Here is a 72,089-nt window from a genome sequence, read left to right as displayed (position 1 = left end):
GACCTCATTCAAGTTTTCATGTAATTCCAATTCAATTATTAAAATTTCTAACAATTAACATATAATAAGCTCAAATTAAAATAATATGTAACGTAATTCATAAACTTAGCCCATATATAAATTGATTTGGGTATCAAATAATCTAATGAATAAAGAAGCAAATAATTATTTACAAGCTGATCATATTTTATACATTCGGTTTATGGTGTCCAATGACAATAGAAGAGTTAAGCAATTTATATAGTAGAGTACGATATTCATACAATTATACTCAAAGGTTTACGGGGATGGTGGAACTAAAAATACACTACGGAATTTTCCGCCCGGGATCCAAGTTGTTAGGAAGATCTGCCATTGATGGTATATCCTCACAATTGTTTGTGGTTTGTTTGAAGAATATTAATAATGTCCACACAAAAACGTAAAATTAATAAAAATAGGTTAATTTTAAAGGAATTTTGATTTTGATCACAAGTTAATATATCATACTAGTTCTTGATTGTTTTATGAGAGTAAAGACAATTGGTTTATTGATGCTCATATTTGATGAGGTACTTAAATGATTTATGCTTAACTTGATCAAAATTAATCAGCAATCTCCGAATTAAAATTTACGACCTCAAATTTTCTATAAACATATTTAAATAAGTTGTTATTGGATTACGTAAATTAAGTTTCAACTATTAAAGGTCTTATGAATGAGTAAAGATTATCTATGATGTTTGGAGAAGAGTACTATGTAGTTTTAATTATATGATGGGGTTTGGAAAAGATGAACTATTATTATTATTGTTAAATATATTAATAACAACTAGATTAGATCCCGTGCACGCACGGAATTTGATAATTTTTTTCACAAAATATTTAACTGATTATCTCCCAAACTATTGCATAGTTATAACATTTTTAACATATACTCGTTTAAATTTATTCATTTAATGTGCATATTTAAAATGCTAATATGGTAATTTTATCAAAATATTGAGTGATATATTTTCCATTATTAATATAACGATTTGACTAAAATATTACCAATTTAGAATAATTATTATTACGTCGTATCTATTATTTCCATGATTTATAAACTAATTTTGTTTCCATACATAAATAGTTTATAAATAAAGGTAGAGAATAAAATAAAATAAAATAAAATAGATACACTATTTTTGGGAAAGTGGTTTTTGGCGGGAAAAAATCGCACCAGGAATTGACACGTGTCATTCCTGGTGTCTCTTTTAGTATATAGTAATAGATTATTACATAATAATTAATAAAAATAAAAATATTAATAACTATTATTATAATTATTAATTTGAGCGCTAACTTTTTTTTTTGCATTTTCTGATTTTTTTTTTTTTATAGTAAATAATGTTGGTATACAAAAAATGGATATGAGGTCCCAAAAGGTGAAAAAAAATATTCGGGTCCTAAACGGTGAAAAAATCAAAAAGTTGGACCCTAACCTTTGTCTTAATTTATTATTTGAGTGATAGTATGGTTAACGGTGAATTAAACTATGGTTAACTGGCCGGAAAATGAATACGAGTCCCCAAAAGGTGAAAAAAAAAGGTTGATGTCCTAAAGGGTGAAAAAACCAAAAGGTTGGACCCCAACCTTTAGCTTAACTCCATCTTAGGCGCACATTGTTTAAATCATCAATAAAGGCTCTCCCTTTCCCCTTCCTCTAGTTTCTTACTAATCTTATGTGCACGCATCATAAAACAAAAAATTGTGTTGTTAGATTTAATTACCATACATAATAGGCAAAAACTTCACAAAGTCCATCATAAGAAACATTAAGCATTATTTATATAAAAAAATCTCTATTATATAGTGCGACAATGTAATACTTATCCCTTTCTAATCATTGGTTATTTAGCATCGTTAACACTTACGCCAAAAAATGAATGGTTGTCAAATATAAGGAGTTTAGCCCCAAAATACTTAACTAAATATTACAACTTTTTACAGAGTATTATTTAAGTCCATCAAGTTTTGTGACATTATCACACTCCATATTGGGGATTTGAACTTCCTTCCATACCATCAAGCTCAGCCTCTTATCCATCTTGAAAAACCGCATGAGTAGAAACCTCATTATCTTGGTGCGTCTTGGGAGCAGTACGCTCTGATGGCCTCCAATGAGGCAGATTTAAAAAAGAAGGAAACCCATTGTTTAGATAAGTTAAGAAACAAAGTCTATAAACAATAAGGGCTAACTAATTACAATTTATATCTAAACTAAGTTTTGATAGTTCTAAATAATTGTATCATTTAAACAAAGAAGGAAGCAAAGTCAACGAAAGCTGTCAAAATTAAAAAAGAAGCACACACACAAAAAATTAAAAACCAATTACTCCAAACCAGCAAAGACGGAAGCAAATAAGGAAATCCAAATAATTAATCACGCATGAATAAAGATGGAAACCCAAACTAATTACTCCATAATTGAAAAACAGAAGCAAAAATAATCCAGCCACACCAAAACTGCTAATATTCAACAAATTAATGATTAAAAGGTCGAAGTCTAAACCAATTAAAACAACCAAGTACATAAGAAGCTAAAAAAACCAAGTCTGAAACATAAAAAACAACAACAGAAACAACAACCACATACGAATCAGAAACTCATCAACCAACATCGCGAGTTATCAATTGTAACACCCTAATAATTCCTTGCTTTTATAAAACCATTTTCCAACTTAAAATAAAGGAATCACTAAAGTATTACCGCCACCGTGATAACGGTTAAGGCTATTACCAGAATTACGCAGCGGAAATAAATGTCAACTAACTTTTAAAAACATAATAAATTTAATATTGAGGCCTCCTAAAATTTGGAACCATAATGGCCCAAAATCCAAAATATAAATAATTCAAACATTTCAAACATAATTAAAATATTAAATAAAATAGTTTCAAAGAACGAAAACATGCAACTCTCTCAATCATCCCAAGCCACATGATTTCGATCGTACTTGATCTACCAACCTGCTATATTATTCTACTCCCCAACAATGCAAGTGCAAATGATGGATCATCATAGGGTCATTAAGGCAAAGGCCATGACCAGAAACACACAAAGCACGTAGTCAGCAAAAGCTGAGTACTTACAAGCATAGAGTAATGAAACTAAAGCATGCATCACTCACTAAATACTAATCAACATGCAAAAGCCATATAATAACAAATCAAACAATCATGAGATACGTGACTCGACTCTTGACTCACAATTTAATTAGAATAAGCTTCGAACGGGCCAAAAGAATAATCCACAAAGGGAAAAAAGTGACGGGAGCCAACCATACACCAAATATAATAATAATAATAATAAAATCGGGCCATACCGAGTGTCGGGCCATACCGACGGAATTCCTGCGCATAATATAAATGAAACAACGTCTTGTATCATTAGTAGGAGTACAAGCTTTCCGGCAAGACTCCCCCCATTGTTCATACTCAAGGTATATACGTTCCAAGAGTTTTGAAGCTTGTTCTGGTTGCACTTTACGTTTATTAATATTTTAATAAAGGCGAACTCAAGACTCGACAACATGCATACATACAATTAATAAACAACAACCAAAACAATCTTATTTTAATGCTTAAAGACTTGTGATCAACCAAGCAAGACATTTGTGATATTACTACCATGTTCCTCCTCACCAAAGTGAGACTCCACATCATGCATATTAACATGAGGGTTGTGCCCTTGCACGACAAATCCTAATTCATTTCATACATAATATTCCCAACTGAACCCTACATGTGCGGTGGCTTACGTGAGCTAACCCTTCACATGTGGTAAAATAAATAGTACAACGAGGTACAAATAAATGGCTCAAAGTATGCCAGACATCCCGTACAATAGCATACAAATAATTAATCCATCCCTTGCATGTGAATTGAACCATACATGGATAAATATTGAACAACATGATTGACAATGAAATCCATACTCATAATAATTTCAACATGCTTGTTCAACAATTAATTCAATAAATCCAACATCACAAAACACATGCTCGTTCACCAAAATAAACATGATTCCACATAATGTAATTCACATCATCAACAATCATGTAATGTCATTGACAAAAAGGTGTGGTCGCCCTAGACTTGTACGTACCTTGAATACCTAAGCTTAGGGGCCACTTTGCAATAACGACCACTCAACTAGAAATCACCTCCTATCATCAAAATAATGAAACTTAAATTATTTCCATGTTCATTAAATTTCCAGCAACTTTATAAAAATTAAAACTTCCTTTAGACTTTAGAATTCAATCGTTTTTCAATAATAAAGTCCTCTCAATTTGCAAAATCAATCCCTAGTACAAAAACATACTTTTTCCGCCTTTAAAATCAATAAAAATCAACACTTTAAACCTTTATTCAAATCTGAAAATATAATTGATTATCATAATTAAAATCATCACCTAATTATGCTAATCAATTGACTCATTAGGTCTAGGTTAAAACCCTAACTTGAAAATCCCAATAACACTAGTTTAATATCATAAAAATCCATGCTTTATTAAATAAACAAATCTGAAAATTCATTCTTTAATAATTAAAACAAACCTAATGAATCACAACACACAAATCCTCAAACCACGGTATTCATAACCGGTTCCCAGCATTTTTAATTACTCAAAACAATATTAATATAATAATTTAAAATACGGAAATTTAAATAGAATAGGTAAGGAAGAAGAGAATAATACCAATCCGGCCTATAGCACGGAACAACCACGAATTAATGTGATTGGGCGAAAAAGAAATCGAATACGAACACACACACACACACACACGTCCGTGTGTGCGCGCTCGGGAGAGAGGGCGACGAGCACGGCTGGCGCGCGGGGCAAGGCAGCAGGGCACGCTAGGTGCGCGCGGGACAAGGCAGCATGGCGCTAGGCGCGCGAACGAAGAGTGAGAGCGAGCGAGTGTGGGTGTGAGGCTGGGCGAGTGAGGGCAGCAGCGACAGCCACACAACACAATAACAACGCAGCAAGGAGAGGAAGGGGGTGTGGGCGCTGGGCGCGCGCGAAGAGGGAGCGAGCGAGGGCGAGAGGGAGTGCAGCGCGGGGCGCGACACACTCGAAGGCACAAGGCAGCGTGCGGGCGTGAGGCTGAGCACGCGAGGGCACGAGCACTGCTGTGAGGCGTGCGGTGCCGAGCAAAGAGAGGAGAGGAGAGATGGAGTGAGGGGCAAGAAAACAAAAGAGGGTTTATGAATTTTAGGGGCTCATTTAATGATGGGGGAGTCCTATTTATAGGCTCCCTAATCCCTTGATGGGCTAGGCTTAGGAGATTTGAGTTGGGCTTAGGAAACAAATGATTGGGCTAGCTTATGATTTAATTTAAACTCTTTTGATTGGGCTCGTTTAATAAAACGAATTGGACTTTTTATTTAAAACCCGAAGCACATAAAAATCATTTGCAACTCATTTAATTTCCCGACTCAAGAATTAAATTCGTTTCGTAATTAATTAAAATAATAAATATTCTAATTAATTAAATACATTAAATAAATACATTTAAATATTATTTAAATGTTAATAAATCGTAAAATGCTTTATAAATATAATAAAATATATTTATAAATATTATAAAAATACGAGGTATTACATCAATGCCCCGCATAAAACTGAAGAGTTTAACGGGGTGCAAATGAATGAAAGGTCCAATTCTAATCCTAAAAAAACAGGTATAGTTAGTCCAAAATCAATCCCCAATCAAAATCTAAAACTATCAACAAACAATGCAATATATCATCATTTAACACATTATCAAGCAATTAATACAATAAGATAAACCAAAATGTAACATAGATATAACCAATCAACAAAAGCAAGATCCCCTTTTAACCCTAACATACAAAGGGTCTTGCTTGAACTTAAGGATTCTCTCGAATTTCTCGAGCAATTCCACAAGTTCACAGAATGTTCTCTCTTTTTTATTAAAGAGATAATGCATCTTAAACCCCTCATAATCCCTATGAAGAGAATTCAGCACTAATGAAATATATATTGGCTCTTTGATGGAACCACCAAGTCTCTCAATTGTGAAAAATAATCCAGACATCATATTCACATGAGACCGAATTGGTGTGTGTCTGTCCATCTTAGTTGAGTAAATGCGCTTTTGCGCCTCTAGAAGCTCGTTCTCTAAACACGACCTGTGTGGGGTAATGAGTTTGAGATTGCTCATTGAATTAGCCAATTCATCAACCCTGTTGCCATCAGTTTGACCTTTGGGTTGATACCTCACACGACATCTATCCCTAAGTTGACTTAGGAGAGCATGAGGCTCAAAAGTAATGAACCTCCCTCTCCAATTTTCGGGAATAGACTTTAGGATAAACTCCGAGACAAGGAACTTGTGAATTGCCCAATTTTTGTACCTTTCTGGAGTCATACCCTGCGCATAATAGCTAGGAAAAGGTTGTTCGATGACATATCGCATGTCATTAACTTTTAAAACTTCGATAAGTTTCCTTTCCCATTCAAGAAAGTTAGTCAAGTTTAACTCGACATCCAGAATTTCCGATGATTTGATTGTTGTTTTGTTTGCGGCCATTTGATTACTACATTTGAAAAGAATTTGCAGTAATTAACTATTCATAACTTAATAACTTTAAAATAAATGCTAACATGCAATCATTAAATCTATTAAACATTTCATTCATGCAAAAGCAAAAACATGGTCCAAATATGAATGAAACGGTTCCAAGATCCTAAAAGTCCTAAATCCTTAAGCAGCTTTGGCATGTCTTAAGTCTTTTAAGATTCTAGGTAAGCAAAACCTATTGCTAGTAATCTCCAAATTACTCTTGGTTAATAAATTAATACCATAGTTTATCCCATTGCCACAACATATGCCATTGTTGTTTGAGTTAAAACCACAATCAACGTGCTCCTTTGGGACGCCTTACCATCTAAGTCAACTAAAATAGCACCTCGCTTTGGCGGAAACCTACTACCTTAGATCCCTAGATTTTTGTAAGTGATTGATTTGGAAGGCAATTTTTAAACTCAATATTACTTTGGACCTAGTTGTTTCTATGTTGGTTCGATTATTTAGTGAACTAAATCTAATCGAGCATACAAACAACATTCATGCATAATATATTCATTCAAGCATAATATATAGTGCATAAATTAAATTGGTGAACTAGTATGGCCCAAAACACTTGTCTTGAAGCATCCAATCTTCTTCATCATCTTGTTAGCTTGGCATCGTCATGAATCTTCATTCAATGCTAACTTAAAGTTCTAAACTTAGAAATACTTGAAATAATAAAATTACATCAAAATTTCAATGGTATGCAGACCATATTTAAAACTTTACATTCAAAGATAAAATGGTTCGCAGACCGTATTTAACTATCCTAGATTAGCCATACTAGTCACTTGGAGTACTTGCATTACACAAAATATACCTTCTATGCATTCACCCATATAAACGCGTCCTAAAAGATTAATCAATTTCAAAATTATTAATCTTTAGAATTTATTCTAATTAAAATTTAATTCAATTAAAATAAAGCGACCTACGAAAATAATTAAAATAATTATTTCATTTTAATTTCATTAAGCGGCTCCCACTCAAACCAATAATTATTCCGGATAATTAAGTATTTAAATATTAAATTAAACTCACGGCCCGGCCTAAGTTAAATAAAATAATTAATTAATTATCCCGTTAGCCATTTTAATGCAAATATCAAATTTCAAAGCCCAACGAAATGAAAATGCCCAAAATTGTGCAATGCGGGCTAGGCTTGCGCCCAGCTCAGCACTGCCTCGTGTTGTGTGGCCTACGAGGCCATGAGGTCGTCGCCCATGCCCCGCAGCCATCGTACACACACAACCGCAGCTCGTCGCTGATTCGTGGCACTGATGTGTCGTTGTGATGCTCGACGCTGCGCGCAAGGCAAGGCAGCCTTGCCCTTGCTTGCTCGCAGCTTGCAAGCCAAGGCTCGCCTGCCTTGCTCGCTCACTCGCCCCAGCGTGCGCAACACGCAGCTCACTTATAACTGCAACGCTCAGGTAATCACCTATTGTAGGGGAATATAGTTAAACATATAACATGTGCGGAACATCCCCAAAGCTAGAAAACATGTATAAAGCACAAATTAAGCATACTTACTTTTGAAGCGTGTTTTCCCGAGTTTAGTATCAACGAACACGAACAAAGAACTTCAATTGTCGTTCCTCTATTTGGTTCACCGACACGTTCAGATCCGTCTTGATAATCGTAGCTTAGACAATATTCAAGAGTGTTTGCTTTTTCGGGAAGAAATGTTTTGAGTAGAGAGCAAAACTGAAACAACGTAATTTCAGAATTAGGTTTAGGGTTGTGGAAAAACTAACTGGTGTGTGGAATATAACCTTAGAGGTATATTTAGTGTAACCGGCTAAGACACAAGGCCTTGACCGGCCACACTCACACACCGCAAGACTTGCGCGCAACCCACTGCAGGCCGAAGCCCACAACGCAGCCGAGCAGCAGCGATGGGCCATGGGCCACGCTTTGCTTGCCCGCTGCTCGTTGTTGTCCTTATGCGCGCACTCGCAGCCACGCGGGCTGGCTTGCTCGCTGCGCGAGCTTGCTGGCTTGTTGGGCCTTGCGCGCTTGGCTCGACGGGCCGGCAGCTCCGTTGCGGCTCGTATTCGCGGCGAATGCCTTACGGCTACTATTCATCGTATCGTACACAACGAATCACCGTCGTACGATACGATTATTCGTTTCGCCCAGCTTACGAATATTAGCGATACGATATACGATTCCGATGCAAGGTCGTATCGTATATTATGTTTTTCTTAACTAATTCCCGAAAAGCTATTAAATGAATTTCCGATTCATTTAATCCAATGAACTGTTACATTCCATTGGTGTGACCTTATAGGTTCAGTCAAGAGTAAGATGTGAGCCTATATAGATTAGAACTCACTGATCGGAAGCATTGCTCCAGCTAGCTGTTCCGATCACTTGATCTCACTAAATTAATTGTTGGTAATTAATCTGAACCTTGGTATTAGACTTAATGCACCTTGGGTGAAGGAAACATTTCCTTCACCTATTAAACGAAGTCTAACCTCATGATCACAAGAATGGGATTGTCCTCCCATAAATCGGGATGAGATGCTGAAAGTTGTACAAGGCCACTCGGAGAGCTAGAAACTGAAAAAATGCATGGCCGTGCTCAGATGAATCATAGGCTATGATTATCTGTTTATTTGATCAGTTGAACTCTGAAACCGAGAAATACCTCTGGACATAATAAGGATGACTACTCTTACCTTATGTTCATGAGCGGGCATCAAGCGACAAAGGAATTAGGAAATGCACACTTGTCCCTAAGGACAAGTGGGAGACTGAAGGAAATAATGCCCTTGGTCCAAGTATGCATTTAATGCTAAGTCTAATAAATGCAGTTCAGTATTAATTAACAAGTTAATAATTCAGTGAGATTAAGTGAACTGAATGCCTAGCTAGAGGCCGCTTCAATTCAAGTGGAATTAATAATATTAATCCACAACTTACTCTTGACTGAATCCGTAGGGTCACACAAATAGTACGTGAACGGATCAAGTATTTAAGTGAATATATTATTCATTAAGTACTCCATTTATGAACATTCGGAAATGACGGATCTCGGTTCCAGTGGGAGCTGAAATCGTCAAAAGGCAGAATAAAGAATACTCCGGAAATGATGATATTGCCGGAAACGGAAATATGGTTCATGTAACACCCTGACAATTCTCTCTTTTCTAAAATAACCTTTTAATATAAAACGTAGAGAATTATCAAGGCATTATCGCCCGTGTGAAAACGTAACGGCCTTTTCAAAATTTTGCAGCGAAAAACATAAAACTAACTTTTAGGTTTATAAATAATCAATTACATATTTAATCCCAAAAAACAATCAATGAAAATAAGGAAATGTAAATAGTACGACAAGTTTCAAGTCCAAATTAACAAAACTCAAATCACTTAGCAAGACAAAATAAATACAAGCTCTCTAATCCCGATCTCAATGATGCATCATCTTCAAACCTTTAGATGGACAATGCTTATTGATCCTTAGAGACTGCTCACCAAAATGGGCCATCACAGGATCAATAAGGCATACCCATGATCAACACACACAAACAAAGCACGTAATCAGCAAAGCTGAGTACTACGTACTAAATCAACAATAATCCTAACATGATTCTATTAAACGAACAATCCTAACATGATACTAATAAAACATAAGTAAGGGCAAAAAAAACATATTAATTTGAAGACCACACTTGACTAGACTAGGCTAGACTGGACTAGACTTTTATAACAATAATATTATTTTAAATTGAAATAGTCAATGGACCGAGTTGTCTATCTAGAAGCTTCACTAAGGAAGACGAGGTACGGGCGCGACTCCGTAAACTCAGTGACCTGCGATATCGAGGAACTTTTGAATAAAAATAGAACACGGTGATCAATCCGGTCCCAGAAAAGGCCATGGGCTACCACCATGAACCCCAACTCATGTTTGTCCGTCACTTCAGACGTGCACAGTCTAAAGCTATTGCTACTCAGTTTCACTTTACATGATTTACATATTAAAACTCTGTTATGACTCAACAATCACATAAGTCATACAATCAACAATTACTCACAACTGTTTTTATATTGGAATTAAGTAAGTGATCACAAAGGTATAAATCAAGACTTATTCCAATTAATTCAACCTTTCCTTTAACAACGATCAACCCCTCTATATGGGCATAAGGTTTCAACTTACTAAACAAGGTCCTCGGCCCTCATAAAGTAGTGAAAAGCTAAAAGGGAACAACGATCAATTGATCTAAACCAATATATATATATAGAATAATCTAGTGTTCCCAACCAACATGCTTGCATCAATCATCCATACTAACATGCTATAATTCTCATAACGAAAATATATGTTCAACATGTTCATCCAACAACATTAAACATGTAAATTCCAACATATAACCAAGTTCATCGACAAATTCAACATGGTTTCAATAATAACACACATCACCAAGCACATAGGTATGTACGTACCTTGTGTAAACAAATTACGAGACCACTTTAATAATTCAAAAGTCGCCTACGGAGAATTCTCCACCTAACAACAACCAATATAGACTCAAATCAATTCACATTGAATTTTCAGCAACATTAGGGAGCTTCAAACCCTTCCTAAACACAATTAGAACATTCCCCAATGTAAATACTTAGCTACTAAACCTCCTAGCATAGTGATTACTACACTAAAATGATCACCAATTATCATAAACTTCAATAAACATGCCCTTTACAAATTTCCAGCAATATAAGGTGATTTAAAACTACTCCAAAATATATTCGACATGCTTAAAATCATAAAAATAATAATTTAATAACTTATAATCATCCTACCATGAATTTAAAATATTTAAACCTTAAAATTAACGCTTTAAATAATTCAAATTCTCGTTTCAAACAATTTATGAAATCTGAAAATTAATAATTCAATTATTCAACATTAAAATCTGAATTTCATAAATAAATCGTAAAAATCATCAATTTAATTCAATCCAAACATAAATTAAATTAATAACATATAATTAAAACATTTAATTTACTTGGGGTTTAAGAAATAACCAAATAAGGAGGAGAGAGTGGGCGGCCGGTGGTTAGAGGCACGGCGGCGCGGAAGCGGTTGCGGCTGGGCTGGGTTGCTGTTGTAGGAGGCAGTGGTGGTTGCGTGTGCGGAGCAGGAAGCACGGCGCAATGATGATCTTGCGTGCATGGATGAGAAAAGAGGGAAGCTGGCCGCGGTTGGGCGGTGCGGTGCGACAAGGGGGTGGCTGCAACAATGGCGGTGGTGTGCATCGTTGGTGGTGGCGAGTGACAGCACGGTGGTTGTGAGCAAGGGGGACACGAAATAAGGAGAGAAAAAAAAGAAAGAAAGAAAGAATAAGAGAAGGAGAAGGAGAGTACCGTGTTAGGTTATGATACATATGACAAAACATAAATCATGCGGAAAACCTTAATGCCAGGAAACATATTATTTACACATAATCATTTAGCATAATTTAGGAGCATACACTTTGTAGCGTGCCCTCCCTAGCTGCGCCCGAACCGAACAAGAACAAGTCTTTAGGACTCCAAATGTCGTCCCTCCGTAGATAGTCCACAGTACGTCCGGATCCGCCTCAAGTTAGACCAACTAGAATCGCCCTTAAGGTTACTAGGAATTTCGGCTATTATGTTCGCAAGTGTATGGCTGATTTTTCTTTCAAAAACTTACCCTTTGAATACTTCAATTGTGTTTATAAATTATGACCCTAGGCCCTTATTTATAGAGGTTTGGAAAGGGAATTGGAATCCTAGTAGGATACGATTTAATTAAACTTAGAATCCTACAAGGACTCTAATTAATAAGATAATCCTAATAGGAATAGGAATTTAATCATACACCAAATCCTAATAGATTTAGGAATTGTGCATGGACACAAAAACACACGCACGGAGCCACGAGGGCGCCCGCACGCGTGCGCTCGGCCCACACAGCCCACGCTGGGCAGCCTTGCCTTGGCGCGCTAGGCCTGCCTTGCGGTGGGCCTGGCGCTGCCTGGGACTGGGCGTTGGCGCGCGTTTTTGCTTGCTGGGCGATGGCCTGGCTTCGTGCTGGGCCTTCGTCCGGCAGGCCTCGTCCGATGCTTATTCGTACGATACGCTTCCGATTAAATTCCCGGTTCTGGAATTCATTTCCGATACGAACAATATTTAATATTTCCGATTCCGGAATTAATTTCCGTTTCGAACAAATATTTAATATTTCCGTTTACGGAACTATTTTCCGATTCCGATAATATTTCCGATTCTGACAATATTTCCGTTTCCGGCAATATTTCCGATTCCGGCAATATTTCCATTTCCGATAATATTTTCCGATACGTACCATGTTTCCGTTTCCGGCAACATCTACGACTTGGATAATATTTATATTTCCGATACGATCCATATTTCCGTTTCCGGCAATATCATCGTTTCCGGAGTATTCATTTCTTGCTTGTGACGATCTCAGCTCCCACTGAAACCAAGATCCGTCGATTCCGAATATCCATAGATAGAGTATTTAATGCCATTAAATACTTGATCCGTTTACGTACTATTTGTGTGACCCTACGGGTTCAATCAAGAGTAAGCTATGGATTAATATCATTAATTCCACTTGAACTGAAGCGGCCTCTAGCTAGGCATTCAGCTCACTTGATCTCACTGAATTATTAACTTGTTAATTAATACTGAACCGCATTTATTAGACTTAACATTGAATGCATACTTGGACCAAGGGAATTATTTCCTTCAGTCTCCCACTTGTCCTTAGGGACAAGTGTGCATTTCCTAATTCCTTTGTCGCTCGATGCTTGCTCTTGAACATAAGGTAAGAGCTGTCATCCTTATTATGTCCAGAGGTGTTTCTCGGTTTCAGAGTTCAACTGATCAAATAAGCAGATAATCATAGCCTATGATTCATCTGAGCACGGCCATGCATTTCATAGTTTCTAGCTCTCCGAGTGGCCTTGTACAACTTTTAAGCATCTCATCCCGATTTATGGGAGGACAATCCCAATCTTGCGATCTTGAGATTAGACTTCGTTTGATAGGTGATTACCTGAGCGTTGCCTTTATAGCCTCCTTTTACGGTGCGACGGTTGGTCAACGTCAAAGCAACCAGTTCTCAAACAAGTAATCTCAAATCACTCAGGTATTGAGGATTTAGTGTCTAATAATTTTAATGAAATTTACTTATGACAGATTTTCATCTCTTACAGTAAAGTTTCATAGGTCTGTCCGATACTAGTCTTCCCAAAGTAAGTATCTATGCAAATGATTATGACATTGCCATGTCCACATAGTTCAAGAAACAGAACTACTAGTCATCTTGCATTCTAGTCGTCTAACGTTTTCTATGCGTCCAATTTTATAGAAAACTCCGACCAGGGACCTTTTTCAACTTTTGACATTCAAGTTCACTTGATAGACATTTCTTAGTCACAGGACTGGTCCTGACAGTCTATCTTGAATATATCGTCAAATTGAAGGGACTCATCATTTAATACTAAATTAAGATTAAATGGAATATGAAAAATACATTTCATATATGATAAATGTTCAACCCCAACGTTTTACAACCATGGGCCTCTAACCCATCTTTAAAACATTTCATGGAATTCAAAGCTATGCTTGATTTCCAGTGCTACAATGTGAGTGTTGCTTGTCACTTGTTGCATAGGTTTAGTTATCATGCTTTGCTAATCTTAATATCCCTTTCATCGAATGTTTTTCGAGATAGGATAATAAGATCTTTTGAGTTTGTTTATTATGTGATCTAGTCTTTCTTACTTAAATAGTGGTTCTACGCATTTTGCAATGAAGAACCATCAAGTCAGCAGACATGTGATCCAGCCAAGTTCAGTGAAGGACTTTTTAATGTAAACAACTCAGTTTTATTGCTTCTTAGGCAATAAGTACTTCTACTTCAACTGTATAGGTTGCTAGTGATGCTTTGGTTTGGATTTACTTATCCAAGTAAGTTCACGGATATGTGGAAGACTTTCCAGCTGTATCTTAGAACATAGAAATTAATATTTAATTTCCCACGCAACAACTCATGGTCTCCAATCCATGTTGCCATTTCAAAACACGATGCTCTATAGCTCGTCCTTATCAATGGTTAACTCCAAAGGGTCTTGCTTGATCCTTTGCCAGTGTTTATGCGTGTAGCATCAATATTTAACATATCTTTATTTCCTTGAATCAAGAACTATTCCTATGTACCTTTTCAAGTACCATAAGTATTCTTGATCTCAATCTAGTTGATCTTCACTTAGATCAATAGAGATTGGTATATGTTCGTCATGCCTAAAGTCATACGATACGTTTTTGGCGATCCTCATATTATATCATACATGATAAATTCTTTTGCAGAATAATTCCCAATTGAATTCTATTCATGTAACTTTAGCTCATCTAGTTTCAGTAGATACTAAATCCAGCTAAATTCTTTGACATATAACATAGGTTAAGAATCTTACTTAGATCCTTTGATGTTTAACTTAGTAAATGCTTATACATAGTTCAAACATTCATTACTTAGATTTATTCACATGGGTCGAATATCTCCAATGGAGTCTTCCGTGTTTGATTTAGTAAATGCCATTACTTAATCTAAAACAATATTATAAGATCTTAAATAGATCTTAATACCCAGTATGTACTAAGTTTCGCCATGGTCCATCATTGATGAATAATTTCAAATCTAAGTCATTGGCATTTGAATGTTATTTCACAATAGAGAGATATGTGTGTGATACACACAGGACCAATTAAGTTTTTATGTACTCCCACTAAACTTCTTATATATCTATAAGAATCATGTAAATTTTATGAAACTAAAATACTTATTAGCTTCACTAAAATACATTTCTAATTCCCAATTGCTTGCTTAAATCTGTACTTAGATTTCGTAAGCTAGCTTTCTTTTTCAAGCATTTATTTGGATCCACAAATCCTATGACTTACCATGTACATAGTTTATTCCAACATTTTATTGAGGAATTGTTTTGTCATCCAATTGCCATATGTACCAATATGCAATCATTGCTTGATTTATAGACTTGAGCATTACGATTATGCATGAGGTTTCAACACAATCCACGCCGTGAATTTGCTTGTAACCTTTAGAAACTAATCTAGCTTTGTGTGTGAACACAATTTCATGTTTGATGGTTTTTATCCTTAAAACAAACTTGCAACCAATAGGCGTGAAACTATTCTTGCAAATCAACAAAATTTCAATTTTGTCATCAAAACATTGGGTATGTTTTATGGCCTCTAACCATTTAAAACATTTGAGTCTATATATGGCCTCTAACCATTTTAGGGAATCTGAGTTTCGTCATAGCTTTCTTACAGGTCACAAACTCATTAATCTACATGATAATAGTTTGACTGCAAGTTGTAGGTTTCTTCACTATCTAATAGAAGAATTGCATAGTTTCAGTGACCTGAACTCCATGTTTCTTCACTATCTAATAGAAGAATCTCATAGTTTCAGTGATTTGAACTCTATGCCTACTTGGGTATAGAACATCAAACAATAGAATATCAATAGCCACTTGAAAGTCCTTTGAATATTCTGTTCTCCTTGAAGCACTTGTAAAGTCTTCTAAGAGATGTCTATTCTTTAAAGCCACTTCTAAAGTCCTTATAGAATAAGTTCGGATTTTCTTAAGCACTTCGTAAAGCCTCCGGAATGTCCGTTTATGTTTGTTGTTCGCCTCGAAAACTTTCGAGGTCTATTTTCTCCCACTTGTCATTTTGGAAACGAATCTCCAAAAGGACATTATTTCGAGCAAACAAACATTATGTTCTCAAAATTTCGTGGTAGAAACAATACCCTTGTGTCTCATTTGAATAAATCACAATGAAACATATATCTATACTTGGGCCTTAGTTTGTCGAATGACAAACACTAAGCTCCCACTGAGTTTTGCAACTCTCTAGATATATATTTTATGAAAAGTTATTCTGAAATTACTTTTCAATAGCTTTGACGAATTTGGTTTAGTTTGGTGGTAGTTGAGCATTTTGTTTTAGAAATTATAGGAAAAGTCTTTATGATTCATCATTAATCGAATCAAGTACTAATTGACTTCGATTATTCCAACTAAGATATGCCATATCTTATGGACCTAGATTGTGAAATTACAACACACAATCATTGATGATCATATTTGGTCTCAAGTAATCATCAACATGATCTAACCTAGATCTTTATGATTTCTTGCCAAGTGGATTTTATACTTCTGAATCTTTGAACTAGCCAAACAGATTCAACTTATATCACATTTGAGTAAATAAACCTATATTCACTCAAATCCATGTGAAATAATAAAGTCATAAAATATTTCTTTAGCTTTGAACTCTATTGTCTAGGTGTTCTAACAATAGTTCATATCTTTTGTTACTTTCAACAAGTAAGACTAGTCGTCTTAAATTGATCTAGAAATCAATAAACTTTCAAAAGTCCATCAAAATAGAGCTTTTGAATGTTAACTTGTTGATATGGTCTAAGCAACAATGCCAAAGATTAGTGGAACTCAAATCAAGGGGTTGATTTGAACCTAGTAAAGTTCTTTAAAGAGTTGTTTGTTTTAATCAAGCATATTGACTCAACCTGTAATTGACCATTTCATTCAAATAAACAAACAAACATTGTTTTTGTTTTTCTTGAATGTGAGTCTTTCTGTGTTTGAAAACGGAAATTTAGGTATGTAGATTATGGAACAAAATAGCCATTAAGTTCCAGCCTTTGAAAGGACTTAAAACAAACTAGATGACCCTACAACTAATGTAGCATTGCCATGCTTCATTTCCCACTTGTAGGTCATTAGTGTATCCTAGCTTCCATTGTTTGAGTTATTACCGAAGTAAGAACCTTAAGTGGTATATGATACCAAGGAAGTTTGATTGCTAGGTCACTTCTCTTTAAACATAAACTTATAGGTAGAAACGGAATCGTAAATTCCTTTCATTTGTTCCTCGTTTTCCTATTTCTTGTACCCTTTCTTATAGTCTTAAGAATTGAATTCTTTAGTGTTGACTTTTATACTTTGTTAGACATGTCCAATAAGGTTCTTACCATTTATGTTGAATATTCAGTTCAACTAGATGATCTTACCAGAAGCTTCTAAAGTTCTCTAAGCATCGATCTATTTGAATGTCTAGGGACTAGACTCATTCGAGAATTAAATGGACAAAGATATTAGGTTGTTAACCATTGGTAAAACTGAGTGTTTAAACTCAATGCTTTATGATCTCAAAACTACATTGTATTTTGAATTCACAAGCACCAATCGGTTTGCCATTCGATTTTGATACTCGAAAACAACCATAAAAGTCATTAAAAGAAACGTACATTTAAATTGCTCATTTTCTCTCATTTCCGTGAATCGTTCTTGGATTCATTACCAATCAAGGAAATTTACTGTTACCTTTCTAAAAGGATTTATTGCAGTGCAAGATATTTAATTATAAACAATAATTAAAACATCGGATTTTTCATGAAATACCCCCGAATTTTGGCGTAATTCACCAAATGCCCCTCGACTTTCAGAAATTCACCAAATGCCCCTCACAAATGACTTAATACCCAAAATACCCTTACTAATGATGCGCCGTTAGTCCTCCGTTAACCTAATTTTCAAATTCACCAAATACCCCTATTTTAATACTTATTTCACCAAATACCCTTATTCAGAAACTTAATTCACCAAATACCAATAACTTAAAATTACTCATTTTGATGCTCAACGGCTAGTTTTTGTGTTTGAAAATTAGCTGTTGCTTATTGTTTGCTTATAAATACTCTTTTTCTGACGGTTTATTGTAGTTTTCCTATTATTTTGTTAATTTCATATCATTTTTGTCATGAGTTTTCTTTCAAAATCATCATCCACACCCAATGAGTCCACATATGTAAGAGTCCCAAATAAATTTTGTTATCATGGGAGAAAATTTGACATCCGAATATCTGATACAACACTCAATCTGAAGCTCCGGTACAACACTAAAACGGAAAACACTCCTAAAAACACCTCAAAACGTCGCAACTCTTCAAGAAAATAGCTACTTCTTTTGTACCTTATTCTTTATGTGACCAATTAATTATATTTACCACGCAATCGAAGGTATTCCTTTTTCAATATGGGAAATATCTTTAACATATGCAAACAGATTAAAAATAAAGCTCTTATTAATTTTATTCTAACGCATATGTTCCAGCTACCTCGGCTTCTATTGCTTCCATGCCACATATTTAACGTTAACTCCCTTTTGTCTCCTGTCTCTACTGCCTCCAAACATCTTTCTTCAATCTCCTAACTTTCTCTCAACCTTACAGTCGAGGCATAAAGGTTTTCCCACTTTTCTTTTGAGCTAGGTCCTATTGACATGGTCAGATTTATGGACAAATGTCTATTTTTGGATTTGAGGGAACAAGAAAAAAAAATGAAACTAAGGTATGTTCCAAAGCTCATGAACCAGTGAAAAAACATGAATCTTGGCACAAAGATTTGCCTCCAAACTCAAGATTTTCACATCATGAATCCAAGTTGAAATCGAGGTTGTGATAAAAATGTATGTGTTATTGAACTTGATTTCTTAGTTACTTTACCATTCGGACAATAAGAAAATTAAGGTGTTAGCTTTAGATTGAATTACTTCAGCTTCACTTACATAAGATCCCTTTGAAAATGGGGTTTTTTGGCCTTTTGCTCTGCTAAAGTGCATTGTCTTTACTGGATGAGGCCTGAACTTATTGGATCATAATTGAAACTTACTGAGTGTTGTATCGGAGCCTCAGATGGAAATTTCCTCCCATAATATTAGAAATTGTTTGGGACTCTTACATATGTGGATTCATGGGTGTGGATGATGATTTTGAAAGAAAACTCATGACAAAAATGATATGAAATTAACAAAACAATAGAAAAACTACAATAAATAGTCAGAAAAGGGGTTTTTATAAGCAAACAATAAGCAACGGCTAATTTTCAAACATAAAAACTAGCCCTGAGCATCAAAATGGGTAATTTTAAGTTATGTGTATTTGGTGAATTAAGTTTCAGAATAGGGGTATTATATGAAATAAGTAATAAAATAGGGGTATTTGGTGAATTTAAAAATTAGGCTAACGGAGGACTAACGGCGCGTCATTAGTAAGGGTATTTTGGGTATTAAGTCATTTGTGAGGGGCATTTGGTGAATTTCTGAAAGTCGAGGGGCATTTGGTGAATTACGCCATAATTCGGGGGTATTTCATGAAAAATCCGTTAAAACATACATTGAAGCATGCAAAGTCTAAACATTTATCATGAGTAATAACTTGAAAATTAAAGCATTCATGCAATTCAAACAAGTTATTAGCATTTTATTCGATTTTATTGTTCCGGCAGGTGTGAATAAAATGATTCCAAGATCCTAAAATCATTGAAGAACTAAGCACAGTTTGTCGACTTAATCCTAAAACATCTTAGGTAAGCAAAAGCCTTTTGCTAATAGTCTAGAAACTATTCTTGGTTGATAGGTACGTCTAAGAACTTATTAGGTAAACCTATCGATTTTGCCACGACATAAAAGGACTCCTTACTTATATCGTTGAGTTTCACCAAAACTAACATGTACTCACAATTATTTGTGTACCTTGCCCCTTTAGGACCAATAAGTAACACCTCGCTGAGCGAAAACTATTACTAGATTGATGTAAAGGATATCCAAGCAAGTGTATATTTTGGTATGGCACCTTTTAACTCAATTTTTTTAAGTTTGGAACTTAAGGCTCTTACTATGTTGGTTAGATTTTAAGTGAACTAAAATCCTTAATCATGCAACATAATCAAGCCACAATCTCATGCATAATTAAGACATATTTAAAGCAATAAATAACTTAAAGCATGCATAAGATAAATGTGATCTAGTATGGCCCGACTTCATCTTGAAGCTTCAACTTCAAAGTCCGTCTCGAAAATCTCCGTGGGAGGCACCATTTTCTTCAAATAGGATAAGCTATAGTTAAACTAATTACAACTATTTGATGGTACGCAGATCATATTTGAATTGAAAAACAATTTTGGTACTTTAGACAAATTACATTCAAATTAATGGTACGCAGACCATATTTTCTATCCTATTTGGGCCATACTAGTCACTTCATAACCTGCAAAACAGTACATATACAATATATACCATTCACCCATTCATTATCATGAATGGCCCACATAGCTGGTTAGTAAAACACGTTATGCATCACATAAATATTTGCAGCAATTAATCAAGGGCACCAATAATCTACAAGTTATTCAGTCCTTATTAATTCTAATCAAGTTGTTTTAACCTTAAGGATTTGTAGACCTAATCAAGAGTTTATGACTAAAAGGGCTCCCACTTAAACCGATAAATTCATATGCTTTACTAATTTTAAACATAAAAATGTATTTCTAGTCTAACCGGAAACATACAAATTTAATTAAAATTTAAAGCTCATATAAATTTATAATTGAATCCACATATTTAATTTATTTTCAGTCGTATTTAAATTAATTCATGATTTTAATTTTAGTAAAATAATTAGAATAAATGAAATATTCAAAATTAAAATCCAAGAAAATAATTTAAATTATTAATTTTAAAATTAATTAAAATTACATAAACTGAAAATTTCAAATTAAAATTTTAAAACGATCTAATCGTAACACAAAGTACGCAACATCACCATGCAACGCACAACCATAGGCCACACGCACGCAGCCATCGCTGGCCATGTGCGCGCAGTCTATGTGTTGCGTCGCATCTGCTGCTGCTCACCATCGCAAGGCATCATCGAAGCACGCTCGCTGCTCACCATCGCTGGGCGCGCGCCAGCACTCGTCGCACGCTATCCAGCGCTCGCTGCGCGCGAGGCTTCGATGCAGTCGTAGCGCTCGTCGCACGCGAGCCAGCGCTCGCTGCGCGCGAGGCTTCGATCGCTGCGCGAGGCAGTGCGCGTTGCACGCGACTGCTCGCTGCCTTGCTCTCGCCCTTGCTTACTCGCCCATCGCTCACAACACACGACACAAGGCAGGGCTGCTGCCTTGTGCTCGTGCACCATAGCCTTGCTCATTGCATTCGTACCACATGGGCGACGAGCTCCCTTGCTCGTCGTCGCATGCCCGCACTATACAACACCCCTTAAGGGTAACACGTAGCGTCCATTGCTTTGTGCGTGCAAGTTATATGAGCGAATCGCATAAAAATTAAAATTTTTATTTTCAAAATTAATGACAAATTAATAAATCATATTAATTTCATAATTTTAGGGCGAAATATCGAAAATTTATTAATTAATTGATTTCCGATTAACATGGATTCAAGTCTAGGTCATAAAAATTTAAAATTTAACACAAATTTACAATTTTTATGGTGGTTTTTAATCATAGGTATCTAATAAAATTATTAACTAATTATGAAAATCAAATTAATTCTAAATTATTCCAATTTTCAACAAATTAATCATAATTACAAATTAGATTGCATAATTAACAAGGCTAGGCATTCAAACTTGTTAAACATATACAGTAGGTCAATCAAAATTCAAGATTTATCAACAAGAATCGCAAATATTTAATTTAACATCTTAAATTTACGAAATTTTGCGTTCGAAAAACTAAAACCTCCGAAAAGTCTTAGTTAGGCTTCGAATTTGAGAATTCTGGGTTCGGCCGGAAAAAAAAATTTGTCAAAATTTGAGAATGCCTTTTACATGCGGAATTGACACAAAAATCACTCGATTTGGATTAGTAACGAAGAAACTGCCGAAAAACTGCGTACATATAATTAAATAAACGCAATTTGTAATTAATTAACAATTACGAAAATTAATCACCCCTTTTACTACTTGCAAATTTGTAATATTTAACCATGTTTATGCAATTTAGATTATGAAAATAATAAGAGGCTCGTGATACCACTGTTAGGTTATGATACATATGACAAAACATAAATCATGCGGAAAACCTTAATGCCAGGAAACATATTATTTACACATAATCATTTAGCATAATTTAGGAGCATACACTTTGTAGCGTGCCCTCCCTAGCTGCGCCCGAACCGAACAAGAACAAGTCTTTAGGACTTTAAATGCCGTCCCTCCGTAGATAGTCCACAGTACGTCCGGATCCGCCTCAAGTTAGACCAACTAGAATCGCCCTTAAGGTTACTAGGAATTTCGGCTATTGTGTTTGCAAGTGTATGGCTGATTTTTCTTTCAAAAACTTACCCTTTGAATACTTCAATTGTGTTTATAAATTATGACCCTAGGCCCTTATTTATAGAGGTTTGGAAAGGGAATTGGAATCCTAGTAGGATACGATTTAATTAAACTTAGAATCCTACAAGGACTCTAATTAATTAGATAATCCTAATAGGAATAGGAATTTAATCATACACCAAATCCTAATAGATTTAGGAATTGTGCATGGACACAAACACACACGCACGGAGCCACGAGGGCGCCCGTACGCGTGCGCTCGGCCCACGCAGCCCACGCTGGGCAGCCTTGCCTTGGCGCGCTGGGCCTGCCTTGCGGTGGGCCTGGCGCTGCCTTGGGCTGGGCGTTGGCGCGCGTTTTTTGCTTGCTGGGCGATGGCCTGGCTTCGTGCTGGGCCTTCGTCTGGCAGGCCTCGTCCGATGCTTATTCGTACGATACGCTTCCGATTAAATTCCCGATTCCGGAATTCATTTCCGATACGAACAATATTTAATATTTCCGATTCCGGAATTAATTTCCGTTTCGAACAAATATTTAATATTTCTGTTTCCGGAACTATTTTCCTATTCCGATAATATTTCCAATTCTGACAATATTTCCGATTCCGGCAATATTTCCATTTCCGATAATCTTTTCCGATACGTACCATGTTTCCGTTTCCGGCAACATCTACGACTTGGATAATATTTATATTTTCGATACGATCCATATTTCCGTTTCCGGCAATATCATCGTTTCCGAAGTATTCATTTCTTGCTTGTGACGATCTCAGCTCCCACTGAAACCAAGATCCGTCGATTCCGAATATCCATAGATAGAGTATTTAATGCCATTAAATACTTGATCCGTTTACGTACTATTTGTGTGACCCTACGGGTTCAGTCAAGAGTAAGCTGTGGATTAATATCATTAATTCCACTTGAACTGAAGCGGCCTCTAGCTAGGCATTCAGCTCACTTGATCTCACTGAATTATTAACTTGTTAATTAATACTGAACCGCATTTATTAGACTTAACATTGAATGCATACTTGGACCAAGGGCATTATTTCCTTCATACCGGACGTCGGAGGACGACGGTGGCGCGGCAGCGGTCACGGTTCGGCGGCTGGAGAAGGAGGGAGGAGAGGCTTTGTGAGTTTCACGTGAAAGGAGAGAGCAAAAGTACATGAGAGTTCATGAGGGTTTGAGAGGAGAGAGAAAACATTGTGAGTAAACTTTTGGGTTTGGGGTTTATTTGGGCTTAGATGTTTTAATTAGGCTAGGATTAGGATTCCTTTTCTAATTTCAAAAGTGTTCGTGTCTAAACCCGAATAGAAATACTTTTCTAAAACCGAATTGTTTCTATGTTTCAAATAGTTTTCGGATTATGATTCTAAAAATGTTTGATTTCATAAATCATTAAAATATTTGAAATGCATTTAAATAAAATAAATATACATTCACTATATATATTTATTACTAAAATTCACAAATATAATTAATTACTTCCCCTGTTCTTATTTAAATGACACAATTGGATTATGGACACTATTCATACAAGCTCTTTTGACTTCATTTTGTGATTTATACTTAAGGAAAAATATAGTCTTGTGGAGTCTTATTAGATTCGTATCAATAAATATTATTTTAATATCATCTTTTTATAATTTTTTCTTATCCATAACTGAAGATATTAGTGTTTGAAATCATGTGTTGGCAAACGTGCCTAAATAATTGTGTCATTTAAAAAAGAACGGAGGAAGTATATGTTAAAATATATTAATAACTTTATAAATTTACGGGGGATTATAGTTCATGACGGAAATATGAATATTATCCAAGTCGTAGATGTTGCCGGAAATGGAAACATGGCTCGTATCGGAAAATATTATCGGAAATGGAAATATTGTCGGAATCGGAAATATTGCCGGAAACGGAAATGTTACCGGAATTGGAAATATTATCGGAATCGGAAATATGGTCAGAACGGAAATATTCTTCGAATCGGAAATAAATTCCGGAATCGGTAAACGAATCGGAAGCGCGACATGCGAATGCTCGACGAACGAGCTTGAGAGACGCAAGGCCCAGCGCAAGCGCCAGGCCCAGCGCCAAGCAAGCCCGCGTAGAGCAAGCACGCTTGGGCTGAGCAAGTGCAGCAGCGCCCAGCTCTTGGGCCGCGTGTTGTGGCTTGACGCCAAGAATTGCGCAACAACGTGGGCTTAGGCCACACGCTGCAAGGCCTTTGGCCGACCGGTTGCTTGCACGGTAAGCAAGCTTGTGCGCCAAGATACTTGCGCGGCAAGTAGTTTGTGCCACAAGTTATAGTTTTCCTAAATCTACTAAAATTAGACATTAAGGGTAGATCTGAAATACTTAGTATTTGATTGTCCCTAGAATTCTAATATTATTAATTAACTAGAGTCCTAATAGATTTAGTTAATTGGATCCTAGTAGGATTGTAATTCCTTATTTCCACCCTATAAATATGTGATTAATGATCACAATTTATTATTCTATTCTAACACATTAAATTCAAGGGAGAATTTAATACTTGCCTATCACGATTGTGAGTTACCCGAGTGCACATAAAACCTTAGAGAATATTCTAGTTGGTTGAATCTAAGGCGGATCCGAACGTGCTGTGGACTATCTACGGAGGGGCGACATTTGGAGTCCTGTACTTGTTCTTGTTCGGTTCGGGAGCAGCTAGGGAAGGCACGCATCACATAGTATGTATACTAAATTATGCTAATTGACTACATGGCAATTAATTTGAATTCCTGGCTTTATGGTTTTCCGCATGAATTATATTGTTTAGATTATTCATAACCTAACACCTTCCATTTCTGTACCAGTAAGTATTTCCCTACAAAACCCCGCAGGGTAGATCAGATCAGTTTCCGGAGGATGAAGAAAGCGGAGATTCAACAAAGGATTATTGGTGTGGATTCTGTGTTGATTCATTCCCTCTGTAATAAGGGCAAGAACTGTTGTAACATTACCCATACTATTCCTGAAAATCCTATTATTCCTCGCTAACCAAAGTCCCGAAAGAGAAGCAATAAAGTATACGGTCCTCAGACTATCTTTTCCATCCTGGCATTGGAAAAGCCGGATATAGTAGAGAAACCAATCGACGAAGGAAAGGTCCTCATTGTTTTCTGAATGGATCGCAAGGGATCCAAACCTCCACACTTGTTTCTCTAGATCACAAAAGCGGCTAGGTGTTGAAAATCCTCGTTCTCAGTTGCACATAGATCACAAGTAACAGACATCGGAATTCCTCTCTTCGCAATATTAACCTTTGTAGCAATTCCTTTGTGAAACAATTCCACACAAAACGTTTCCATTTTGGAAGGATCTTGAGAGCCCAAAGAATCTTGAAGAAATCAATGCCTCGATGAGGCGAAGCTAGAGCTGATCAACGATGGCCCGGCCCGATCCGGCCCGAAAATTACCGGGGTTTGGGCAGATTATCCCGGCCCGAGTTTCGGTCCCGACCCGAACATTTTAAAAATTTTGCCGGCTTTGGGCAACATAAAACAACAATTTTAGTTATAAATTTGGCCCAACCCAAAAATGGCCCGAAAAGCCCGCTATTTTTACCCCGAAATAGCGAGTTTTGGGCACAAAAAATCGGCCCAAAGTTTGGCCCGACCCGGCCCGGCTCGACATAATGGACAGATTTTTATGCCCTCGGCCGACCCGAACCCGGCCCGGCCCGCCTTTTGATCAGGTCTAGGCGAAGCTAAACCATAGTACTCAATAGCTAACATTGCATAAGCTGTTTTGACAGTAAACTTACCTGATTTGTGGAATCGCCAGTATTGGAAATCATTAGCAGTAGTAGAAGGTAGTTCCATTGCAGCAATCTGTCGAGCATCCTCAAACTCAGAGCAAGATTTAACCCTATGAAGATTCCAACCAGTCCCAGTCGGAAGAATGAACTGATTCACCATCCATCTCCTAGCATTTCGAAGGGTAACATTTGATTTAAATTCCGGAACTCTTCCATTTACCCATCTATCTTTCATTCCCAATTTTCCACTCACAACCTTGAACTGTTAGGTTATGATACATATGAATAAACATAAATCATGCGGAAAAACCATAAAGCCAGGAAACATATTATTTACACATAATCATATAGCATAATTTAGGTGCATAGACTTTATAGCGTGCCCTCCCTAGCTGCGCCCGAACCGAACAAGAACAAGTCTTTAGGGCTCCAAGTGTCGTCCCTCCGTAGATAGTCCACAGCACGTCCGGATCCACCTTAAGATTGACCAACTAGAATCGCCCTTAAGGTACTATAATTTTCGGCAATTATGGGCAAGAATGTGACTGAGTTTTTGCTCTCAAAAATCACTTTCAATACTTCAAAACTCGTTATAAATTGTGAATCCAGGCCACATATTTATAGGGGTATGGAAAGAGAATTGGAATCCTACTAGGATACGAATTAATTAAATTAGAATCCTAGTAGAACTCTTATTTAATTAATTTATCTTTTAGGATTAGGAATTTAATCATATATCGAATCCTGATAGCTTTAGGATTCGTATAGCACGTACACGAGCATCGCACGAGCACCGCACACTCGTGCAGGCCTTGCGGCCCACGCTGAGCGCACAGCGCTCGGCCCATGCTTGCTGCCTGTGTCCGCGCGCGCGCCCAAGGCCTTGGCTGGGCCTGGCCTTGCGCTGAGCCTGGTCGAGGCTTGGCGTGTGTTGGTGAGGCGCGTGGCTTGCTGGGCGATGGCCTGGCTTCGTGGTGGGCCTTCGTCTAGCGAGCCTCGTCCGATGCTAATTCGTACGATACGCTTCCGATTAAATTCCCGATTCCGGAAATCATTTCCGATACGAGCAATATTTAATATTTCCGATTCCGGAATTAATTTCCGTTTCGAACAAATATTTAATATTTCCGTTTCCGGAATTATTTTTCGATTCCGATAATATTTCCGATTCTGACAATATTTCCGTTTCCGGCAATATTTCCGATTCCGGCAATATTTCCATTTCCGATAATATTTTCCGATACGTACCATGTTTCCGTTTCCGGCAACATCTACGACTGGGATAATATTTATATTTCCGATACGATCCATATTTCCGTTTCCGGCAATATCATCGTTTCCGGAGTATTCATTTCTTGCTTGTGACGATCTCAGCTCCCACTGAAAACAAGATCCGTCGATTCCGAATATCCATAGATGGAGTATTTAATGCCATTAAATATTTGATCCGTTTACGTACTATTTGTGTGACTCTACGGGTTCAGTCAAGAGTAAGCTGTGGATTAATATAATTAATTCCACTTGAACTGAAGCGGCCTCTAGCTAGACATTCAGCTCATTTGATCTCACTGAATTATTAACTTGTTAATTAATACTGAACCGCATTTATTAGACTTAATATTATATGCATACTTGGACCAAAGGGCACTATTTCCTTCATGAACCACCTAAAAAATAATTTAAAACTTATTTTTTTTATCACCTGAAAACGGAAAAATAGATGAAACATTTATGTGGGGCACATTAATTCAATTTTTCCTCCAATTTTTTACACTACATGTGTGATTTTCTTTAACTCCTTCACCCTCCTCTCTTTACCGTGATTGAATTTTGTCAATTTTGTGAATTAGAGGGGATATGTGAATTCATGGATGAGAAAGAAGTAGGGAAGAGAAGGGAATTAAATACATGACATCGTGGAAGATAACATATCAGAATATTACCGTTATTGTAGCCTCCATCATAATATTTTCATATTTGTTTTCCATTTTTCAGGTCGTAAAAACAAGTTTTAATTTTTTTTAGGTGATAAAATACATGTTTTACTTTTTTAGCTGGTAAAAAATAAATTTTCGATATTTTAAGATAATAAAAGTAATTTATCCTATCTTCAATGACAAAATTTTAGACAGAGATTTTCTTCTCCGAAACAAACTCAACCATAGTTAGAATCGGACTCGAACCCACACCAAAGTTGGTAAGCAAATCATCAACTCCGAGACATTTTTGTTCCGTGAGTCAAGAACATGTCACGCAAGACCAAGTAATAGATCAGATCATCTGTTGGAGTATTCGGATGACTACAAATCCAGAACTTTAGGTAGAGTCGTAATTAATTAAACTCGCGTGATTAGGCACGGCAATGATGTTATCCATCCACACCGTCGATTTCATGTTCTTTCGAAGAACCCCGCCAAGTAACCAAAGTCCTGCCCCCATAAAACATGGACATTTTATAAAAGCAAAAGTTCCCTCTCCGAATACAAGAATATGCTTTGCCTTTCTCTCCATATATTCTCCTCTTATTAGATTTCCTCTGAAATTCTGCTGACATTATTATCAGAATTGTTCATCTTCTTTCTCCGTTTCTTAAATTCTTTCTCCTTTTGGCACTATTCTAATTATGGAGCTTCTTTACGAGTTGCTATGGAAGGCGTGTTCTTGGTTTCTGCTATCTGTCCTTGTCGCGAGATTTATTTCATTGATTGTTTGCTCAACTGATGATTGTTCAGCTTCTGGATTAATCACAGAAAAAGGAATCAAACGCTCTGCAACCCTTGATCACGAGGATAGATTAAGGGTTTGTGATTCTGGGAGCGAAAAAAAAGGGGTTAAATTTGTTGCTAAAAATGTTAAATTTGTTGAATCAGGGTTTAATCAAGACGTAGTTAAAGGGTTTGAGATTGGTGAATTTGGTGAAGTGTTGGTTGACCAGAATAAAGAGGAGGAAAAACTTGTAGGGTTTGAATGTGAGGTTGGTGGGAAGAAATCTGTTGATCATGTACAAGAAACAATAGTGGGATTTGAGGATAGAGAGTGTCATGGAACTGGAGTGGTTTTTGGTAGTGAAGGAGTTGTTGATGATGAAAAGGCGGTCGAAAATTCGAGCAATGTATATAAAGGAGAGATTAGTGGTAGGGGGTTTGATAGGGAGTATGAGGGCGGTTTAAGTGATGAGGAGGGTTGGGAGGGTGTTGAGAGAAGTGAATTGGAAAATAAATTTGCAAAAGCTATGAATTTTGTCCAGTGTAAAGACAAGGAAGGGCGATTATCCAAGGGGGGTAATGATGTAATGATGCAATTGTATGGGTTGCAAAAAGTTGCAATGGAGGGAACATGCCATGAACCTCAACCCATGGCACTTAAACTCTCTGCCCGTGCTAAGTGGTATTTGCACCTCTATATCTTTGTCTTTAATATATGACATTGGTTTCAGAACTCTGTTTTTTTATGGAATATACTGTTTATATTTATGAAAGCAGTATTGCTTCAGCAGTTAATAATGTTCTTTGAGTATGGATTGTGTGTGTGTTTTTTTTGCAGTTAAGCTCTCTGCTCGTGCTTTGTCTACATGATTATATGAAATTCTATGTTTTGCTTCATATACTTAGAGCTCTATTTTTATACATTGTGTTGTTAATATTGTGCAGTGTTGATTTTAGCAGATTTACTATGTGTTTTTGTTTGTGGCACTTAAGCTCTCTGCCTGTGCTACATGTTATATGGAACTGTATGTTTCCCTTCTACATGACTGTTTGTAGAGCTCTACTTTTGAGTAATGTATTGTTGACATACATTATTGACTTAGCAGTTGCTTATGCTCTTGGAGACTTGGAGTATTGTTTTTGACTGAGTATATTTGTGCGTGTGTGCATATGCATGTGAAACTAACCTGAAAAGAGGCCTTTTAAGATAAGCTAGTTGACTGTTGTTGATAATGCTGAGGAACTTCATTTAAATACTTCCATAGCAAAGACATTCCCTTCGTCTGAGATAGTAGGCCAAAACCTCTTTCTTTTTTATATATTATATATAAGAAGTATTTTTTTCACATCATGTAACTAAAACATATAACTTGTTTTCGTATGTAACTGTTAGACTATTTGCTTACATAAAAACCTAAGAATTTTCCATATTAGTTGGGCCACTTTTTCTTAAGCGGTCAATATGTTTTATTGGACTGAGCCATGTCTTCATTTCCCCTGTAATTCTAGTCTCTTGGCAGTATTTCCAGAATTTTTATGAAATTATGGATAACGTCATTTAGATGCAAAGCGTACACCTGTGTACGTGTGTGTGATTGTAGACAATGTAGTTGCAACTTACAACCAAAAGAGCTTGTTGACCCTTTTTGGCTCAAGATTGGAGCTTTCCACTGTTTCTGATTCCTGACTAAATTTTCACAGTTAAAGAGCATGAATATTAGGTGAAGTTCTCGATAATTATAGTAGCTCTAAGTTTTTTGATAAACTCTGTTTACGGGCCTGCGAATAGCTATATGTAGAGAACTTAGGGAATGTTACGAACCAGATTTCCGGTATGTATATAACTTGATAGGAATCCGAATCTCTATAAAACAGGTTTTAGGGAAAAACTATACTTTATTAGGAATCAAAACAAGGTAGTCTGCTGCTAAATGTTGTTTGTATTGTGCTAGGAATGCATGGCAAAGACTAGGAACTATGACCCAAGAAGATGCTATGGAGCAGTATATGACCCTTCTTTCAGACAATATTCCTGAATGGATTGGAGACCAATCATCAGTAAGTCTTCTCTGATTGCACCTTTCTAACACACCCTTGGCTGAACTCAATCTTTAAATGGCTCACTACTGATTGCTAACATGAATTTTCTCTTTGTATGTACAAATTTTGAAGGTAGAACAGAAACCAAGATCTTCCACGGCAGGTGTAGATAGTTCTCAAGAAGATAACATCTTTGGTCCATCTGGTAAGATTACTTGGTTACTGTTCTTTCAATTTTAAAAGAACTTTCTGGATATACTGATTGATTTTATGCACATGTATATAATATATTTCTGGTCTCTGGATTAATGAAGTCCATTGTTCTACAAATTGGATCGAGAAAATTTTGATTAGAAGACATTTAGGATTTTAATATTCCCTCTCTGATAAACTTACCCTGATAAGTTAACATGAAGCGAGGGCTGACAATAAGATGCTTTTTGAGATAGAGTTGTCTTACATAATTTTCTCCTCTCATAATGGTCATACTGGTAGATTGCTTAACAATAAGCTAAACTGAAATAGGCTTATTGCGAAAGTTGGGTAACACACTAGGGTAAGTGGGTAACAGCAATTAGATTGCATCAGTACTTCATTACTGGTTGTGGTACTTGATATGGAGTACTTGATTATGATATTGCTTTTAGTGTTGATTTGTTTTCTTGGTATTCAATACTTCATACAGTCTACAATCACGCTGAAACCAGAACAAAGTGATGTCGTTGCTATGGAAATGGTAGCATCTCTATTTACTTGGATGTATTATAGTTATGTACCAATATCTGTGAAAAAAATAATCTGGTCCATGTTGGTTTTTATGTTCTGCTATGGCGGAATTAATAAAACTCCTATTGGATGTGCTTATGTTTCAGATATTTCAAGTATTAAAGTAAATAAAAAATTCTTATCACAAGAGTTTTATGGTTGGTTGGAAAGTATTTCAATGGATCTGTTGTATTTTAAGCACAAAACTGTTTTTGAAGGAGTAAGATACATGTTACTTGTGTCATGTACTTGTGTCATAATTGGGGTGAAGTATAGAGTTAAGGAATGACTAGGAATCTATTGTTGTTGTCGAAATTATTTTCGAGGAAAATGAAAACTCTCTTCAAATTATAAAAAAAAAACCCTTTAATAACAAAATTAAGGAATATTTTCCGCCTTCAAACAAAGTTTTCAAGATCTGTTAAAAATATCAGCACGATAGAAAAGGAAAACATTCATCGACAAATGCAGATTAACAGAAAACTACAGAGTGGAAATCCCAAACTATCCAATTCTTGCTCTTATCTTCTCTGCACCTGGTGTTTTCTTTCCAAATTTGTACCCAGCTAGCAGAATGAAATTAATACATAATTCATCAATGACTTCCGCAATAACGGCTAAACAGTAACGTAACTAGTGATGCCAAGTCGCCAACTGACAAAATAGTGAACTTGGCAGAACATAGTTTATAACTTATATGAACTGAAATCTGTGTCATCCATCACCTCTGTTTGATACCTATATGGGCTATATTCGAACATAGTACCAGCCGTAGCCACAATAATGCTTATGTTAATTACTCTGGCTAGAGTTGTGGGTCTTTATTTGAGCCCCAGAGATTGATTGATCCCTTATCATGGGGCTGTAATTTGCAAAATGTAATATCATCAAAGCTTTAGTTGGATTTTTCTGCTGTCATAACACGTTATCCCTTTCTTTCTGGTTTGAGAATAAGACCTCGCAGTTTCTGGTTACTGGTCAATTTTGATTTATTGCAACTACCTAAATTTTACTGGCATGTCTAGTTTGATGTTTGGTCCCATTTCACATTGTTTCAGGGTCCGTGGCGTAACTGCAACTGATATTGGAGGCATTTATCTGACGCATAATTAATCAGACGGTGGATCGATTCATTAGGCACGGCTGACATTCATATTTGATAAGATTGGTAGCTTTTTCATTTTTGTTTTAGTGACTGGGTTTTGAGATTCTGGTTATTTGCTGTGAATCGAAAGGCAGGAAGAAGGAAGAAGGGGGGGTCTTTATTTGGGGCTTTGCTATAAAAATAATATGTATATATTATTATTATCTTTAGAGTTTATGATATGTCAGCATTTTACACAATTCTTTCTTCTGGTAGTTAGGAAATCCAAATTACTTGGTATTTGATGTGGATATGCAACCTGATAGCTGTTAGTTTTGACCTTTTTCTGTGTAAAATGAAGGCAGACACCCAGGATAGCACTAAATTAATTAGGATTAACCAATATTATAGAAATACAATTAGCTTCTATAGGTTTTCATTGTTACATATTTCTATTTACCTTCTGATTTTCACATAGAGACTCTGAAATGTAAATTGTTCCCTACTTGCCGCAGACAACCTATAGCATTACTTTTGACTACCCAGATTCGTGGACATGGTGTTGCATACTACTTGCATGGTTGTGCTTACAAATGTGATAGCATTTATCTTTATTCATTAAGGTTTTCCTATTGTTCCTAGTATGGAACTTCTGCCTTTGAGCGTGTCGCTTCCCATATAGAACCAGGTCCATATCCACGGCAAGGTCCAGGATCATCGCCCATGCTAGAACCACCCCTCCAAAGCCACCACCTCCACCAAAACCAACACTACTGCCACCACTACAACCACCACCGCAACCTCCTCCAAAGCCACTGTGTTACGATAGTATATTAGTATATACGGAATATACGGAGTTATTATGTTAATATTGTAATATTAGATATACGGAATTACATAATTAGCCTTCCCTCATGTAATATATATACGGAGTAAATTAATGAGAAACACGGGGATTACATATTATTTGTCATGGTATCAAGAGCTTAGGTTAAACCCTAATTTTTTTCCGCAACGAGTATTGAGAAACGCAGTCAATCAATTGCGAGAGATATTAAGAGTCTTTGTTACGGTTGTTTGTGATTGCTAGACAACGAGTGCTTATTTGTTTGTCTCTTGTTGCAATCACAGTAGTTGTGTGACAAGGTTGAGAATTGTATTTGTTATATTACGGTATTCCAAACACGGGCAAGGATGATGAGGCAGTTGACACCACCGTTGATCTTGATTACTACCTTGGATCAGGTGATGGTCCGGGAATTGTAATTACGCTAGTCGTATTACGCGGGGCTTCGAACTGCGATCAACGGGCAAAAGCTGTACGTCGTTCATTGGTCTCCAAGTGGAAATACGGGTTTATCGATGGTACGATCGCAAAGCCTACGTCAGATGCTAGGAAGATGAAGCATTGGTTGGCTGTCAATTCGACAGTCGTCTCTTGGATAACTAATAATGTGGATGAGAATTTGAGGGCCACACTGGATGATTTCGATATTGCAAACGAGTTGTGGGCACACTTGAGAACACGTTTTTGCGTGGTAAGTGGTACACGAGTCTGTAAACTCAAAATTTCGTTGAGTGAGTGCAAACAGACGCCCACAGAAACAATCACGGAGTACTTCGGAAAGTTGTCAAAGCTCTGGAAAGAGGTAGTGCAGTATGCTCGGGTTCCGAAATATTCGTGTTGAGGCTGTAAGTGCAATATTGCGAAACAGGTGGACGAGATTCGCACTGAAGATTACTTACATTATTTTTTGATTGGCCTTGATAATCATTATGAGGCTATACGTGCTCAATTGTTGGCACAATCCCCTTTGCCCTCTGTTGATGAAGCCTATCAAACTGTGAGTAATACGGAGAGTTTGCAAGTGAAGGCAAGAAAGGAGAAGGAGGCAGTCATGGCTTTCAAAGTTGAATCGAAGGCTAAGCAGAGGTACGGAAACACTAGCGATAAGTTTTGCACTCACCGCAATAGAGAGGGGCATGACATAGCGAGTTGATATCAATTGATAGGCTTTCCCGAGTGGTGGGATGAGAAGAAAAGAGGTGGACGAGGGCCTGGAAGAGGTGGACGTGGTTCTTTTCGTGGAGGCAGGGCAGGTCGTGGCACTGCAGGGCTGCCTGCTGGTCTGACTCGCGCACGCGCAGTGAGCAGCAGCACTGCCGCAACATCAGACAGTGAGGGAGCAACTGCAGGGCTCGTGGGAGTTACAAGTGCTCAAGTTCAACAGATCGTTGATATCTTGTCCAAACCTACGATTAAGTTGCAAGGTAATATAGATTTTCGATGGATTATTGACACAGGAGCTTCAAATCATGTGACGGGCGATATTTCAATATTGAAAAACATCAAAACATCAGGAGATTGTTCGGTTGTGTTACTGGATGGTCAGTCGGCGAATTCAAATCAATATGGCTCTGTGACATTGGAGGGTGGATTAGTCCTTGAAAATGTTTTATTTGTGCCTACATTTAACTGCAATTTAATTTCTGTAACTCAATTAAGTGACGAATTAAACTGCTCAGCCCAGTTTACTAACAAAGTATGTGTTATACATGACCGCACGACGAGGATGGTGATTGGCGTGGGTGATCGACAGGAAGGACTATATTTTTTTCCGGGGAGTTCCGAGAGTACGGGTGCTAGCTGTTGAATGTGTGGTGGATTTGTGGCATCAACGAATGGGACATCCGTCGGAGAAAGTATTGCAGTTACTCCCTCCTGTGAGTAATACTAGTAGGAAGCATAATAAAGTTTGCGATGTATGTCCGCGTGCAAAGCAATGTAGAGAGAGTTTCCCAATTAGTGACAATCATGCTAGTGGAATGTTTGAGTTAATTCATGTTGATTTGTGGGGTCCCTACAAGACGCCTTCGTCTTGTGGAACGAAGTATTTTTTGACAATTGTTGACGATTTTTCTAGGGGTGTTTGGATTTATTTAATTAGCAATATATAAAACAGAAGTTGAGTTGATGTTTCTTAGTTTTGTTGCTATGATCAAACGTCAATTTAATCAAGTCATCAAGATTGTTCGGAGTGATAATGGAACTGAAATTTTAATTGTTTGCAAGGATATTTTTTCAAAAATGGCATGTTGTTTGAATCGTCGTGTGTTTGAACTCCACAACAAAATGGGAGAGTTGAGCGAAAACACCAACATATTTTAAATGTAGCGAGAGCATTGCAGTTTCAAGGAAATTTGCCAAAGAAATTTTGGGGGGAATGTGTTATGGCCGCTTGTTATTTGATTAACCGGACACCTACTCCGCTTCTCAATAATAAAACACCTTACGAAATGTTATTTGGTAAAGTTCCATCTTATGTGCCCATTCGTGTTTTTGGATGTTTGTGTTATGCTTATAATCTCCGGAGTAAGGGGGACAAGTTTGAGTCAAGAAGTAAAAAGTGTGTGTTTCTTGGGTATCCGTTTGGCCGGAAAGGTGGCAATTGTATGATTTAGAGACACGAGAGTATTTTGTCTCGCAGGATGTGAAATTTCATGAATATGTGTTTCCTTATGCGGTTGCCTCAAACGAGTTGATGGGTATGCAAAGTGAGAAAGGAGTGACTGATGTAGTATGGGAAGATGATGTGGGGTTCGAGAGTTGGCACCGAGAGTTGACACGAGAGTATTAATGTTCGTATATTGTTTCCTTACCACATGTATGCAACAACAGAAAGAAAAACTTACATAGTTCACATGGACAAGTCCCACATGCCAGCAAATTTCGTAGACTATCACAACTGGTACTACTCCTCTCTTCGGTCTGCTGCAGACACCGCAGAGATTCTCTATACTTACAAGAGTGTAATTTATGGCTTTTCGACGAGGCTAACTGAAGAAGAAGCTAACTCACTGGAGAGCCAACTAGGGACTCTCTCTATTGTGCTTGAATTACGATACGAGCTCCACACAAGACGAACAAAGTTAACTGAATTCCTGGGGCTGGTTAAAAGACTTGAGCTTCTTCCAGTCTCTACTTGAGAGAGTGATGTATTATAGGATTCATTGACACGGGTGTGTGGCCAGAACTTAAAAGCTTCGACGATATGGGGCTAGACCCTGTGCCCAGTAGCTAGAAGGGTGAGTGCGTGGAAGGTAAAAACTTGAAGTCTTCAGACTGCAATAGAAAATTCATAGGTGCGTGCAAGGTCTTTCTGCAAGGGGTATGAAGCTATTCTCGGGCCAATTGATGAATCAACACAAAGCAAATCGCCGAGGGACGGTGATGGACATGGGACCCATACGGCTACTACAGCTGCTGGTTCAGCCACTACTAACGCTAGTCTTTTTTGATATGCCAGAATTGCAGCATACAAAGCTTGTTGGCTAGGTGGGTGTTTTACATCTTACATATTAGCTGCAATGGAGAAGGCAATTGATGATGGAGTAAATGTTTTATCCATGTCAGTTGGGGGATGCATATCTGACTATTATATGGACATGGTTGCTGTAGGAGCTTTTACAGCAATGAGAAAGGGAATTTTGGTGTCCTGTTCTGCCGGAAATGCTTGACCGGACTCTAGCAGCTTGTCAAATGTTGCTCCATGGATAACCACTGTGGGTGCTGGTATAATTGACTGTGATTTCCCAGCATATGTTATCCTAGGAGATGGAAGGAATTTTACTGGTGCATCACTTTCCAGTGGTAAGCCTCTTTCCAGTAAGTTATTATCCCTTATTTATGCAAGTAACATGACAAACGGCAATCTGTATGTGATCGAGGGGGAAATTGGAGGACCCAAAAAGGTCTAGTGGTAAAGAGGGCGCGGCCTATGGTGAAGAGCTAGTAGCTGATGCCCACCTCATACCTGCAGCTTCTCTAGGACAAAAAGAAGCTGATGATATCAAAAAGTACATCTTATTCGATGCAAAACCAACAACAACAATTAGATTCTCGGTGACAGAGCTAGTTGTGAAACCATCCCCAGTAGTAGCATCATTTAGCTCCAGAAATACTAAAACCTGACTTGATTGCTCCAGGTGTCAACATCCTAGCAGGCTGGACAGGCAAGGTGGGCCCAGCTAGGTTGGAGAGTGATACTAGGCATGTCAACTTCAACATCATCTCAGGGACATCAATGTCATGCCAGCATGTAAGCGGTCTTGCTGCCCACCCAAAATGGAGCCCTGCAGCCATCAAATCTGCTCTTATGACCACAACATACACATCCTATAACAACGGAAACATTGATGTTGCCACAGGACTTCCATCCACACCATTCGATCATGGAGCCCTTGATCCAGGCTTAGTCTATGATGCGACAGTCAATGACTACATTGACTTTCTCTGTGCTCTAAATTACACCTCAGACCAAATTAAGCATACCAGTTCTCATGAATTCAGCTGTTCCTCAGGCAAGGCTTACCAAATAGGAGACTTCAATTAACCTTCATTCGCTGTCACTCTGGAAACGGCTTCAGAAAATGGAGAAAGTATGGCAATGAATTCTATCAAATACACAAGGACCCTAACTAATGTTGGGATACCAACAACATACAAAGCTTCAATATCCACGCATATCGCTTCGCTGAATCACTGACTTTCAACAAAATGAATGAGAAGAAGAGTTTCACAGTCACAGTTTCAGCCAATTCCATGCCCTCTGGCACTTCCAGCTTTCCTCATCTGACATGGTCAGATGGGAAACACACAGTGATTAGTCCAATCACTTTCACATGGACATGAACACACTGTAACATCAAAGGACCGCAAAGAGCTAGCTCACTAGATTAAGTAAATATTAGTGTCCATTTACTTATTATGTATATATAGGAAAAATGTATACATTAGGCCCCCAAGCAACATCAAGTATCAAACTATACTAATATACTTAAATATTTTTTTTAAAAAAAGCAAGGACACGTACTGAAACACTCAGACTTCAACTATTATCTTGAAAGAAACGGGATGGATTGCAGCTCGGTTGAGCAGCCGGGATTGGGGGCCCCGGCCTGCTTCCCGCCCGAAAGAACCGCCAGCCCGTACCAGGAAGAAAGACAGAATTGGCGTGCAATTCCATAAATAAAAAATGTGTTCTTTACTCATAGACTCTAGTGAAGCACTCTGACTCCAAATTAACCACTACCCTACACCAGACATAAAATCCTTCGTACTCGATACATTAAAAACACCTATTGTATTTCAATTATTAAGCAAAACACCACAATAACATTTCTCTGAATCCATAATCCCGAGTTTCGGACTCTCTAGGGTTTGGCATTTCGGATAGCCTTCCAACCTCACCTGGGTAGACCAAACTAAAGATGGACGTGGGCCGGGCCGGCCCGAAGTCCGACCCGGCACGAGCACGAAAAAAGCACGGCCCAGCACGGGCACAAAGTCGTGGGTCGTGGCCCGGGTCTGGGCCTTAATTTTTTGGAAAAATCACGACAAGGCACGGCACGACTCGACCCGACACAACAAATTACGCTAAATTTAGTAAAATTAGCCTTAGGCACGACGGCGGCCCGGCCCGGCACGAAAGCATGTGGGCTTGGGCCGAGCCTGGGCCCTATTTTTAACTTTTTTGCCCGACCTCAGCCCGACACGAAACAACTTGGCCTGACCCGGTTAGACCACGGTCCGTGAACTCGGCCCGAAGCCCAAAGCCGGCCCGACCCACGACCATCTTTAGACCAAACTAGCACACACAAGTTTCATCAACATATAACCTCTCCCCCCGACTCTGACACAAACAAAGCATGTAACCCCATGACATGTGGGGGCTCGATAATTATGAATGAACAACAATTGTGCAAATAATAAACTTTGTATACAGTTCACTAAAGAATAGTGTTATCTGACTTATCTCATTGATTTTCCAATTCCTAAATAAGACAACTCCTTGTGATTGAAATAATTAATTTTTTGAAATACAGCATTTCAAGTAACAGTTTTAACAAAGAGATTAACAGACTGTAATTAGGTAGGCAATATCCTTATACTTGCCAAATAGCATTGAAGATGAGCAGAAAACTGTACCACACTTGAACCACAGTCCAGTAGCTTGATCGTTACTCGGTCAGTAACAAAATTACAAAACCAATATAGTTCAATGCAGAACACGTAAACTTTATCAACCAGTTTCCTTCTTTGTAGTTGGTAACAATTACACAAGCTGCTGATCAGTTAACAGGATGACATTTCACCCAATTTTAGGTCAAGCAATGTTCATTAAAAGACTTCATAACATGTAAGAGTGTCAACTTCAGAACTCACTCAGAATCATCTGTGTACTGACAAACAGGAAGGTAGTATGTATCCAATTGCCAGTATTTCTGTTTTACACCTTCCCAAACTTCTTCTGCTAGACAATCCTTAACTGGCAATGGAATTAACTGTGTGGTATATCCCAAGTTTTCAAGTTCCAAGGAAACTATATTGCAGTAAACGACATGGAAGAAGGCGTTATCTCCACAAAGACCATTGAAGAATGAGTAAATACCCCCGGGTTTCAACAATTTAGGAAGATGTTGGTGGAATTCTCTCATGTCTTCGTAGTATTCTCCGTATGTATCAAAGAAAATACCTGAAAAACAAAGATAAAGACCATAAAAAAAAGTGCAATAGTGGCCGAAAACATGGAACAAGAATATGCAAGTAAAAAAGCAGGGGAGGGCTAGGAGGCAAAGGAATATATGATATATCAACAAAGAAGTTACAAACCAAACCAACATATAATATCCAACAAAGATCAGAACTAAACAAAATCAGAAAGTGTAGTCTTTCTTTCATCATTCAGTGCTTATGCAACTTGCAGCACTAATAATGACTGAAGGTCACCTGATGAGCTATCTTACGTGGACTCAGTTACAAGTGTTGGACATGGGTATGTGCCCAAGAGTCAGACACAACCAATTTCTGAAAAAACAATTCATGATTTTGGTTCAAAATTAAGTGTTTAGTGTCTAAGACTCTTAAGCGTCATACCGACATCTAAGTGTCGAGTATCCGACACGGATCCTTGAGGAAAATTGAAGAGTCCTAGTATAATATTAATAGCTGATGTGAAGGTATAAAATATCTAAGTGTGCAACTTCCATCAGTATAGAGAATTAGCTATGATAAATATATCAAAATCATGAATTATTCATTGAGTGGTATCACAAAGAAATTCAGCTACTGATTATGACAAAATATACATTATTCTTAAACCTTGATGGTGAATAAAAAGAAAATAATTTATTACAGCTTATTCCTGGTTCCTGGTTCCTGTTTCTGTCTATAGCGATGTAAGGTTCAGACTTGACCCTACCCATGGCCACATAGGCCACACCTGCATTGAAGGCTTTGCAAACAGTTATTTCAGAAAAAGAAACTATTTCTAAGATACACGCTGCAAAGTTAGACACCTTTTATTAACTATCAAACATAAGAAGCTTTTGATGAGTTTTATGGAGGGATGTATCAGCAACAGCGTTGTCACACATAAATACTGTCACAACTTGAGAGAAAAAACAGATTTTCCTTTGTTATCTCCTTGTACAGTGGAAACATAGATAATACAGAATGTCCTAAGAGAAAATTACCATCATAGGATCCAAGTTGGGGAAGAACATCTTGCCACCGACCAAACAAAATCTTCACGTTTTCTTTCTCACCCCAGCCATTTCGAAGCATACGATCATAAACTTCAGGGTGAGCCTCGATTATAGTATGTGAAACAGGATTATACTGCTGGATGGCCATATCCACCAGACCCATTCCAAATCCAACATTCAACACATGGCCTCCGCCAGAGCAGACAGCTTTTGCATGAGACTCCATTAATGGCTTCTCCCACGCCATCATAACAGCCTTGCTATCTGCGTCCATCAGCTTATCCTCACTAAAGCTAACTCTATCCACCAAGTACCCCCCGTCAGAATGGCTATTTTCTTTCTCTTTTCTTGCGATGGTACCAAGGATCAATTCAGCTTGAACCCCTGTAAAAGGAGTTAGAAACTGATACCACATCTATCAAAAGAAATAGAAAATGACATCACATGTTTACCATGGTCTATAAATGACTAATTGGATTACATATAAAGGGTTAGGAACACTAAGCATAAACTTTAAGTATATTAAGCATAAACTTGAAATACATTGAGTATAAAAACTCCATATACATAAGATTAAAGGCATCTCAAGGTTCTCATTATTTCACATTAGATTTAAATCATCCTACAGTTTTCATCAATTTAATAATATAATAGCATCCGGCGGTTTTCATTAAATCACATTTAGGGTAAAAATTGCCCTGCTGAAATTGTGTGCTAATGGCGATGCTCTTCCTGCGATTAACCTTCCCATGACGTGATGCGTGTGCACAACAAACGTCAAAAGAAACGGCTGGGGCGTGCAGCTGTCGAGGAGAGCCAACAACGGAACAACTATGTATTAAATGCATAATTTGTTATAAATAGAGAACTGATGTACCAGTGGTAAAACCCATCGTCCCCTTTATAAAAAGTCGACTTCATTCTTCTTTTTTTTAGGAAAAAAAACATATCTAAACAATAATAAGGGTCACTTTATTTTAAGTTACTTTTTGCAGCTTTTTCATGAAATACCCATCAGTTTTCTATTAATTCACGAAAAACCTTCAAGTTTCCAAAATTCACCAAATGCCCCAAATAGTTCACAAATACAAAGAATACCCTTAAAGACGATTTTTCATCAACTCTGTTAACTTTTAAATTTTCGTCAACACTCTTATGTTCACATTTACTCAAAACGTGTGCTCCGTTCTTCTCAATTTTTTTTGCAACGACAAAACAAACGCTTCACAAATTCCAAACCCCAACTCACGTTCTGCACAAACTCCCTTCCCTTTTCCTTCCATCGGCTCAACAATCACGTTCTTACCAATCTATGTACTCACAATTTCTGTGTTTTTTCTTCATTTCCCAGATCTTTAGCTGTCTTGATTTTAGAAGCAATTCCTTTCTAATTTAAGATCCAATTAATTTGACATATTATTGCACCTGAGTTTAGTTTTATACGTTTCAAAATGGTTTTAAAAAGGGGAAGAAATGGGTGATTGTGAATTTGTGATGGTAGAGTGATGATCAATCGAAGGATCTAGAGATACCCAGATGGGAAATCAGATCAACTACCCATTTGAATCATCAATCCCATTCAATGAGAAAAAGGGAAAAGAGAGTGGGGGTACGTTAATGTTGGTGAGACAGGGGAGAGAGGAGGGGAGGAGAAGCAAGCAGGGCAGCAATGATAAGACAGAAGAGAAAGGGAGGAAAAGAGAGAGAAGAAAATTAATAAGTTAATGGAGTTGGCGAAAAATAGTTTATGGATATTATGTATATTTTTGAAAAAGTTGCGAGTATTTGATGAATTTTGGAAACTTGAATGATATTTCATGAATAATTGAAAACTCAAGTGTATTTCGTAAAAAAATACGTACTTTTATATTATTCGAGAGTTATTAACATTATATTTAGAGTTATTAATTAGATTATCGTGGATTATTACTATTATAAGTGTTACTGTTATTCTATTTTGAGTTAATTAATTTTTATGTTGTATTAAGGAGTTATTAATTATATTATCGTGGGTTACTATTAATAATAAGTGCTACTGAAACTCTATTTGAGTTACTTTTTATTATCTGTAAGTTATTTATCATAATATTATGATTTAATCCCTCTATCCCATGTTAGTTTTTACACTTTCTATTTTCATCTGTCCTAAATTAGTTTTTACACTTTCATTTTTGGAATGACCCCACGATTAATTTAATAACTTTCTCTTCACACTCCCTCGCATTCAATTCCAAATGTACCCCGCTATCTTCTATCATATCCACTTATCAATCAAATAATACTCCACTATCTCTCTTCATATCTATTTTTTCAATAAAATAATACTACCTCCGTTTCACAATACTTGCATCGTTTCTTTTGCCACAATAACCAATGAAATGGGTATATAGTTGAAGTTGGTCAATTTTGCATATGTGATTAGAAGAAAGAGAAAATGCTAAAAAAAAGAGAAAATGCTTCATAAAAGGGGAAAAAAGGGTAATTATGAAATTTTAACCAGAAAAAGTTACTAAAAAGGGAAATGATGCAAGTATTGTGAAACATTCCAAAAAGTAATATGATGCATGTATGGTGAAACGAAGGTAGTATATTTGATAATCAAACAACTTATCTCCTAAAACTATGTGCCCTAAGTGTGAAAACTAATCTCGGCTAGAGGGAGTGCTAATTATGTTGTCTGATTACTACTGTGATGCTCGTACTCGGCTCACCACCACTCTAAACGTAATCCGGAACCACGAAGTTGCCGATTTTCTCCTCCGACGAATGGAAACCACCTTCGTCGACATCTTCCCAATCACTCCGTATGAATTTTTTTTTAATGTGTGTTGGGTAGGTGTGGGAAAAACTCATGTCACTTCTTTACTCCTTTTTCTGCCTTTCTTTACTTTATTTAAAATCCGAGCTTATTTCTTTGGTGGAGTAGTCTTTATTCGTAACTCTTGATCGGACTGGAAGGGACACTGACTTCATTCCTATCCCAAGAGCGTCTTGCTTTCTCAAGCCAATCCTACGGTTAGCATCAACATCTGACTTGATTACCTGTCCTAACAATTACTCACTCCGTCCCAAATTAGTCTTTACACTTAGGAGATAAGTTGTTGTTTGGTTATCAAATAATAATTTATAGAAAAAGTAGATGTGAAATGACATAGTGGAGTATTATATTATTGAAAATTAAATGTGATAGAAGATAGTGGCGTAATTTTTTAATTTAATTTGAGAGGGTGTGGATTCTTACTTTTTGGTGGTGAAAAGAAAGATGTATTATAATAATTGTGGGGTCTTTCCTAAAGTAGAAGTGTAAAAACTAATCTGGGACGGATGAAAATGGAAAGTGTAAAAACAAATTTGGGACGAAGGGAGTAATAAATACCCAAACTCTTAGACTCTTAGACTCTTAGAAGCTGTCCCAATCACACCTTTCCTTGGTTTCATTTTGGTTAGGAGGGATAACTATTAAACCTTAGGCTAGCAAGATAGATGGATTTAGGAGATGACGACTTTTTGGAGGAGAAGGCTCTTACAAGAGTTCTTGTCACAAGAGTGAGCGGGCACGCTCTTCTGAATGTCGTTCAGCATCCTGGTTATTCGAGCAAGCGCCTCTCAAAGAAAGCCTATCCAAGATAGTAGAATCCGAGAAAGCAAGCACTAAACTTGAAGCTTATGAGTATTAAGAAAACTCTTAGCCTAGGGAAGATTCAAGTTATTGCTTGCCTAAGACACTACACGCGAGGAAACAACTAGATCGACATGGAAGCTGCATAATTTCTCGATGGAAAGCATTTATAGCATCCTAAAGTGTCGGCGATACTTGTCTTGCACTTAGGAGGAGGAGCAGCCGTCAAAGCCACCGTCCTAGATCAAGGCAGCGTGCACATTAAGATATCGGACACCTTGACTTGACTTCATTACGACACATAAATGCACGTCAATGAAAGAGTCCTTTAACATGAAGCTTTTTAATAAGTTTATCGGTTGCATTTCCATTTTTCTCGATGCTGCTCAATCTATTTGAAAATCTGTAAAGTAGCACAAGAACAAGAAGAAGATGTTTTGCTATTGCCAACTTAGGGAACAGGAATGCAGGTATGAAGTCGCTTATTAAAGATTTTAAAAAGAGAAAATAGTAGCACTTGTATTGAATTTCTTTCTTTATATATAAAAAGAAAATGATGCTTAAAATAAGCAAATCTGTCAAATAGCAGGTTCTTAGAGAGCTTAGTGTGTATTGGAAGTCGAGCCACTTCTTTCTTCATGATGGAAGGATTCAGACCTTATTATTGAGTGGAAATCTTACCTAAGGAGCCTATGCATAAGTCACAGCCGCGCGCCTTTTCCTTTTCGTAGGTGAGGGGCACCAAAAATGCAAAAACCTTAGAAATGAGTTCTAAAACATATTTTGTACCCACAACATAATACTTATATTACTCATATTTAAAAGAATTGACAAATGGAAGCATAATTTGTTTCGGATACGAAAAGCAATGATATAAATAAAAAAGCCCTAAAATACACACTAACACACTCTCTCTCTCTACCCACCACCACCTATGATTTCTCCTCCAGATGGAAGCTTTGCGGCCGCACAACACTCACATCCGCTGATGAAGAGAAAGATAGTGGAATCACCAATGGTTGTTTCCAATTCTCCCTATTCTCTTCGCTTGTCGCACACTTACCTTCACTCCAATAGTCCCATGGCTAAAGACGGCCCTAGGGTGGACCGGGTTGGCCTGGACGAGGCCCAACACGGAAAAAAGCACGGCCTAACATAGGCACGGAACAAGCTGTCACCAATGTATAAAAAGGCTCAAGGCGATTTGGAGTTCCCAGCGCCTTAGGCGCGCCTCATTGAAGTGAGGCGCCCTAATAAAAAGTTTAAAAAAGAAGTGAAAAAATGGTGTGTGCCTTGGTAGGTGCGCCTTTTTTGCGCCTCAAAGTGCGCCTTTTTGCGCCTTGGTGCGCCTTAGGTGCGCCTCACCGAAACGCCTCGCCTAGACAATAAAAGGCGCTGGCTCCAATCGCCTTGCGCCTAGGCGCGCCTTTTTATACACTGGTTGTCACGAGCACGAAGTCGTGAGTTGGGCTTGGACCGTAACATTTTTGGAAAAAAGCACAAAAACGCATGACAAAGCACGTTAATTGAGTGAAATTAGGCTTAGGCACGAACGAACAGCCCAACCAGCACGTGGACTCGAGTCGTGCCTGAGCCGTCTTTTTGAAATTTTTGGCACGACCAGCGTGGGAGGGCAAGCCCTTTCAGTCCCAAGGCACGTTGCCTCGGCACAAACCACGGCTCGACCCACCCATTATTACGGGCCACGGCTATTCCTATGAGGCTTAAAATTTGATGATGGAAATAATGGTTATTGAGCTGGACCTCGAGACCACGTTGTTGATGCTAAAGTCAAAATGCGATGATGTGTTAGGCCTACGGTAATTGATCCTAGACCTCCAAATTCTTCAAGGTCCAACTATCAACAAGAATCTAACTTAGAATTAGATTCTAATGGTGGTGCTCTTTGATCCCTTTTCCGTGCTTCATAAATATCCCATATTTCGAAAACATCAGCGGTGGGATTAAACATTCCATGTTTATCTTACATATAAGCCTTAGGCTAAATATGCACACACAAATATGGAGATCAATCTCCTTAAAAATATTCCATCGCTCCGAACTAGCCTTTTAATCTAGGAGATAGAGTTAAATATGCCTACACCACCATAAAAGTTAACTGTATTAACAACTACGAGAGTAGCTAGTCTGATTTTCCCTCTTGTTCCCCTAATGGAGCAACGTAATAGACCTTCCATGACCATCAGTCGCTGGATGTCAACATCCTCCCCAACATGAAACAGACATATATTTCACCATCTCTATGGAAAAATATAAAAAACAAAATGTCACCAAGTAGCAGATAAAAAACCCATAATCACCATCAAAGCAAGTTGCAAAAAGAAGCCAAACAAATAAATTTTGAGAACCCCTTTTGAAAATGTGTAATGTGAATAAGCTGGATTTGCAAAGTAGAGCAACACCTAATCTGAAGACAATCGCAAGTATGGCTATCAAACAAAATAGTAGAAATCAACCCCCTCCAGGTCCCTCTTATCAGCAACTTAAAATTAAGAATGGGACAAGACTGACTTGCAAAGAATCTAGGAAAAGTATAACCAAACCCTTCTGTTATATTCCAAGACACAATCACGTATACGCAATTTCTTAGGAAACATTCATAATTCAACACTGTACATGTAAAATGTCCCTACGTCTACGGGTACAAGAAACAATCTTACACTATAATCCCATAGAATTCTTCAGTGTGTCTTCATAATCCACACTTCACTCATTTTTATGTTGCAAAATGCTTATCTGTCATATAATACCAATCAGCTGGTGTCCTATCTTATAAACTCGGGTACTCAAGTTTCAAGGAAAATCAAACCACTAATTACAGCAAAAGACATAATCCTGAATGTTTTAATAATTTATTAAAGGTCATGTTTATCCTTTACAAAGAATTAGGGAATTCATTTGTTAAGATCTTAAACTTACTTACATGAATAACAATCAATCAAATTGTATAGCATATGCGGTAAGCTGAACAGAAAAACAACATCTAACAAATCAATACAAAATAAAAAGGTTATAAATTTCAAACATATTACACAAAAAAATAGGTAAATTAAGAAAAGATCAGCAAAGAAAATGCAGGAAAAGTAAAGGGAAGTACCGGTATTAAGAAGAAGGTCGAAGGCGTCTTGGTGACCATTCTGCATAGCAAAATCTCCAGCAGATAAAGAAGAAGGAGAAAGAGCGTTCCAAGGAGCGCCAGCTTCAAGAAGTTTACTGATGACTTCGTGGTGGCCGAGCTTAGCAGCATACATCAATGGAGTAAATCCGTCGGCATCGAAGTAAGTGACATCGTACCCGGCGTCGATGAGCGAAGTGACGCCGGCCACATCGCCTATCCTCGCCGCCTCGCATAGCTTTTCTCCTTTCTCTTCCATGTCTACGCTCCAAGACCCTATTTTAAGCCTAAACTTATTTGCTCAAATTATGTTGTACTTTTGTAAAGTTAGGCATGTTTTTTTAGAACCAAACTGAACTGAACTGAACTGAACTGAACTGAGCTGAACTAAACTGAACTGAACTGAACTGAACTGAACTAAGCTGAACTGAACTAAGCTGAATTGAATGCTCTTAAACTGAACTGAACTGAACTGAAAAGAATAATGAATAATGAATAATGAATAATGAATAATGAATAATAAATAATAAATAATAAGTAATTAAATATTAAATATTAACAATTAGTAATCTCTAGTTAATTACGGAGTACTAAATAATAATAATATATTAATTAATAACTAAATAATTAATAACTAAATAATAATTAATAATTGATAAGTAAATAATAAATAACTATATAATAAATAATTAAATAATTATTATTTAATAATTAATAATCCGTAATTAATTACTAAATATAATAATAAATGATAAATAATAAATTATAGTAATTAATAATAAATAATTAGTTATATATAATAATTTAAATATAAATATAAATAATATATAATATTATTATTATTATTATTATTATTAATATTATTATTATTATTAAGTTGAATTGAATTGAATTAAACCGAACTTAAATTAACTGAACTGAACTGAACTGAACTGCAAAATAAGTCCTGAAACTGAAATTAAGCCAAAAAGGACAAGGCCTTAGGAACTTAGGCTCCGTTTGGGTGGGCGTAAAACATTTTCATTATAAATTGATTTTCCATGAAAAGTATTTTTCAAGGGAAAACACAATTCCAAACTGTTTTTCCTTTGTTTGGTATCTTAAAGGAAAATGGGAGAAGATAGTGAAGATTGTGAGGAAGAAAGGAGAGGGAGGTAAGAGGAAACAAGGAAAAGTGGTTTCCCTTCCTTTCAAATGGAAAAGGGCTTTCCACCTTTGAGGAAGTCATGGAAAATTGTTTTCCAGCCCTTACCCAACCAAACAACGTAAAATGATTGAAAAAGAAAAAATCGTTTTCCATGAAAACGTTTTACGCCCTACCAAACAGAGCCTTAGTACTAAATAATTAACTGTTTGTCCCTTAACTTTTAAGACTTATCTAAACCCTAATGTGATAAAAGACTACAATAACTCTGGAAGTAGGTTTGAAAATCCAAGACTCGCCTTAAGGTGTTGTTTGTTTGACATGAAAAACATGGGAAGTGTAATTTCCTATTGAGTGGAAGGTTGTAGTGTTGTTTGATTTGCAAAAATGAGAATTACACTTTCTAAAAACTTTTACTTCCTAGAAAATTGAGGAAGTTGCTTACCTAGGTCCCCCTAAGCAAAGGGTTGTTTTATTGACATCTAAAAATGGAAGTTCCTGCGAATTTATAGATTTCTTAATTTTTTGGTTGACATAAAAAATTGAAATGGAGGATGTTGGAATTCATGGGAAGTTGGAATTCATGCAAAACATGGGAAGAAAATTTCCTTTTCCCTCTTGGTAGGTGTAGGGGGGTTTTTTCGTACGTTGCTTTCCCTTCCTACGGGGGCGGTTTTAGAACCGTTGTATCTTTTTATTTTGAAGGAGTCGCCACCAAATATTATTTAGGATCTCGTTTGGAAAGACCAAAAAGTGACTCTATTAGGATAAGGTATTGAATCTTAGAAACGGATGGGTGAGATCCGGGCAAGGGAACGAGATGCTTATTCCGCGAGCTTTAAAAATGATTCAAATGCGTGGCACAACATTTTCGAAAATACCCTAGTTTAGACTATGTGGGTTTGAATTTAGAACAAATCGAATTTCTAGTTTGTATTGTGACCACTTAGCTTTAAAGTTAATTTAAGGGAACCTAAGATCGGTTTGTCCAAGAAATTATCTTTGTTAAGCGTGGCGTAACCTTGTATTTTGTTGTATTTAGCATGTTAGGTGATGAAAGCAATAAACAAGTAAAGCAATATCACAATGGAAAATAGGTGCGAAATTAGTAAAGTACAAGACCACCTAGAAATGGACTAGGAGGTGAAACCACATTGCCTAGAAGGACTAGGCAAGTAAAGTTGCGGAATTGAAATTGCGTAATTGAAAGTGCGGAATTGAAATTGCATAATTGAAAGTGTGGAATTGAAATTGCATAATTGAAAGTGCGGAATTGAACTTGCATAATTGAAAGTGCGGTATTGAACTTGAATTTTAGCACATGAGATCCGAACACCAAGCGACTCCTTAAAAATAAGTGCGCACGACAAGGATTCAAAGCAAAAATCTCTACTTTAGGTCAAGTTGCTCGACCTAAAGTGTCTTGGATTTTGAACATAGAACTTGAACTTGAAAAGTTTGAATCTTGAAATATTAGACTTGAAATATTGAACTTTGAAATGTTGAACTTTGAAATATTGAACTTGAACTTGAAATATTGAACTTAAGAGTCTTGAATCTCAAAGATTGGACCTTTTAATGTTGAAAAGGTTTGATCTTTGATATGCTCTTATTTTGAAATGATCCTAGTTTAGGGAAGTGATTAAAAACAACCCTAAACATTATTGGATCTTTGAAACTTGAACTTGAAATTTTAAAAGTGGAGTCTTGAATCTCAAAGATTAAACCTTTAAACATTAGAAAGGCATCATCTTTGATTACTCCATGTTTTGAAGATGATTGTAGTTCAAGGAAGTGTTTACAAACAACCTTGAACATCATTGAATCTTGAAAGTTTGCATTTTTGTATCACATAAAGTTTGGATTTTGTAAGAAATGTATGATTGTTGTAAGTGACACTTTTAAGATTAAAAGTATCCACTTACTAATGATTTTTGAAAGAGAAAATCAAGGAAACATGATTGATAAGGGTTGGGATTCGGAATTACCTACTTAGGTTTAGGCAAGAATTCCTTTTAGATCTCCCAATTGCTTAGAACATGGAAATTGTATGAGATTCTGGAGGATTTTTGTATTTTGATTTAAGTGGAAATTTTTGTATTAAGACGTTGTGTTTTTATTTTGCCTACCCATAATGCTCAGAATTAGGGGTTTAAATAGGAGAAGTTGCTGCTAAACGCCAGCTCACGCCAGCGTCCAACGCAGCTGCTGCTGACGTGGCGCAGAAGCTGCCAAACAAGGACGAAAGATGCCATCCTTGTTTTGGCTTGTAATGGTGTACCTTCGTACGAATTATACAAAGTTGTCACATAGTGTTTGCTTGATGATTAAGGCTTAGTTTGCGTCTAAAAACAAGCCGTTTCGGGTTTTTGAATTCGGTTTTACGGGACGAGGCCCGGCTCGCTCGGTTTTGTGGGTCGGCGCCTGAATTTGGATTGCTTAGTGTCACTTCGGCTGGAAAAGGCCTTGTAAAACCAATGGGATAGTCCATTGGGTGAGATTGTACTTGGATTTTGAAATTGATTTTTGGAATTTGTATTTTGTATCGAGTTCCGAAATGGGAACGGCCTCGGGGATTTGATTTTGGCTATTGGATTTGGGAAATGTTCTTAGCAATTGGGACTTCCGCACGGAGTTTCTCCAACCTCCTAATAAGGATAATGGTATCGTTATCATCCCAATGGGGAGACACGATTTAGGTGTCTACAAGCCCCCACTTTGACTGAGCGTTCGATTAGGAAAGCGCAAGTCAAAGTTTTCGACTCGGGATGGAGAATGGTCAAGATGTTCTGCAATCAAGACCATTCTTTGTACGCCGGTACCTGCACAAAACATGTGTTAGAAAAAAGGATAGAGTCTACCTCCGTTCGGTTATGACGACTCTGATTTGTACTTGTACTGCACTTCCGCCTTTGGTTTAGGACGGAGCTTGGCATCGAAAATTTTGAATTTCAAACGCTTGAATCTTGAATTTTGAATTTAGAATACCCGGAATTGATCCTCTAGGGATGGGCATCACTGGGGATAAGAGTTTTTTATTAGCTCTTAAGATTTTGAAATTTCGGCTGACTTTCCTGGAGCTTGGGTCCGTTGGGAGTCGAACGCCTAAATTGTTGTATTTTTTGGACTTTATATTCTTGAAATAATCATCTGTTTGTGTTTGGAGATACATGTATATACCCGTATTTTCGGAGGATAGCATGATTTGATGTTTGATGCTTGGTGCAGAAAACCGTAGCAGCAAAGGGCGTGCAATCAGCACGGAGGACCGTGCGCTGAAGATTCCTGTGCATGCAGCAGGTCAGCGCTGGGCGCTGAGCTCGGCGTTCGGCGCGGGGTTGTGCTATAAAAGCCCCCCTTGCCGTGTCATTTGAAGAGCTCAAGCTTTCATTCTCTTGCTTTTTCTCTCTCAAAGGTCGAACACTCTCCCCTTGATCTTGTTCTTGTCTTGTCCATGTAAGTATTTCATGTTTTGCTTATGAAATAATCTCTAGGATTGCATGTAACTTTGATTTTTTTTGTGTACTTTGAAATGATGATTGCATAATATTAGGCTTCTCGAATCTTGTAGAAAATTGTGTGATAGCCACTTGAACTTGGACTGTTGGAGCTTGTAGATTTGAATTTTTGAATTTTTAAATTTTTTCTTGAACTTTGTACCTGCTTCGGCATGGATAGCCTAGGCGTTGGTATAGAACTTGTATTCCTGCTTCGGCATGGATTGCCTAGGCGTTGGTGTAGAACTTGTGTTCCTGCTTCGGCATGGATAGCCTAGGCGTTGGTGTAGAACTTGTATTCCTGCTTTGGCATGGATAGCCTAGGCGTTGGTGTAAAGGTCCCTGGTTGAGTCTGTACTGCCACTTGGGATTTTTTGAATTTTGACTTTTGTACGGGCTAGTATAGGATAACCCCCAGTTTAGAATCTTGATATTTCGTATTTTGCATGATTTAGTATGCCTCGTTGTAATCCCCCGTAATTTTATACATTTTATTTATATATTTTAACATATAGTTAATTATATTTAAATAAGAATTTACGGATTTTAGAAATAAATATATATATTTAACGTATATTTATTTTATTACATTTATAAAAAATTTAACGATTTACGAAATCAAAATAATTTTAGAATTTTAAGTTGAAAAGAAATCAAATTACGAAAACTAATTGAATTTAGAAAATGATCCTATTCGGTTTTGATTCAAATCCTAAAACTAAATCCTAATGCTAGCCCAATTGGGTAAAGCCCAAATAATAAGACCCAAACTCCTCCCTTCTCAACCTCTATTCCACGTGAAAACAAACAAAACTCAAAACCCTCCTCCTTCACGTGAATTGCGTTCTCATACTCTCCTCCTTCACTTCGACGTTGCTTCCCTTACTGTTGCTGTTCACGGTCGCCGTCACCACCCACGGCGACCACCCTCACCGTTGTCCCTCCGCCGTCCGGTAACTCTATTTCCTCCTCTCCTTCTTCTCTTCCCTTTTTGTTTCGTAGTTTCTTTTGTTTCTCTCATAATTGGTCATTTCCGTTGTTGCGACAGCCACCACCACCTAGTCGGCTCTCACCGCCGCCGTCCGTCGCCCACACCTGTTGTCGTCGCGTCCCAGTTAGGCCAGCGCCCTTCTCTTCTTCCCCCTCGTTCGTTCTATTCTTGCTTGCTGCACAAGTCCACCGCGACCACCACTGCCGCGCAACCGACGGCCACCACAGCCCTCGCCGCTGCTTTCCCCTCCGGCCGGCGTTCTCTCTCTCCCTCACTTTTTGGTTTACTCCTAACCCTAAGCTAATTTAATGTTTTAATTGTGTTTAATTAATTTAATTTATGTTTTCTTGAATTAAATTTTATAGTTTTATGATTTAATTATGAATTTCAGATTATATGTTTTGCATAATCAAATTATTAATTTTCAGATTATGTAATTGAATTGGAATTAGAATTTTAATTATTTAAAGCATGAAATTTTAAGGTTTTAATGATTTTAATAGTTTTGAAATCACGATAGGATGATTATAAATTATTAAAGTTATTGTTTCTATGATTTCAAAGTTTTGGGAGTAGTTTGAAAGGAGTTATATTGCTGAAAATTTAAAGTACGATGTTTGCAAAGAGTTTTCAACGAATTTCAATCACTAATTCAAGGATTGTTATGCTAGGAAATCAAATATTCAAGTTTTGTTATTGGAGAAATGTTCTAAATATGTTTAGGATGTAGTTAGAATGTGTTATTATAAGCTGTGAACGATTAGAAGTTGATTGGGAATCCTTGTTGGTTGTTTTTAGGCGGAGAATTCTCTGTAGGCGACTTTTGAGATTGTTAGTGGCATATCAATTTGTTTACACAAGGTACGTACATACCTGTGTGCTTGGAATGTGTGTTATTGGTTGAAACCATGTTGTTATATCTTTGAACTTGGTTATGTTATGCCTTTGAACTTGGTTGTGTTGAGATTTACATGTTTAATGTTGTTGGATGAACGTGTTGAACATGGATTTTATTATGAGAATTATAACATGTTAATATGGATGATTGATGCAAACATGTTGGTTGGGAACATTATATTATTTCACATATATTGGTTTAGATCGATTGATCGTTGTTCCCTTTTTAAGCATTTCACTACTTTATGAGGGCCGAGGACCTTGTTTAGTAAGTTGATCCTTTACACCTATATAGAGGTGGTTAACCATTGGTAAAGGAAAGGTTGAATTAATTGGAATGGGTTCTTGATTGATAACTTTGTGATCGCTTACTTAATTCCAAGATAAAAACAGTTGTGAACGAATGTGGATTGTATGCCTTATGTGATTGTTGAGTCATAACAGAGTCTCAATCTATAAATCATGTAAAGTGAAACTGAGTAGCAATAGCTTTAGACTGTGCACGTCTAAAGTGACGGACAAACAGGAGTTGGGGTTCATGGTGGTAGCCCATGGCCTTTTCTGGAACCGGATTGATCACCGTGTTCTATTTTTATTAAAACGTTCCTCGATATCGCAGGTCACTGAGGTTACGGAGTCGCGCCCGTACCTCGTCTTCCTTAGTGAAGACTTCTGGATGGACAACTCGGTCCATTGTCTATTTCAACTAAAATAATATTATTGCTAAAAGTCTAGCCTAGTCTAGTCTGGTCAAGTATGGTCGTCAAACTATCATGTTTTGTCTGCCCTTGTTTGTGTTCATTAGTATCATGTTAGGGTTGTTCGTTTAATAGAATCATGTTAGGATTATTATTGATTTAGTATGTAGTACTCAGCTTTGCTGATTACGTGCTTTTGCTTGTGCATGTTGATCATGGCTATGCCTTATTGATCCTGTGATGACCCAATCTTTGGTGAGCAGTCTCTAAGGATCAATAAGCATTGTTCATCTGCAGGTTTGAAGATGTTGCATCATTGGGATCGGGAATAGAGAGCTTGTATTTAGTTTTGATTTGCTAAGTTGACTTGGGTTTGTTTAATTGGACTTTAAACTTGTCATACTATTTATATTTCCTTATTTTCGTTGGTTGATTTTTGGGACTAAACCTGTAATCGATTATTTATAAACCTAAAGTTAGTTTTATGTTTTCCGCTGCAAAATTCTGAATAAGCCGTTACGTTTTCACACGGGCGATAATGCCTTGATAATTCTCTACGTTTATATTAAAAGGTTATTTAGATAAGAGAGAATTGTCGGGGTGTTACACTCGTCACACTCGGAGAAAGCTTGCCGAACGTTCGGTGGTTCGAGCTGCCATGGAGGATGCTTCGGATGATGAAGAAGCTGCAAGAAAGGTGCCGGAGGGGGGCATGGTTCCCCGGAGATTACCCGCCTTCGTTGGCATTGGCTGGAGTCCCTCCGATCTAGTGTTCCGACCGGAGTTTCATTTGTCTCAGCGGCCTCGTGCTGGTTTGGTGAGTCTTGTACCGTGCTTTGTCTTTTTTGAATTTGTATAGGTTTTGAACTGATCGGCTCATCCATAGGCTGATGGAGATCCGTTGCATACTTTTTGGTCCTTGGCGGACCTTCACAAAGTTTTTCCGGCCGTCCATGCTGACGCGGAGGCTATGGAGATCTGGTTGCAGATGGGCCTGGTCGATTTCTAGCGTGCCATGGGAGATACTCAGAGGAGAACGGGCATCAAACCCCGGTTACAGGCCTTGCTGGAGGGTGGTGGGATACCGCCAACACCTTTCATATGGCATGGGGGGAGATCACTATCACCCCTTTTGAGTTTGCTATGATCACGGGTCTTCCCTTCTCTGAGAGGAACATGATTTTTTATTCTGAGCTGACGTGGCACTCGAGTGGTGTCAGGGGCTTGCTTGTCCCTGTCGTCGACTTGGCGGATGATGACACCCATGCTTCTGTGACGGTGATCATGGCCGCGATCCGCAGCGTGGACATATCTGCGGAGCATAGGGTTCGGCTCTTCCTCTTGGCTCTGGTGAGTAGAGTGATGGCCCCGAGCAGGAACAGCCGGGTGCATATTGGCTTCCTGACGGCTTTGCAGGATTTGAGGGCTGTTTCGAGCCTCAACTGTGGTGGTCTGGCATACATCCACCTTTTGTATGAGATGAAGTGGGTCTCCCGGACTGCGCCAGAGAGCGACCCAAGTATTGCTGCTTTGTGGAGTGTGCTGGAGGTATTCGAGACTCCTTGTACTTTGTATCTTGTACTTGTATGTTTGTACCTTGAACTTGATTGATGCTTTGTTTGCTTTTTTAAAGATTTGGATGTACGAGCACTTCCTGACTTTGACGCCGGCTCGTACTAGGGATGCGGCTTACCCGTATGCTGCCTCTTGGATAGGAGCGGTGCGCAGGAGGGTGCCTGTAATCCCCCGTAAATTTATAAATTTTATTAATATATTTTAACGTATATTATTTATATTTAAATAGAATTTATAAATTTTAAGTAATAAATATATAATTAACGTATATTTATTTTATTTTAAGTACGTTCTAAATATTTAACGATTTTGAACTTTATTATATTTATATATTTAATGTATATTTAATTTTATTTAAATATATTCTAAATATTTTAGCGATTGTGCAATCAAGAATAATTTTAGAATTTTACGTTGAAAGGAAATCGAATTACGAAAATCGATTGAACTTAGAAAACGATCCTAATCGATTTTGGATTCAAATTCTAAAACTAAATACTAATCCTAGCCCAATTAGATTCCTAGCCCATAAAATATCTAAGCCCCAACTAACCCCAAAAGTTTACTCACTATTGTTTTCTCTCTCCTCTCAAACCCTCATGAAGTCTCACGTACTTTTGCTCTCTCCTTTCACGTGAAACTCACAAAACACACAAACTCACAAACCCTCTCATCCCTCCTTCTCCAGCCGCCGCACCAACCGCCGTGACTGCTGCCGCACCACCGTCGTCCTTCGACGTCCGGTACTCTCCTTCTCCTTCTCCTTCTCCTTCTCTTGTTCTTTCTTTCTTTCTTTCTTTCTTTCTTTCTATTTGTCTCCTTATTTCGTGTCCTCCTTTCTCACAGCCACCGTGCTGTCACTCGCAGCCACCAAAGTCGCCGCACCACCGCCGGCGAGCCTCGCCCTTCCTTCTCCTCTCGTTCGTCTCCCCTCTCTTCGCCTATTGCTTGCTGTTGGGTCTTTCGCAAGCAACCAGCGCCGCTGCGACCCACCTGTGCCACCACCTTCGGTGCCTAGTCTCCGTGGCCGTGCCTCCTTGTCTGCTGCCGCCACCCTTGTCCGTCGGCCAGCACTTACCTCCCTCTTTACTCGGTTATTTCTTAAACCCTAAGTAACTAATTATTTTAATTATAGTTTGTTAATTTAAAAATGTTCTTGAATTAAATTTATAATTTTTGTTGTTGAATATGATTTTCAGATTTGGGTTGAGATTAAAAACGAATTAATTTTCAGTTTTGATTAATTAGAATTAAGTTAGGGCTTAATCATGATTTATTAATTTGAATTATGTTTTCTTGAATTAAAGCTATGGGTTTTGTGATTTAAATTATGAATTTAAGATTATATGAATTTTGTAATAAAGTTATTAATTTTCAGATTATCTAATTACATTGAAATATTGGTTTTGATTGTTTAAAGTATGAAATTCAAGGTTTTTATGATTATTAATCATGATGAGTTGAGTGTGGATTATTGAATTGGTTGTTTTGAGACACTAGGAACGTAGATTGACCATGGTGAAGCTTTTAAATGAATTTATATTGCTGAAAATTTAAAGTACGATGTTTGCAAAAGTTTTCAACGAATTTCAATCACTAATTCAATAATTATGATTCTAGGAAATCAAATGTTTAAGTTTTGATATTGGGGAAAGTTCTAAATATGTTTAGGATGCATTTAGAATGCTCTCTTATGGTTATCAATGATTAGGAATTGATTGGGAATATTTGTTGGTTGTTTTAGGCGGAGAATTCTCTTTAGGCGACTTTTGAAAGTGTTAAAGTGGCCTATCAATTTGTTTACACAAGGTACGTACATACCTGTGTGCTTGGAATGTGTGCTAATTGTTGAAACCATGTTGAATTTGTTGTTGAACTTGGTTATGTTGATATTATTGTTGAACTTGGTGATGTTGATATTATTGACGAACTTGGTTATGTTGAAATTGCATGTTTAATACTGTTGGACGGACATATTGAACTTATATTGCATTATGAGAATTGTAACATGTTAGTATGGATGATTGATACAAACATGTTGAACACTAGATTATTCTATATGTTGGTTTGGATCGATTGATTATTGTTCCCTTTTAGCTTTTCACTACTTTATGAGGGCGGTGGACCTTGTTGAGTAAGTTGAAACTTTATACCCATATACAGGGTTGATCATGGTTAAAGGAAAGGTTGGGTAAATTGGAATGAGTCTTGATTGATGCCTTTATGATCACTTACTTAATTCCAAGATAAAAACAGTTGTGAACGAATGTGGACTGTATGCCTTATGTGATTGTTGAGTCATAACATAGTCTCAATTTGTAAATCATGTAAAGTGAAACTGAGTAGCAATAGCTTTAGACTGTGCACGTCTAAAGTGACGGACAAACAGGAGTTGGGGTTCATGGTGGTAGCCCATGGCCTTTTCTGGGACCGGATTGATCACCGTGTTCTATTTTTATTCAAATGTTCCTCGATATCGCAGGTCTCTGAGGTTACGGAGTCGCGCCCGTACCTCGTCTTCCTTAGTGAAGACTGCTGGACGGACAACTCGGTCCATTGTCTATTTCAACTAAAATAATATTATTGTTGTAGGTCTAGCCTAGTCTAGTCAAGTATGGTCGTCAAATTAGCATGTTATGTCTGCCCTTGTTTATGTTCATTAGTATCATGTTAGGGTTGTTCGTTAATAGTATCATGTTAGGATTATTATTGTTTTAGTATGTAGTACTCAGCTTTGCTGATTACGTGCTTTGTTTGTGTTTGTTGATCATGGCTATGCCATATTGATCCTGTGATGACCCAACTTTGGTGAGCAGTCTCTAAGGATCAATGAGCGTTGCCCATCTACAGGTTTGAAGATGATGCATCATTGGGATCGGGATTAGAGAGCTTGTAGTTATAATTGCTTTATTAAGTGGTTCGGTTTGTTAACTTAAAATTGAAACTGTCGTACTATTCGTATTTCCTTATTTCAGTTAATTGGTTTTGGACCTAATATGTAATAAGATTATTTATGAACCTACAATTTAGTTTTATGTTTTCCGCTGCAAAATTCTGAATAAGCCGTTACGTTTTCACACGGGCGATAATGCCTTGATAATTCTCTACGTTTTATATTAAAAGGTTATTTTAGAAAATAGAGAATTGTCGGGGTGTTACAGTGCCTCTGGCGGCCTCCCGCAGAGCTTGGCGGGTTTTACCCGTTGATGAGGTAAACTTTTGTACTGTTTTGCCCTTTTGTATTTCTACTTTATAGTTGCCTGAGTGTCTGCTCTGTAGGTGGTTTGACGTCCTTTTACTGGTGCGCCTATACCTGTTCCGGCTACTCGTGCCCTCTTCTTGTCTGGGCGGCGGGTCTTGCTCCCGGGGGTGTATCGCCATATGTGGTACTTGGGGGAGCGAGTGTCCCTTCAACATAGTACGGGGGGTAGGCTTGTCCCTAAGGACCCACCGGAGTCCATGTTAGCGCCAGACGAAGAACTCGCCCAGCTCTATTTGAATGCTAGGGGTGATGCTGTAACACCCCGACAATTCCCTCTTATCTAAAATAACCCTTTTAATATAAAACGTAGAGAATTATCAAGGCATTATCGCCCGTGTGAAAACGTATTGGCTTATTCAGAATTTTGCAGCGGAAAACATAATAACTAACTTTAATAATTTAAATAAGTCAACTACAGAATAAAATCTAAAACCAACCAACAAAACAAAGTCAACGTAATTAATTAAAACAAAGTTCGAGTCTCTTTAAAACAGGCCAAACAAATTCAACATCAAACCTAAAAAAAAACAATTTAATAACTACACAGCTCTTCAATCCCAAACCCCATGATGCATCACCTTCAAACCTGTAATGGACGATGCTTATTGATCCCTAGAGACTGCTCACCAAGATTGGGTCATCACAGGATCAATAAGGCATAGCCATGATCAACATGCACAAGCAAAAGCACGTAATCAGCAAAGCTGAGTACTACATACTAAATCAATAATAATCCTAACATGATTCTATTAAACGAATAATCCTAACATGATATTAATAACGTAAGTAAGAATAACCAAGACACATTCACTTTCAAATCACAATTGACTAGACTAGACTGGACTAGACTTCCATAACATCAATATTATTTTAGTTGAAATAGACAATGGACCGAGTTGTCCATCCAGAAGTCTTCACTAAGGAAGACGAGGTACGGGCGCGACTCCGTAACCTCAGTGACCTGCGATATCGAGGAACGTTTTAATAAAAATAGAACACGGTGATCAATCCGGTCCCAGAAAAGGCCATGGGCTACCACCATGAACCCCAACTCCTGTTTGTCCGTCACTTTAGACGTGCACAGTCTAAAGCTATTGCTACTCAGTTTCACTTTACATGATTTACAAATTGAGACTCTGTTATGACTCAATAATCACATAAGGCATACAATCCACATTCGTTCACAACTGTTTTTATCTTGGAATTAAGTAAGTGATCATAAAGGCATCAATCAAGACTCATTCCAATTTACCCAACCTTTCCTTTAACCATGATCAACCCTGTATATGGGTATAAAGTTTCAACTTACTAAACAAGGTCCACCGCCCTCATAAAGTAGTGAAAAGCTAAAAAGGGAACAATAATCAATCGATACAAACCAACATATAGAATAATCTAGTGTTCCCAACCAACATGTTTGTATCAATCATCCATACTAACATGTTACAATTCTCATAATGCAATATAAGTTCAATATGCCCGTCCAACAGTATTAAACATGCAATTTCAACATAACCAAGTTCGTCAATAATATCAACATCACCAAGTTCAACAATAATATCGACATAACCAAGTTCATCAACAATTTCAACATGGTTTCAACAAATAGCACGCATTCCAAGCACACAGGTATGTACGTACCTTGTGTAAACAAACTGATAGGCCACTTTAACACTTTCAAAAGTCGCCTAAAGAGAATTCTCCGCCTAAAACAACCAACAAGTAATCCCAATCAATTTCTAATCATTGGCAACCATAACAAAGCATTCTAAATGCATCCTAAACATATTTAGAACTTTCCCCAATATCAAAACTTAAACATTTGATTTCCTAGCATCATATTTATTGAATTCGTGATTGAAATTCGTTGAAAACCTTTTGCTAACATCATACTTTAATTTTCAGCAATATAAACTCGTTTAAAAACTTTGCCAAGACCAAATTAACATGCTTAGAGTATAAAAATAATAGTTTTAATCATTCCTAATCATTATTACTATAATTTAAAACCATTAAAACTTAAAATTCCCGCTTTAATTAATTCAAAGTCTCCATTTCAATCAATTTGTGAAATCTGAAAATAGCTAAATTTGTTATACTAACATATGATATGAATTCCAAATGTAAATTATCAAAACTAATAATTTATATTATGAAAATATTAATTAAATTATTAAAACATAAAAATACATTAATTCAATAAAAAGATCAAGAATTAACCAAAGAGAAAGGAAAGAGGGAACTGCCGGCGACGAGGGCGTGGCTGGGAGGCGGCGTAGGGGTGCGGCAGTGGCAGAACGGCGGCCGGACGAAGGTGGTTCCCTGTCGAACAAAAGGCCGAAAGTATGAAGGAATGAAAGAGAACAAACAAGAAAAGAGAACGAAAGAGAACAAGGAGAGAAGGAACGGCTACCGTGCAGCGGCGACGACGGTGAAGCTTTCACGTCGGTTGTGCTGGCGGCGAGGAAAACTCGCGGTGGTCGTGTATGGCTGAACCCAAAAAACAACGATTAAAAGGGAAGAAGAGAACCGAAATCAACAGTGAAGGAGAAAGACGGAAGGGGAGAGGAGAGTTACGTTAGCCGGCGTGACAGCAGGGATGCAGACCGGCGGCGCGGTGGTTGTCGGTCCGGCGGTGGCTGTGCGGCGACTGCAAGGAGAGAAGCAAGGTTTGAGGGTTTTGGTTGGTTCACGTAAAGGAATAGGAGGGGAGAGAGTTTTTTTTTTTTTTTGTTATTTTGTTGTTTTACGTGGAATTGAAAGAGAAAGGAGGAGAGTGTTTTGGGTTTATTGTTTTGGGCTTCACCCAATTGGGCTAGAATTAGGATTTTAGTTTTAGGATTTTAGTTTTAGGATTTTAGTTTTAGGATTTGAATCCAAAACCGATTAGGATTGTTTTCTAAATTCAATCGTGTTTTCGTAATTCGAATTCTTTTCAACATCGAATTCTTAAATTATTTTAATTTCATAAATCGTTGAAATATTTAAAACGTATAAAATAAATATTCACTAATTACATATTTATTTCTAAAATTCGTAAATTCTATTTAAATATAATTAACTATACGTTAAAATATATAAATAATGTTTCTAAATTTACGGGGGATTACAATCTACCCCTCTTAAAAGAAGTTTCGTCCCGAAACTTGACACGAGAACTCACACATCTTTCAAAAGTCTTTAACTTATTCTCACGGGGAAATACTTGTGCAATTCATGTGCACTCTTTTGTCAACTTAAATTTGCTTGTGTTACTCATGAACGCCTTTTTCTTATGCGGAGAATATATTTACTTGCATCAACATTCATAAGTTGCTAAAAATGGCATAAAATGCATAAAGTTGCTATAAAAATAGGTTAAAAAGCGCGAATTTCTATCGCATTCTACCCCCCTTAAAGAAAACGAGTTACGCCCTCGTAACTCATCTCAGGGAAAACTTTAGATATTTCTCTTCAACCAATTATGTTCCCAATACAATATTTTCACTAAGATCATTCCAGCAAAATGGGACTTTTACACTTCTGTCCATACAATGCCTCAAAGGGTGTAATCTTAATTCTCGCATGGTAACTATTGTTGTACGAAAATTCTATCAGTTCTAAATGGTTTTCCCAACTACCTTTAAAGTCAACCGCATAGGCTCTCAACATATATTCCATTATTTGGTTATTCCTCTCAGGCTGACCATCGGTTGCAGGGTGGAAATCAACACTCATTTTCAATTGTTGTCCCCAAGATTCAACTGGACCTTATTGCCAAAATTTCAGACTTTTATGGTCGGTAAGAATCTAACATGTTGCCCTATAAAGTTAATGTCTCCAAATATTTAAAGAGAACACACTATAAGCTAGCTCTAGGTCATGGGTAGGATAATTAGTTTCATAAAGTTTCAATTGACGCGACAACAGGTGCGGAGGTCAAACGCTCTTTTAAAATCTAGAAGGCTTTCTCACATTTCTCACTCCACTCGAATTTCGATTCCTCTTTCAACAAGTTGGTCAATGGTTTTGCTCTCTTCGAAAAGTCTTTCACAACCTCCTATAATGGTCTTCTAGGCCTAGAAAACTTTAGATATCGGACACGTTCTTGGAATAGGTCACTCACTCACCTCTCTAATCTTAGCAGGATCTACAGAGACTCCTTCTGCTCAACTTTCCCTTTCTACTGAACCTCATTACGCCTTTCATGGATGTATAACTCTTGGGATTAACTCTTAGCACTTTTACCAATTACTACATTCCAATCTTTTCAAGACAACCAATGATTTCTAACAATCCTGGACCACTCGAATCTTCTCTTAATTTTACTCCCTTACGTAAAAAAAGTTTTCAATTAATTTAGTCCTTCACTTTTTCGTCGGTGTCACTTATACACCCATGACTTCAAGATCTGTATACTTCATCTAATAAAACTAGATTCTTTCTAAGCATCTCCAAATAATCCTCAAGTGTTTGTCATGCTCTTTCTCATTCATAGAATAAATCAGGATATCATCAATAACATAATAATGAACTTAATTCGGAATTCGTGGGAAAATCTTATTCATCAAATCCATAATTATGGCAGGTGCATTGGTTAATCAAAAGACATTACTCTAAACCCATAATGACAATAACGAATCCAAAGAAGTCTTAGGTATATCCTTATCAGGTATCCTCAATTGGTGATACTTCGAACACAAATCAATCTTCGAGAACACACTCTCACCATTCAATTGGTCAAATAGGTCATCTATCTTAGGTACAGGAACTTGTTCTCGATGGTGACATAGTTTAGCTCCCTAAAATTGATGCACAATTCCCTAGTCTTATCTTTCTCCTTAACAAACAACACTTGAGCTCCCCACGGTGATGCACTAGGCCTAATATACCCCTTAACGAAACAACTCTTGCAACTGTGTCTTAATTCGCTCATTTCAGAGGGTGTCATTCTATATGGTGCTTTAGATATAGGTGTCGTTCCAGGAACTAAGTCTATAGTGAACTCAAAGGCTCTAACAGGTAACATACTTGCAATTTCACTAGGAAACACATCAATGAATACACTCACACTGGGAACATCCTCGATCTTCACTCCAACTTCTTTACTCCCAACTAGCACACTACAGAAAAATAGCTCGATCACACTCCCTATTTATCAATTTCCTCACTTGCATTACCGAAATAACTAAGGGTTATTGGACTTCTCAAAACGTTTATATGAGGTCAACCTTCTAATAGGGTTCCTTAAACTTACTTTCTGAATTTCACAGTCTACCTTAGCCTTGTCCAAACTTAGTCAATCCATCCCCAGACTTACATCTAAGTCCCTCAGATTAAACTTTATCAAATCAGAAGGAAAACACAATCTTTTATCTTCCAAGACAAGTTCTTAAACAACTTGATATACCCTATGGTTACACCAGCATTAAACTCTTTTCTTTTCTCCCCAACAACAATATTTTTCTTGTCCCTTCTAGACTGCAAACCATAAATATGAGCAGCTTCCCCATACACAATATCCAAAGATGTAGAGGTTTCCCCACCTAATCCTAAGGTGGTCATGCTATAAATCTGCTATAGTATTCATCGATGGTCATGCTCCCCATACTAAGGTTTATGAATTCCTAAACTTTTTGCTTTCTCATAAAAGGTAGGGTAAAACTTTCCCTTAAGGCAGTAACAATTGAATCCTAATTGAATCTCTCAGCAGCGCTAAGCCTAACTCTATTCTCCCTCCACCGTAAATCGGCTTCGTCTTTCGATTACATGACAACTTAACCCACTCTCATATTCTCAGGACAGTTCAAAACCCCAAACAACTTCTCAAACTCTCCAACCCGGTTTCCTAAAAAGGTAGGGTTAGCTTTTCCGCCAAGAGGCGAATAACAGCAGCTAGGTCATTATTGTTGGTCATCCTAGAGCGCAACTTGGAAATAATATATATATTCTACTTTAGGTATAAAACATCACTTAATAGTATCCTATACCACGTAATATCACCTCAACAGACAAAATTCACGTAAATCAAACAATCATTTACGAATGTGCAACAATCATTTACAAATGTGCAACAATTATTTCAAGGTAATCTCCTCGATCATTCATGAACGATGTTCACATATAGGACATTCAACTGAGAAACAAGGAACAAAATCCAATCATCACGAATAACAAGGTAGCATAAAAGAAGAAAACATTCCCCTTTGCGTCCCAAAATAAACTTTTGATCCTTTGGATAATCAATAATCTAACTTTTATTTCTCAAAAGAGTGTTAATAACCATTTCTAAACCATAATAACGCACTTGTCCTCAAAATAAAATAAAGGTTCTATGATATAAACACAAACTATTGTTGGCGAGTTATGGAATTCTCAAATTAGAAACTAATCTTTTAACTTTTATTGCTAACTCTATAAAGGTTTTGTACATCTTTGAAAAGAATAACGAATAATCAAACTTCTATTGCTTTAACTTTAAACTGATGTAGCTTTGCTACTTATTCTTTAACATAGAACTAAGTAACTATTACAACTTCAAATGTTTAAGGCATCTTGCCTATTTGCTCTTTCCTTGGAAACTTGCGGAGTGAAATCTAGATCTTCAGTATTCGTTGAACTCTTCCTCCGGATCTGAATCTTCTTTCCCGCCTTACTAGAGATCTCAATGGTAGGCTCATGGACCTTTGGGTTAGGGTTTTCTGCCTCAATCCCTACATTCTTTTTCTCAACGGCTACATCATTTCCTTCTAGATCGTTGTTTACACCAACTCCCATAGGCTCCTCAATAAATGCGTCCCAAACATGAAACATGACCCTCCTTGAAACCACTTTCTACTGCCTCGATAATGGTGGTCATAATCTCTGAGTCGTATCTCCACCTACCATTCCTAGTTCCATATTTGGCCAAATTTGGTATTTCATCCTCAAAATGCATGTCTCTAAACCTATCTTTGAGCTCTAGGTTTGGCATTGTGTTAGGTAAGCAATGAACGATAGTGGATGCTATGGTGTCTTCCCTCATTAAGATGGGTTGGTTTTGCATCCTACCAAAATATTCACATCCAAACACGAATTTCTCTACAAATAGACCAGGAGTTTCTTTATCGATCTTCTCAAGGGATCCTATTTTTGTGTACTTGGAAAGAAACATTTTATTCCTGAAAGAAACAACTTAAGGTCTTACTAACAATTTACCAACCAAAGCATAATCAGAGTTCAATAAAACAATCAGTTTGGTGGAATCAAACAATTTCTATGCACATTTAAATGCAACACTTAAACATTTAACACATGCACGTAGTGACGAGCAATTAACTTCTTATGCTAGCAATTAAATACTAATGCACATACAATTCTATCCTATATGCCCTTTCCTATATTACCCATCTCCCGTAATAAATCAAGTAATACATTGAAGCATTTAAAGAATGAAACAAGAACGATTAATAAGAAAGATTTTTTTTTTTTTAATTATTTATTATTAAACGAAAAAATAGAATAAGAATTTTTTTTTTTTTATATGTATATATATATATATATATATATATATATATATATATATATATATATATATATATATATATATATATATATATATATATATATATATATTTCGAATATATTTAATTAAATTCGAAAAGAAAAGAACGTACTTAATTCACATAAACAAAAAGTTTAGATAAATAAGTTAATTTCGAACTTAAATAAGAAATATTTATATGCTTTCAAACAAAATGAAATGAATTTGGTCCCCCAAAAAAAAGTACGCATTTTTGAATGAAATCATAAGTAGAAGCTCAATTCTAGGAAATTCGTTTTAGGTAACTAGCTAGTTTAAGCGCCTAAAAATCATTAAAGTATGATGTACCTCCGCACCGGAGATCGTATGATGTTGTACCTGAGCGTTATGCAGCTGTAAGTACTGTTGTATTTGCTTGAAACTGATTGTAACACCCCGACAATTCTCTCTTTTCTAAAATAACTTTTAATATAAAACGTAGAGAATTATCAAGGCATTATCGCCCGTGTGAAAACGTAACGGCTTATTCAGAATTTTGCAGCGGAAAACATAAAACTAACTTTGGGTGTATAAATATTCGATTACAGGTTTAATCCCAAAAACCAACCAACGAAAATAAGGAAATATAAATAGTGCGACAAGTTTAAAGTACAAATTAACAAACCAAGTCACTTAGCAAAACAAAACTAAATACAAGTTCTCTAATCCCGATCCCAATGATGCATCATCTTCAAACTTGTAGATGGGCAACGCTTATTGATCCTTAGAGACTGCTCACTAAAGATAGATCATCACAGGATCAATAAGGCATAGCCATGATCAACACACACAAACAAAGCACGTAATCAGCAAAGCTGAGTACTACATACTGAAACAATAATAATCCTAACATGATACTATTGAACGAACAACCCGAACATGATACTAATAAAACACGAGTAAGGGCAGACAAAACATGTTAATTTGACGACTGTTAGGGGGGAAAATACCCTCTTGGTGACGTGGACGACTGTTAGGGGGGAAAATACCCTCTTGGTGACGTGGACAGATGTGGCAAGCAATGCCTATGTGGCTGCCAGCAAGGCGTATGGAAGCACCTTTCAGACTCTCCCTCAACGGCTGGGATCAAGACAGCCGTTACAACCCGTTGATGGAGCCGGCCTTCATTACACATTTATTATTCAATTATGTGCAATTAAGCACAAACATTACGTTCTTGCTACAAAGGCCTATAAAATGGCTTAACTTTTTCAGTTTTTATTATACGAATTCTAAGCAATAACAATACTATTATTCCATGCTATTACAACTTTCTCTCGTTACTCTAAATTATCTAGCTCGATCGATTGTTAGCACCATCATCAAGGCAAGTTCGTCTCTAAGTAGAATTTGCCCAAAACAATTTGGCGCCCACCGTGGGGCTGACAATCAAAAACAGCTTGATAATACCATTCCAATCACCATGGCCGGAAATGCTAGCTCGTCCGATGATATCACTCGTTGCTTCGAAGTCATGGAGCAGCGCATCAACATCCTCCAAAAGGAAAACGAAGCGTTGCACTCCCAGGTCAAATCCACCGCCTCCATCGCCACCGGGTCACGGTTCCAGTATTGGCGAGACACCTCTGGTCTAAACCGCCGTTTAGATCTCGACGCTGCTCCGGACCATCCCCTCCATATACCTTTTGGCGAACCAGGAGGCCCAATCCTCGAACAGATTCGCGAGTTCGACCCGCTGCCAAATCATCCCCGCTCTAACCCGAGTTGGCTTCCCCCGCCACCAACTCAACCATCTCCTGCAGGTACATCGGCGGCCGCCATCGCCACAACAGCTGCCCGAGTCACCCTACCCCAGGTCGGCATGACGACATCCTCCATGATGCCGGTTCCCACCTCCGCTCCTGCATCTCGTCCGTTACCAATGGTAACCATGTCGATGCCCCTGCCCGTCACCGTCCCGACACAAGGACCGACACCGGCGACTCAAATGCCATGGGATCAACTCTTTTCTTAGCAAATCGTTCAACCTGTTGTCAACCTAGTCACTTCAGCACCAGGAGCACCCCCCAGTTGATGGCGGTTCCCTTATCCAGTCAAGTGCCACAAGCAGTGTTCCCGAACACCCTCATGCGACCAGACTCTTCTCGAAACTATTCTCCATATACTCCCCTTAACAGGTCAGTCGCTCCAGTTAGTCACGGTTTCGTAACTCCTTTCCCTTACGTTGCAGGTACCCATGCTACCCAAGGACCGCCCCCTTACATGCAACAAGTGGTGCCGCAGTTCACTCCTCACTAACCTCACGGCGTATACCCTCAAAACACTTACTACCAACACCTCCAAGCCAGCCTCCCCGAAACATTCAGTCCCCTCGTCCCGGTGCTCAACAGTATCTGCGAAAACAGCAATCACCAACTCCAACAAATTATGACCATGATAAACAAAATCCCAGGAGTACCAACACCAATCAAAGAAGCCAGCCTAGACAGTTATGCCGACTCACCATATGCCGACCCAATCAATGCAATCGACACCCCGAAGCGATTCCGCCCACCCAATATGCCCATGTACGATGGAACGACCGATCCAAGGGAGCACATCTTGACCTATAAGCAGCGAATGATGACTATCCCAGTTCCCAAGCATATGAGGGAAGCTAGCCTTTGCAAAGGGTTCGGTTCGACATTGATCAGACCCGCCTTGAAGTGGTTAACCAGCCTGCCGAATGGATGCATCACCTCTTTTGCTCATCTCGACAACACGTTTAATCAACAGTTCGCCAGCAGCAGATGCTTGGAGAAGCAGACGAGCGACCTGTACCGTGTGGTCCAACGCCCTGAAGAACCTCTAAAAGACTACATAGCTCGGTTCATCAGGGAAAAGGTAACTGTACCTGAATGTGACGTCCCGACAGCAATCGAAGCGTCAATTGGCCCAAGTCAGGTTGGAAGAAACTCTCTATTCCAGGAAAGGAGCCAATGACTACACCAAGACGGAAAGGCGATTGCCCTACCCCAAGAGAAACAGCGATCGTCCTGCCCCTTATTCCCGACCTCAACACGTAGCAGTGGTGGAAGATGACTCCGACTCCGACTGGAAGAATAGCCCAGACCTGCCTCCAAAAATTAACGAATATTCTTTTTGTGTTGACACTGTAGGTCTGATGAACCACCTCTCGAAGATGGGGAAAGCGGTGCAGTGGCCACCGAAGTCTAGTAAGCCCGAATCAAAGAAGGATCCCTCAAAGTGGTGTGATTTCCATGCCGACATCGGTCATACCACCAACGACTGCGTTGCATTAAGGAGATAAGTAGCCTACCTGTTGAAGAACGGATACCTCAAAGAGGTCATGCCAGACAAAGCCCGTGGCGTCGTCAACAAAGACAACTCTAACTCTCCATATCGACCTCCTCCACCTCCCCCTCATACTAAAACTGTAAATTTTATTGCTGGAGGTTCTGACGTCTGTGGTTTAACTTATTCTTCAGCGAAGAGGCATGCTCGAGAAAACGAGATAGACAGACCGGCCCGAGTTGTAGCCACAAAGTATCTAACCCCAATATCTTTTGATGAATCTGATGCAGGGGACATCTCGGACAAACATCACGATGGCCTGGTGATATCCATTCCTGTTGGAAACTGCATGATCAAACGAGTCCTAGTCGACAACGGCAGCTCAACTAACGTGATGATGCTCGACGCCCTCAAGGAGATGGGGCTCAACCCGGATACCGATGTCATCAAGAAATCCACCGTGCTGATAGGGTTCAGCGGCGAGGCAAAAACCACCTTCGGAGAAGTCACCTTACCTGTTTACGCTCAAGGGATCAACCAGCAGGTAAAATTTTGTGTTATTGATTTCCCTTCATCTTACAACATTATCTTGGGCAGGCCCTGGATCCACGACATGAAGGCCATCCCCTCGACATACCATCAAACCATCAAATTCCCAACTCGATGGGG

General features: G+C 37.7%; 2 protein-coding genes and 1 pseudogene across 4 annotated transcripts; 2 read left to right on the top strand and 1 right to left on the bottom strand.

Moving 5' to 3' along the window:
• The first annotated feature begins 29,071 nt into the window (after positions 1 to 29,071).
• Positions 29,072 to 33,519, top strand: LOC110786190 (acyl-CoA-binding domain-containing protein 3). The gene is made up of 4 exons (XM_021990730.2): positions 29,072 to 30,052; positions 31,323 to 31,428; positions 31,543 to 31,615; positions 33,234 to 33,519. The coding sequence occupies exons 1-4, from the start codon at positions 29,289 to 29,291 to the stop codon at positions 33,245 to 33,247; spliced, it is 957 nt and encodes a 318-aa protein (XP_021846422.1). The 5' UTR covers positions 29,072 to 29,288; the 3' UTR covers positions 33,248 to 33,519.
• Positions 33,520 to 36,922: 3,403 nt separating this feature from the next.
• LOC110786173 (subtilisin-like protease SBT1.7) lies at positions 36,923 to 38,951 on the top strand (annotated as a pseudogene).
• A 1,065-nt stretch (positions 38,952 to 40,016) lies between these two features.
• Positions 40,017 to 48,857, bottom strand: LOC110786191 (protein arginine N-methyltransferase 2). Of its 3 annotated transcripts, none has more exons than XM_021990731.2 (3): positions 48,544 to 48,857; positions 41,795 to 42,190; positions 40,017 to 40,794 (listed from the first exon to the last, which is right to left on the bottom strand). In XM_021990731.2, exons 1-3 carry the CDS (start codon positions 48,818 to 48,820, stop codon positions 40,481 to 40,483), a joined length of 987 nt encoding a protein of 328 aa, XP_021846423.1. In that variant the 5' UTR covers positions 48,821 to 48,857; the 3' UTR covers positions 40,017 to 40,480. The 3 variants fall into 3 exon arrangements, with proteins under 3 accessions (XP_021846423.1, XP_056696231.1, XP_056696230.1); XM_056840253.1 differs by having other exon boundaries at positions 41,795 to 42,209; positions 48,544 to 48,850; XM_056840252.1 differs by having other exon boundaries at positions 41,795 to 42,221; positions 48,544 to 48,834.
• Between the last annotated feature and the right edge of the window lie 23,232 nt (positions 48,858 to 72,089).

The sequence above is a fragment of the Spinacia oleracea genome, chromosome 3 (genome assembly GCF_020520425.1).
Source record: "Spinacia oleracea cultivar Varoflay chromosome 3, BTI_SOV_V1, whole genome shotgun sequence".
NCBI lineage: Eukaryota > Viridiplantae > Streptophyta > Magnoliopsida > Caryophyllales > Amaranthaceae > Spinacia > Spinacia oleracea.
Note: the sequence above shows the minus strand (reverse complement) of the source record. Positions and strands in the feature narration are given on the sequence as shown.

Excerpts from the sequence above, each read along its gene's own strand:
- LOC110786191 (XM_021990731.2), bottom strand. The coding sequence starts at position 48,820 with ATGGAAGAGAAAGGAGAAAAGCTATGCGAGGCGGCGAGGATAGGCGAT. Across the intron at positions 42,191-48,543 it reads CGACCTTCTTCTTAATACCG|GGGTTCAAGCTGAATTGATC; the intron begins GTACTTCCCTTT and ends CTCCTTTTACAG. Across the intron at positions 40,795-41,794 it reads CCAACTTGGATCCTATGATG|GTATTTTCTTTGATACATAC; the intron begins GTAATTTTCTCT and ends TTTGTTTTTCAG.
- LOC110786190 (XM_021990730.2), top strand. The coding sequence starts at position 29,289 with ATGGAGCTTCTTTACGAGTTGCTATGGAAGGCGTGTTCTTGGTTTCTG. Across the intron at positions 30,053-31,322 it reads CTCTCTGCCCGTGCTAAGTG|GAATGCATGGCAAAGACTAG; the intron begins GTATTTGCACCT and ends GTATTGTGCTAG. Across the intron at positions 31,429-31,542 it reads GGATTGGAGACCAATCATCA|GTAGAACAGAAACCAAGATC; the intron begins GTAAGTCTTCTC and ends CAAATTTTGAAG.